General features: G+C 39.6%; 5 protein-coding genes across 6 annotated transcripts; 3 read left to right on the top strand and 2 right to left on the bottom strand.

Moving 5' to 3' along the window:
- The first annotated feature begins 10,375 nt into the window (after positions 1–10,375).
- Positions 10,376–13,972, top strand: LOC133722388 (UNC93-like protein 3). Its single transcript, XM_062149282.1, has 10 exons — positions 10,376–10,852; positions 10,936–11,099; positions 11,219–11,282; positions 11,436–11,549; positions 11,658–11,702; positions 12,151–12,398; positions 12,516–12,606; positions 13,047–13,159; positions 13,283–13,406; positions 13,523–13,972. Exons 1-10 carry the CDS (start codon positions 10,688–10,690, stop codon positions 13,703–13,705), a joined length of 1,311 nt encoding a protein of 436 aa, XP_062005266.1. The 5' UTR covers positions 10,376–10,687; the 3' UTR covers positions 13,706–13,972.
- A 568-nt stretch (positions 13,973–14,540) lies between these two features.
- LOC133723741 (uncharacterized) lies at positions 14,541–15,566 on the top strand. Its single transcript, XM_062150612.1, has one exon. The coding sequence runs from the start codon at positions 14,682–14,684 to the stop codon at positions 15,030–15,032; it is 351 nt and encodes a 116-aa protein (XP_062006596.1). The 5' UTR covers positions 14,541–14,681; the 3' UTR covers positions 15,033–15,566.
- Positions 15,567–19,170: 3,604 nt separating this feature from the next.
- On the bottom strand, positions 19,171–23,236 carry LOC133723350 (short-chain dehydrogenase TIC 32 B, chloroplastic-like). The gene is made up of 8 exons (XM_062150161.1): positions 22,938–23,236; positions 21,568–21,799; positions 21,407–21,486; positions 20,936–21,089; positions 20,736–20,814; positions 19,938–20,022; positions 19,773–19,819; positions 19,171–19,597 (listed from the first exon to the last, which is right to left on the bottom strand). The coding sequence occupies exons 1-8, from the start codon at positions 23,053–23,055 to the stop codon at positions 19,421–19,423; spliced, it is 972 nt and encodes a 323-aa protein (XP_062006145.1). The 5' UTR covers positions 23,056–23,236; the 3' UTR covers positions 19,171–19,420.
- Positions 23,237–51,221: 27,985 nt separating this feature from the next.
- Positions 51,222–54,871, top strand: LOC133723609 (ADP-ribosylation factor GTPase-activating protein AGD7-like). 2 transcript variants are annotated; one of them, XM_062150498.1, is made up of 4 exons: positions 51,222–52,178; positions 52,287–52,376; positions 53,570–54,071; positions 54,454–54,871. In XM_062150498.1, the coding sequence occupies exons 1-3, from the start codon at positions 51,381–51,383 to the stop codon at positions 54,068–54,070; spliced, it is 1,389 nt and encodes a 462-aa protein (XP_062006482.1). In that variant the 5' UTR covers positions 51,222–51,380; the 3' UTR covers position 54,071; positions 54,454–54,871. The 2 variants fall into 2 exon arrangements, with proteins under 2 accessions (XP_062006482.1, XP_062006481.1); XM_062150497.1 differs by having other exon boundaries at positions 51,223–52,178; positions 54,458–54,871.
- Positions 54,872–55,289: 418 nt separating this feature from the next.
- LOC133723608 (cation/H(+) antiporter 20-like) lies at positions 55,290–60,207 on the bottom strand. Its single transcript, XM_062150495.1, has 3 exons — positions 59,925–60,207; positions 58,347–59,354; positions 55,290–56,577 (listed from the first exon to the last, which is right to left on the bottom strand). The coding sequence occupies exons 1-3, from the start codon at positions 60,111–60,113 to the stop codon at positions 55,432–55,434; spliced, it is 2,343 nt and encodes a 780-aa protein (XP_062006479.1). The 5' UTR covers positions 60,114–60,207; the 3' UTR covers positions 55,290–55,431.
- Between the last annotated feature and the right edge of the window lie 10,759 nt (positions 60,208–70,966).

The following is a 70,966-nucleotide window of genomic DNA, read 5'->3' as shown; positions in this document are numbered from 1 at the left end:
ATCCGCAGCGAACCAAATGGATTCGATCCAGCCGTCATGCCAATGCGCTGAGGCGCTTATTTCTCCCCCAACTCCCACCTTCCACCCCGGTAGGGATAACAGATTGGTGCTAAGGCTAGGATAGGCCTGACATTTAAACCCGTAACCCGCAAACCCGCACGATACCCGCACGCTAAAAACCCGCACAAACCCACCCGTTTATTAATCCGGGCTAAGAAAAGCTCGCACGAAAAAAACCCGCAAATTAACGGGCCTTGCGTGCTAAACTCGTTGGAACCCGTTGACTCAAAACCCTTCCCAAAAACCCATTTCGACTCTTTCTGTCTTTCGGCAACCACAAACAGACAAACTACGTGAGCACAACAGCCTCCACAAACAACCCTTTTCTTTTCCGTCACCCAAAACCCGATTCTCTCTCTCTCTCTTCTCTCTCTATTTTGCTTCCTCTCTCCAAAGCTATTCACTTTCTTACAGTTTTGAGATTTTGCTGCACTCCCAATTTCTCAAGGTATTGGAACTTTGATTGATTTTGAGATGTGGGTTTAGTCTTAGAGATATAGAAATTTTCTGGGTTTTGATATTACAGAGGAATGTTTGGTTTTGGCGAATGATTCTTTAAACTTGGTGATGGATCTGTAAACAGTTGGTTGTACTCACAAATCTGTAAACAATTGTTTTTAGCGTATTAATATTACTGTTTTTGTTTGGTATTTATTTGTTCGGAACAATTGTTTGGGATTTCTTAAAATCGTCCTTGGAAGACTGCTTTATATACAACACCTTATGACTATGGCTTCAGATCTAATACTACTTTGACTATGACAAATAGTTATTGCAGAGCCAATAGTTACCTTTTGAATGTTGGAAGCTTTACGCCTTTGGCAGACATAAAAAACTAACTCTTGAAATTGTTCTTGTTAACAAACACTCTGCAAATTATTAATTTTAATTTATCAAAAAAAATATATATATATATATGTTAACGGGTTCCAACGGATAACCCGCAAACCCGCCGGGTTTAGTCCGCAAAACCCGTTAAGCTAACGGGTTCTTACCGGGTCGGCCCGTTAAGAACCCACACGGTTCCCGCACTATGTCCGCACGTTGCCAGGTCTAGGCTAGGAAGACCCGTTCGACGGTGACGTCGTGACAACGCGCCATGGGATGGAGCTAGAAAAAATGGTGGCGGCTGTCTTTCTCTAAGGCCCCGTTTGGTATTGAGGTTTGGGGCATATAATCACTTTTAATTACCATTATGGATTGATAATCTGTTTGGTAAGATTTTATAAAGCGCTTATTTAAAAATTTTGAGTTAAATAACCACGATTTTAGGAAGCAGCTGAGAAGCTGGCAGCTGCTTTATCAAAACTAAGTTTTATTACCGTACACGGACATGCACAAAGTTTAATGAAACTTTGCAAATACCTATAAAACCCTCACTTTTTTTTTTTTTTTGAATAAAGGGCTGTGCAGCAGCCCTCAAGCCTTGATTAATGAAACTGTCGAATACAAGGGGGGACATTGAGCCAAAACCCTTTATTACAATAAGTAACGAGAGAATATCCTGAAATACTATCCTGAGTCTCTACGAAATACTTGTACTCAACACAGCACCAATTACAATCACTCTTTTCTTAAAATGACAACGTCCTAACAATGAAGCACCAAGGCAGGAAGACATCTAAACCCTAGAGAGCCGAAAGCACAACCTGTGAGAGAGTGATCCCTCCGGCGGCTCGCCCTCGTGGCGGCGTTGTCAGACGGGGTTGATTGGACCTAGTGTTCGGCAGTATTGGTCAATGGAATAATCTCAGTCGGAGTGGAGGCTCTGTGGCGGCTTCATCATCCAAAACGCGAGGAGGTATCGCCGGGGAAGTCCAGAGCCGGTTCGGCGGCTTTTGGGTAAGGCTAGGATCGATCTCACAAGGAGAGGGAGGCGGACTGCCGGAGGTGACGTCGCTTGGTGGTGCGAGGAAGGTTTTTGAGCGGCCCAGATCGGATCGGAGTTTTTCGATCTGGTTTGTGTCGTTTGGAGCCGCCTTGTGGAGGAGGGTAGTTGGGGATGGCAGTGATGCATGCTGGCGTTTTGGGGAGGGCGGAGAGAGGATGAGAGGGTCTGGTTTTGCTCAAGCCGGCGGTTTGGATGCCGGTGGTTGGACGGACTGGTTCCAACTTGCAGGACGGTGGCGAGGTGACCGCAGCAGCTTGTACTTTTGGACTGGGCTGAGCAGGGGTTGGGCCTGGGCTAGGGCTCTGGGCCCAACTTCCTTTTGTTTTATGTTTTATTATTTTCTATTGTTACTATTTAAATGTGGCTATATGCCTGAAATAAGTCCCCACTGTTTTTTGGTAGGGAGAAATGGGCGTTGTCCCGGAATGCACACTCTGTGTGCCTTGTCTGGCCTAGCGAGGCGGCGAACTGTTTGTTTGATCAAATGGACACAACCTCCTAGTGGCAGGATGAAATTGAGTGTCGCCGGATTTATTTCCGTGCGGCAACATAGTGGAAAAGCTGTGCTATTTGTAATGATGCTTCTTCGTTATAGAGTTATCTTTCCGGTATGTCACCGCTATGTCAAAGCAAATAGAGTAGCCATTCGTGCACTCTTTGCTAATTGGTGCTTGTTAGAATACATAGATTTTATGGAGAATCCTGATATTAATTCAGGATGTTCTCTTTATACTTATTGTAATCTGGGGTTCAGGCTCTACGTCCCCCCCATGTATTATGCAATTTCATTAATCAAGGCTTGAGGGCAGCCGCACCAGCCCCATTTCAAAAAAAAAAAAAAAAATGACAACGTCCTATCCATTTTTTTGTTTTTCTTTCCTCTCTCTCCCCCCCCCCCCCCTTCCTTTCTCTTCGACTCGCCCTCTTTTTCATTGAATCTCTCTGTTGGTTACTTCTTCAATTCTTTTAGGTTGGTTATTTTTGTTCTTTTGTTTCTTCAGCTAATCACCACTGATGTTTAATTGTATTGAACCCAATAACATCCCCTACTCTTCATTGCTCAGTAACATTCCCTACCCTTCATTGCTCAATAGCTTCATTGTTCATCTGCTTCCTTCAATTCTTCTTCTTCTGCAATTCGGATCCGTCTTGGTTTATGATTTGCAACCAAAGGGCTATTAGATGTTTCTTGATGAATTAATAATCTTGATTAGTTTTTGACTGGTTGGTTTGATTGTTAATGCTCTCTTGTGCCAAAATTAGATATTGGTCTTCAACATCTTTGGAACCCAGAAACTACAAAAACATGAGCAAAAAGAAGAAAACTAAAAAGCTCTCGGTTCAATACCCTTTTTTTTTTTTGCACAAGAATTACATGTTAATAACCTCAAACTCTAATAGTAAAACACAATGTCTGGGAGTTCTCAAGCTTGCATTATTCAATAACACAACTGTGGCTTTTATACAGCCAATACAAAACAGGAAAGATCACAAAAGCATCCACGTTTACATGAACTATACGTGGTTCACAATAGAGGAAGACAAATTCAAATACTAATCTACACACCCTACACACAAGGGTTTATTTTAACAGAAAGCAATCAGCACTATAATAAAGAGATAAGTCATAAAGACTTAGTCATCAAGCACCTAAAATACCTAACAACATAGTCAGCAAGCAACTCAAATACCTAACAAATCCTCCCTTAAACTGACCTGCAGGAAATGCAGTCAGTTTACCTTTTGAACCTCGCACACTCCAAGGTGCTTTCTCATCTTCAAGAACGCTTCTAACTTCAAGGGTTTTGTCATAATGTCAGCTAACTGATCTTTAGACCCACAGTGCACCAAGTCAACTACTCCATCTCTGGTTAAATCTCGAAGGAAATGGAAACGAATGTCGATATGCTTACTCCTACCATGCATGACAGGATTCTTCGAGAGTTTAATGGCTGAATTGTTGTCACAGAAAATGGTGCACTTACTTTGGTTGAGGCCGAGCTTTCTGAGAATTCTTTGCATCCATACACTTTGGCATGCGCAGGAAGCAGCTGCTATAAATTCCGCCTCAGTTGTAGAGAGTGTTACTACTGGTTGTTTCTTGGAACTCCATGCCACAGCGCCGGAACTCAGCTTAAACACGTACCCTGAAGTGCTCTTACGATCCCCAAGGTCTCCTGCATAATCACTGTCAGAGAAAGCAACCAAGCTTTCCTCTCCTCCTCTCTTGTAAAATATTCCTAATTCAGCTGTTCCCTTCAAGTACCGAAAGATCCTCTTTATTGCTTGTTGATGTAACTCAGTAGGAGCCTCCATAAATCGACTAATCAAACTCACCACATACATGAGATCTGGTCTGGTGGCAGTCAAGTACATAAGACTACCCACCATTTGCTTGTAGGCGGTGGGATCAACCCTTGTACCTCCTTCATCCTTCACAAGTCTGCATCCTGGTACAATAGGGTTTTTCACAGGATTACACCGCTCCATTCCGAACCTTTCTAACACATCATTGGCATATTTCTTTTGGCTTATGAAAATTCCGGCCGAGCTTTGCACTACCTCCACTCCGAGAAAATACTTCATCTTTCCAAGATCGGACATGTCGAATTCTTGCTTCATTGAACTTTTGAACTCCTCGAACATCTTTACATCATTACCTGTAAAAATAAGGTCGTCCACATACAAGCTGACTATAAGAATTCTTCCATCTTCACCACTCTTTATGAAAAGTGTGTGCTCACTCAAACATCTCTCGAACCCTTCCTTAATGAAGTAGGATTCTATTTTGCTGAACCAGGCTCGTGGGGCTTGCTTAAGCCCGTACAATGCTTTCTTCAACCTGTAAACTTTGTCATCTGCACCCTTCACTTCATAACCTCGAGGTTGTTCAATGAAAACTTCTTCATTGAGCTCACCGTGCAGAAATGCACTTTTCACGTCGAGCTGGTACACACTCCATTCTCTGCTAGCTGCAAGTGCAAGTATCAATCTAATAGTGTCCCAACGAGCAACAGGAGCAAATACCTCGTTGTAGTCAATTCCAGCTTGTTGAGTGTACCCCTTTGCCACGAGCCGAGCTTTGCATTTGTCTACTTCCCCTTTCTCGTTCAGTTTAGTCTTGAAGATCCATTTTACACCTATCTTCTTACTTCCTTTCGGCAACTCAGTCAATTCCCACGTACCATTTCGCTCGATAGCTTTGATTTCCAGGTCCATAGCCTCTCTCCATGTAGGACTCTTGACAGCTTCTTCAAAAATTACTGGATCAGTGGATGAAGTGAACATGACAAGTTGCTGCATTTCTTCCTCAGACAATCCCTCACCACTTTCATAGTCTTCCATCCACACTGGTACCTTTCTTATCCTCCCTTGAGCAGGAATAGGTGCATTGATTGGGGCATTATTTTCTGCTGAGTTAGTTGGTGTAGATGAACCCGAGCTACTACCTTCACCTTCTGCAATTTGCTCAACCTGCTCTTCTTCTTCATTGTTATCAACCTGCTCTTCTTCTTCATCTCCCCACTCAAGAGTGTCACAACAAATCTCTTCAACAGTTTTACCCCAGCTCCACTTTTCCTCTTCTTCAAACACTACATCTCGGCTAATAACAATCTTCTTAGACTCCGGATCAAACAGCCGATAAGCCTTGGATTCTTCACTTATGCCCAAGAACACACACTTGAAGCTCTTGTTGTCGAGTTTCTGCCTTTTGTTATCCGGTATGTGAACATGTCCAATACAACCAAACACTTTGAAATGCCCCACAGAAGGCTTGAGCCCACTCCACGCTTCTTCAGGTGTTTTATCTTTAACTGCTAGCGTGGGGCATCGATTAAGAACATGCACCGCCCAATTTACAGCTTCCGGCCAGAATTCTTTGGGAATTTCCTTGTCAGTCAGCATACATCGCACCATGTTCATAATGGTTCGATTTTTCCTCTCTGCAACCCCGTTCTGTTGTGGGGTGAAGGCTGCAGTGAGTTGTCTACTGATCCCATTTGAGCTGCAATATCTGTTAAACTCAGATGAGGTGAACTCCCCACCTCGGTCAGTACGAAGACAACAAACGAAATTCCCTGTTTCTTTTTCTACCAGGCTCTTGAAATTCTTAAAAGTGGTAAATGCTTCTGACTTAGCATGTAAGAAATACGTCCATACTTTTCGACTATAGTCATCTATGAAAGTGATTATGTACCTCTTGTGGCTATTTGACTCAGGAGTAATCGGACCACAAATGTCCGAGTGCACAAGTTGTAGACGTTGAGAAGCTCTCCACAAGCTTTTCTTAGGAACCGGGTCTCGATGCTGCTTGCCTATAACACAATCTGTGCACACTTTGGAGGAGTCTTTGAGAGGCGGAAAACCCTTTACCAACTTCCTGTATGACAAGGTTCTCAAACCTTTCAGATTTAGATGTCCGAATCTCCGGTGCCATAGGTGAGTTGTGTCCTCAGATGTCATTTGGAAACAAGCTGGTCTTGGAGCATGAGTTGGTACAGAAGCAAGCAACACAAACATTCTGTTGGCAGACATGTTAGTCTGCATAATCAACCCTTTTACAGGATGATAAATCTTGCAGACACCATATTGAATCAAAATAGCCAAATCTTTCTCTTGAAGCTGGCCAATACTAAGTAAGTTATTCTTGAGCTCAGGAATGTAAAATACCTCAGTGATCACTTGAGTTATTCCATGAACATGTATTCTGATGTTTCCTTTCCCCATGACAGCCATCTTTGTGTCATTGCCAAGCTTCACTACTTGCCTGAAGTTTTCGTCGAGCTAGATAAACCACTGCTTGTCACCACTCATATGGTTGCTGCAGCCGGAGTCGAGGAACCACACCTCCTCTCTTTTGGAATTATTCATTTCAACATAGGACATAAGCAGCATCTCTTGATCTTCATCGAGTTCAGCATAATGGACATTCTTTTCCCAGCTAGGACACTCATATTGGAAGTGTCCTAACTTGTGGCACTTGTAACACTCTACAATTTCCTTGTTGAACTGCTGTCGGCCCCTGCCTCTTCCTCTTCCTCGAAACACACCTCTTCCTCTGCCTCTCAAGCCAAACTTCTCTTCATGATTGACTTTAAGAGCTTGTTCTTCTTTCCCATGCCCATTCATCCTCTGTTCGTGCACCAAGAGACTACTCTGCAGCTCATCTATTGTCAAGGTCTCCAGATTGTTACATTCCTCGACAGAACATACCACATAATTAAACTTTGAGGTCATAGACCTCAAAATCTTCTCGACAATCACCACCTGCTCCATCTTTTCCCCATGCACCTTCATTTTGTTGGCAATTGCTAGGGTTCTTGAGAAGTATTCATTCACATGCTCACCTTCCTTCATCTGCAATACTTCGAAGTCTCTCCTCAAGGCTTGTAATTGGGCACGCTTAACTCGGGTTGATCCCTGAAATTTCTGTTTCATGGAATCCCAAATATTCTTGGCAGTGTCTCGATTGAGAATTGTCTCCATTATCGTACGATCAATGGACTGGAAGAGATAGTTCTTCACTTTGAGATCCTTGAGTTTTTGGTCATCAATTGCCTTCCTTTGTGCCTCTGTTAATGCTGCCTCATTCTCCACCGCAGTGATTCCATCTTCGATCAATGGCCAATATTCCTTTGACCTCAAGAAATTTTCCATCAACATGGCCCAGTGATCATAGTGGCCATCAAATTTCGGTATGGCAGGCTGCACAAAGCCTCCCTCTGAACTAGAAGCCATTCTCTCTTTTCACACTTGTCTGGCTCTCTCTCACTCTCTAAGAAATCTGCTATTTCTTTCACTCAAATCAGGCCCCGTGGTGGAGCTCTGATACCACTGTTAATAACCTCAAACTCTAATAGTAAAACACAATGTCTGGGAGTTCTCGAGCTTGCATTATTCAATAACACAACTGTGGCTTTTATACAGCCAATACAAAACAGGAAAGATCACAAAAGCATCCACGTTTACATGAACTATACGTGGTTCACAATAGAGGAAGACAAATTCAAATGCTAATCTACACACCCTACACACAAGGGTTTATTTTAACAGAAAGCAATCAGCACTATAATAAAGAGATAAGTCATAAAGACTTAGTCATCAAGCACCTAAAATACCTAACAACATAGTCAGCAAGCAACTCAAATACCTAACATTACACTCGTTCTTCTTTTGCACAAGAGTTAAACCCAGAAACTACAAAAACAGAAAGCAAAAGAAGTAAAAGAAATTTTCCATAATACAGTAATTCCCAGAATCATAAGAATTACCTTTGCCAAGTTGAAGTTTTATTATCTAATGGTTAATTTTTTGGGTAGCACTTTCGTTAATGGCTTCCCTTTCTCATGTTTTGACGATTTAGAGATTGAACTATGAATAGTTGTGATTGAACCCAGTTTTGTATCGATATTGAATTTGACTTTAGCATCATGTGTAATTTGGTCAATGTACATTGCAAAAGTATTTTTACACAATGAATTACCAAACACATTTAAAATGCTTTTTATAGTGATTTTAATTTAAACACACAATTTACCAAACACGTACCTGTGTTATTTTACAAACACTTACCTGTATAAGATTCAACATGTTGAACTCAAGGCAAAGTTTCCTAGTCTCAAGATAAATCCTTTCGGCGCATGTGAAATGCTCTAACTATGCATTGCAGCACAGTGCCTAGCCACTTTGACAGCTTTAGGGTTCGAACCTAGATTGGGGAGCACACCCAACTAAACAAGAACCACTAAGCCACTTGCAGGGGTTAAGGCGAAGTTATCAAACCACTTGATCAAAAGATTATTTTTTTAAGGGTTTTTATCCATTTACACCATTTTTAGAGATTTTTTTCCCACTTACCCCATTAAGTTTTTTTAATTCTCTCTTACCCAATACACTCTAAGGGAGTCTTCCCTAATACCCCATTAAGATTTTTTTTTTGTTTTTAATTTTTTTTTAATACCATTTTACCCCTCACCCCTTTGTTACTTAGAGAGAGAGATAGAGAAAATGCAAGAGAGAGAAACCATAGGAGACTTCGCCGGAGCCCGGTCACCGGCCGCCGGAATCCGGCCAACTTTCGCCGGAATCCGGCCAACTTTCGCCGGAATCCGGTCACCGTCGCCGGATTCCGGTCACCGGCTGCCTCCCACCGGAATTTGCTGAAAATCTCACGGGAAAGTTTTTTTGCCCCCAATAGACATCTATTGCCCCCCAATAGACGACTATCAACCATGTATTGCCCCCCAATAGACGACTATCAGCCATGTATTGCCCCCCAATAGACGACCATCAGCCATGTATTGCCCCCCAATAGAAGACTATCAGTCATGTATTGCCCCCCAATAGACCTCTATTGCCCCATATTGCCCCCCAATAGACGACTATCAGCCATGTATTGCCCCCCAATAGAAGACTATCAGCCATGTATTGCCCCCCAATAGACTACTATTGAGGGGCAATAGAGCATTTTTTTTCTTTTTTCTTTCCTTATGGGACTTTTGTTTTGCACACAATTCCAAAAAAAAAAAAAAAAAAACAGAAGTTGCACACTAGCACCATTTCGATTTGCATCGATAAAGCTCCATCCAAATAGACAAAAAAAAAAAAAAAACACCGCCGAGCCTTGATCTTCGGCCTCAACAGAAATTTCTTCGCTCTTCCTCACCATGTCGCTGCCCGGCACCGCCGCGTCCAGCGACTCCAATACAACAGAGAAGAACTCGAGCCCGGACACGAAGTTCCTCCTGCATGACGTCGCTCCCGACTCGGCCAGCCCCTCGCCGTCGACAAACACCACCACGCTAGGCGACACGCGTCGGATGTCCTTGAGAAAAGCGCGGAAGTTCTTGGCGGAGCTGAGGCGGAGGCGACAGCAGAATCGCCGTTTTCTCTCCGTCCATGAACTTGATTGCCTTAAAGGAGATCGGGCAGAGAGAGAAACCGGTGGAGATCGGAGATCGGAGATCGGGCCGGACCCTTGCAGTGGTCGGTGTGGGACTTGAAGACGGACCCGGCACCCTTACGCTGAGCTCTGATGACGCGAACCATCTCTATCTCTGTTCTCTGTTCTCTGCAGAGGTGGGGGGGGGGGAGAGAGAGAGAAACCGGATCGGAGATTGGGGGGAGAGAGACAGAGAGAAACTGGAGATTGGGGGGAGAGAGAGAAACCGGATCGAGGGAGGAGAGAGATGAGAGAGTGGCATGATGTAGTTTTTTAATTAGTTTAAGGGCAAAGTTGTCATTTCCTTTTAAACTGGGTTAGTGAGAATAAAAATCTCTGGCTGAGGTAAGTGGGATAGTTATAGCCAATTTTGGTGCTTTGGGTCAAGGACCCTTTTTTTAATAATGACCAATTAAATATTGGCGGCAACAATAAACGTATTTACACGCAAAAAACGACCCTTCAGTCGTTATCGTCGTCTTCTCTCTTCCCCCAACCACCTCTCTGTCATTTCCTCTGATTCTTCTTCGATTCATTCAAAGACTTTTCTTCACCGCTTGATTCTCCATCCTACCCCCACACAAATTCAGAATCTTTTCAAATTTTCAACCCTACCCACATTTCTTTTCCAACTAAATTATTCCAATAATTCACTCCATTTCCTTTGTCCTCTTCCTCCCTCCCAATTTGTTCTTCTTCGCCGGCAGACCGGCCCTCTCGTTTTGGCCTCACTCCCACTAATGTCTAGTCTTTTATAGCGATACCTCAATCCACTGGATTCAGAACTCGAAACCATGGCCCCTTCTCGCGACGAAGAGACGCCTCTCGTCGTCGCCGACGACTCGCCGGTCGAGGAGGGAAGGAGCCATACCAGAGATGTTCATATTATCAGCTCCGCGTTTCTGTTGATCTTTCTTGCTTACGGTGCCGCCCAGAATCTGGAGAGCACTGTCAACACTGTGAGTTTTCGAATTTAGGTGGTGAATTGGAAAACAATTTTTGATTGATTTGTAGAGAAATTGATGTGGGTTTTTGGTGGCAGGAGGAGGATTTGGGAACGACGTCGCTTGGGATTTTGTACTTGTCGTTCACGTTTTTCTCTCTGGTGGCGTCTCCGGTGGTTAGGAAACTGGGACCAAAGAATGCTTTGATTCTTGGGACTACTGGATATTGGTTGTTCATTGCTGCTAATTTGAAGCCAACCTGGTACTCTTACTAACTCTGCTCTTTTAGTTTCTATGTGACCCAATTTTGTATATGAGTTCATGCACAATTTTTTGTATCAAAATGCATGTGGTTTAAGTGTTTGAAGTCATTCTGTGTAGGTATACTATGGTTCCAGCTGCATTGTACCTGGGTTTTGCTGCTTCCATAATATGGGTTGGCCAGGTAATATGATCGTTCATGATTTCCGGGTTTTATTTTGGATTTGATGGTAAAAAGCTATACTAGTCCATGTTTTGGGTTTTGTTTTGAGTTCTCCTGGTTGTATTTGATGGAAAAAGCTAGAAATTGTTTCTGACATGATTGTGGATCCATCAGGGGACATATTTGACTTCTACTGCACGTAGTCATGCCAAAGATAATAGCTTACATGAAGGAACGGTTATTGGCCACTTCAATGGAGAATTTTGGGGAATGTTTGCCAGTCACCAGGTAGAATATGTTGGATCTTTCTTAGGAAGTCCAATTTCTTTTACTCAACATTTTCGATCAAACTTGTCATGTCAAGTTGCCTAATAATCTTACTTTATAATTTTGCAGTTTGTGGGAAATCTTATAACCCTCGCCTTGCTAAGAGATGGAACGGTATGTGTCATCCTTGAAGTTAAACTGTGTTTGCCTTGTTTATTCTGGTGGTTTGGTTTTTATCTTATTAGCCCACAGATCTGATAACCCTGTTATAAAAGAATTGGTCTTTGGGCATCTAAATGTATCTCCTAACTAATTGCATTTGGTGGTAACAGAACCTGGTTTGGTTTCATACCCTTCTTTGGACTTCTGAGTCATGACTCATTATGAAATTGATTTGATCTCATATTATTATTTCTGGATTTTTCCAAAAAGAAACTGGCTTCATAGTATATCTTCTTATTTTTGAATTCTAAATGGTGATTGGCACATGCATTAAGTTTCTTTGTACTATTTTGATTCTTTACCATGGTTCTGCACATACATTAATTATATAATTTCAGGTTTAGCTTTATTTTGTCAGAAAATGAGTGTGCTGAGTTTGTTTTTCTTCCCATCATGACAGGGGGGGAGTACTAATGGCACAACCTTATTATTCAGTGTGTTTCTTGTTAGTATGACCTTAGGTACCATACTGATGTGCTTCTTGAATAAAAGGGGTATTAAAGGAGAGGAGGCCCAGGGATCTTCTCCCAACTTTTATGCTTCTGTGGTATCTTTGTCAAAGACAGTCATCAGACCGTTGTATGATGTACGGATGCTATTGATCATCCCCCTTATGGCGTATTCAGGATTGCAACAAGCATTTGTATGGTATAATTACTTAACCAAGTATTGCTGCCTACTCCAGCCCCCCCCCCCCCCCCCCCCCCCCCCAACTCTTCTTTGTTATTCCTGTATTAAGCATGGCACAATTCTTTTCATGTTTAGGGCTGACTATACCGAGTATATTGTTAGTCCAACACTTGGTGTGTCTGGTGTTGGAGGTGCAATGGCAGTTTATGGGGCATGTGATGCAATAGTAAGTATGCTGAAACCTGCAGTACAATTATTAGTTCAGTGTAGATATAATTGAAGTCAATACAATTCTTTATTCATATGAATTGTCTTTTACTTATTTTCTTATTTTTCTTTTGATATTAGAAAAGATGTCTTTCTCATTATCGGTACTTTGGTTCTTGCTGTCATAGCCTACATTTCTTCTATTAGGATTCATGGGTTTATTGCCTTCTGTCCTATTTTTCAAGAAAGTGAGGACTATCTATGATCAATAAATTTCCAAGGGGATACCATGAAACTTTTCTGGGTATTATAGACACGGCTTGATATTAGGCGGCAATGGAAACTGATAATTAGAATCCAAAGACTCCATGAGCATACATTCTTCATAGGAAGGCTTCGTATGTATATATATTTACGGTCTCTTAGATTCTTATCTCACTTTTTGTTGGAATATATCAGTGTTCACTGGCTGCTGGTCGATTTACGTCTGGTCTCAAGTCCATCACTATTATAGTTTCTGCTGGAGCTTTCATTCAGACCATTATATACCTCTGGCTTCTTCTAATATACAGGTTAGCAGTATTTACACGTTAGTGTACAACATCTTTATATAGTTGAAACTGTTATCATAATTTACTAATTTCTAATTTGAAGCTGTTATCTCTAAATTCTTGTTAAATCTTGTTATGATGCAGCCCAGTGAGCGGAGTACTTGGAACTTTATACCCTCTTATAATGGCAGCTGCATTGGGCATTGGTGATGGAGTCTTAAATACACAGCTCAGTGCTTTGCTTGCGATATACTTCAAGCATGATACTGTATTTGTCTAACCTTTTCCTACAATTTTCTTCAAGTCCTTGTTATTTATGAATTTGGAGCCTTGAATCTATAATCACAAATCCACAACACATTTGCTGCTTTTGGGTTTCTACAGGAAGGAGCATTTGCACAGCTCAAGGTCTGGCAGAGTGGTACGATTTCAGCCGTCTTCTTTATTAGTCCATACATCTCATTACAGGCAATGCTGGTGGTTATGCTTGTTACAGTCTCTGTCGCATATGGTGCCTTTATGTATCTATCTATTCGAGAGAAAGCACTCTCCCATTCAAGTTCATAATGTCTAAAGAGCGAAAAGTTCTTCAAGGAAAACTACTTGTGTATACAAGCAGGTATATGTTATGTTGTTATTGACGGTGTCTCTATATTTGCAAATCCATTGTTTGCGACATGTTCCATCTGCTGCAATACATATTCCAAAAGTCGAAAGATTACTTGTCCCATATGTCCTGTGTTATTATCAGTATAAAAATGCAAATGTCAAAAGTTCAAATGTTCATGTGGATATTTGACAATTGAGAATTTACTGCATTGCTTTTTTCTCTCCTTTTTTCGGTTCTTCTAAGTACACTCCTGCAAACGAGATTTTCTTAGGCTTGGGTTGCTTATATAGCTTAAACAATATTTATCGAGCTTGAGCTCAGTTCAACTTGGCTGCTGATCTGTCCACAGCCCAAGCATTGCCTGACTGGGCTCATCTGTGAAACAAGTTTGAGCTTAAGCTTAGCTCCACTCAGCTTAAATTTGGAAAAAAGACCGAGCGCCCTTAGGTGTAATGACAAATTATAAGAAAAAAAAACGAATACAAGTAAAATAACAATGAAGAGATGACCAAAACAATGCTATTAGATATTTGATATTTGCCAATACAAACTCAATTATAACCATAATGTATATATTATGAATACATCTTCGAACAAAATCAAGACGTTTCATGAAAGGTCTGAATTTTTCATATTTTGAAGTCGAATTCTATCAAGCTGATTTACTTATATGGTTTTTAAGGTGATATCGCATTTATAAAGTCATTTTTTTTTTTTAAAATACATCACCTATAAAATTCGTTGAGACGCAACATTTTTCATTAGTCAACATGCATGAGTCACCAGTTCCCATCTTCTCCCACCTAAGCTCCAAAAACGTGAAGTCGTTGAAATTAGGTCCTCTCCCTTCATCCCACTCTTGACTTTCCCCCTCCCTCGCATACCTATAAAACCCCAAGACTCCTTACAGCAAAACCCAAACAACATCCCGTCATGCTCCCCTCTCTCTTCACCTCCACCCTAACGCGCCTCACGCCCCGCCTGCCGGTGCTAATCTTCGCCGCCACGTGGACCGCCTGCCTCACTCTCACGGTGGCTCTGGCCTCCTTCTCTCCCGAGGTTGCGTTTGTCTCGGCCATTTCTTCTTCGTCTTCGTGCGGCTCCGAAGCGTCCATAAGGGTTCTGGCAGACGTGCCGGGAGATATTCTCTGCTTGCCGGCTCAGCTGTTCAGCAAGTCCAGGATCGACTTCTTCGTGCCTCCGGTTTTCGCGGCGGTCGTGGTGGCCGGGTCGGCGTGCCTGGTCCGGGCCATGGGCCTGTGGGAGGCAGACGAAGCCCAGTGAAGTTTGGGCTCGCCTTGCCGCCAAATTGTTTAGAACAAGAACTGATTGGCAATTGTAGATGCATGACTATAGTTTGATTCTTTTTCAGTGACTTTATATGTAATCAGATCAAACACTGCAGTTTTCATCTGTTTGTAGAAGGAGAAATTTGGTAGCGGGTTGTGATCGAGAGCAATCTTTTGACCTAATCAAATCTTGTTCTTAATTAATCTCTTAACCTCATTCTCAAAAAAAAAAAAAAAAATCTCTTAACCTTACCTTCAAATTCTCAGAGCCGGCCCTGCTAATCGGAATTCCACCATCTATGAGGGCTGCTAATCGGCAAAGAACTACATTTGTGATTTGTCATTCGGAAATCCATTGTACACGGAGCTGCCTAGCTCTGTGTGTCCCAAGGGCATGACTTCAATGGGAAGACAACAAATTTCTTTGGACTTTGGAGATTGTTTGTTCACCAAGTTGGGTGGGCTTTCATGACCCATTATGTAATAGGTGCTGTCATGTAACTATTGGTGCTTTAAGTGGGTTTTTTTGTTGCTCTTGTTGGTGCAGGGCTCTCTTTATATGCTGGACTTGATGTATGCTAGCTTGAATCCATTTTGTAGATCTCGTAAAAGTAATTTAGTACGTGTAAGAACCTACATGTTTTAATTTGTCAAATTTTTTTTAGTACGTGTTTGCATATATAGCTTACAGTATGGGAAAGAAACAAAGTTTTTGAATATATCTTCAGTTCTTCACAACGGTCAAGTAATCCTTCTCGATCCTACCTCCCTACTCCTATGCCCTATGCTCGGTATGTGTTGCCCTTAATGAGGTCCTTGTAGGAGATAGCAAGTGCTGACATGGTCAGGGTGGCAACAACTGTGTCAACAAATGTTCTGGTGCGTTCATGCTATGTGCCTATGTGTGACACCATCCAGTACGTGGTGCATTTGTGCCCGGATGGAGCAGTGGTTTAAGGCTGATGTTTTCGAATTTCTATCCGGTGATCAGGGACGTAGCCACTCACAGGGCTACTTGGGCTGTAGCCCAAGGGAGAATTTGGCCCAAAATGCGTCAAGTATGGGTATAACCCAAATAAAATAAAATAAAATACTAATGCTTCGAAGAGTTGTTGGGTTGCTGCTGTCGGTCCGGAGACTACTCTCCCCGTTCAGAACTGCAGATCGGTTCCGCCTTCCACTCTTCCAGGCTCCAGCCACGGAGCCACCTCCAATCGCTGCGAGCCACAGAGCCACCTCCATTCGCTGCGAGCCACGAAGCCGGGAGCCACCTCCAATCTCAGAGTTTCAGTCCACCGAGCCACCTCCTACTCTCACTCTCCTCGTCTCCCCGTTCAAAACTTCAGATCAATTTTGATTCCACCTTCCAGAGTTCCAGGCTCCAGCCACCTCCCCTTTCAGAGTTTTAGTCGACTCGAGCAGCTGAGCTACCTCCTCCTCCACCGTCCACCGAGCCACCTCCACTGCGGTCTGCATCTTTGGATTCTCTGCGACAGTGCGACTCCTTGAACTCTTGAAGGCTTCAAATCTTCAATCCCTGATGCTCAGATTCTCAGGTAAACACCGTATACCCAATACCCATGCTGATGATGTTTGAATCATGAATTCGTGACGGTGAGGTGACTGAGGTCGTAATTGGGAATGGGTAATGGATTGATGTCGATAATTGAGAATGGGTTGATGAGATTCATTGATATTATGCAGGTTTGGCTATAGAGACATCAAAAAAAAATATTTGGGCGAAGCCCAAAAAATTGCCACAATAAATTTAGCCCACCCCATTGTCGAATCCTAGCTACGTCCCTGCCGGTGATGACCAAAGCCTATCTGTCGTACACTGCGCTCACTTTGGAGCCATACTGCGTTCCTCGTTGGTTAGATTAATTATACTTTGGCTCCTAAGAAAGAGAACTCCCATTCGATGCCAGAAGCGGATGGCCATGGCCTTGTGCAATTATATTGGATAGACCGGAAAAGATTCTCTTTTTACAAGAGATGCTTGCACTTCAACTATTTCCCCAGCTGCTTTAACCCTTGGTGTCGATCTGATGACTTGCTGAGAAACTGAACTTGTGCCCTAGCTGCCTTTTTTACCTATTGCTTAACCTCGCTGATACTGCTTTATTGAGAGACTGCAGGCTTTGCATATTAGTTTAAATAAATGTTTTATCGAGCTCTTGAGCTTAGCTTGGCCTCTCCGTCTTAATGTCAAATTAAAGACACCTACAAGTAATCAAGAAATAACAAAAGCAATACATGCCCAATACAAACTCAAAATCATTATTTTCATGAAATTCGTATGGATACATCTTCAATCAAGGTTGAAGAACAAATTGAATTGAAGAAACCAAATGCTAAAGTCACATAAAAAGTATGAACGTGAGCGGCTCCCATGTCGTTAACTGTCACAATTCGAAAATGATTTGTGATCCTAAAGTAGTCTAATTTTTTTTTTTTTTAGAAGGAAAATAAATTACAACTTAAAAGCTCCTACTACAACCAGAACTAAACTTATCAAAATTAAAGGCGGGCAAAACTGAGAACGACAACTTCTTTGACCAAGTGATAGGAGTAGATTAATTGTGACCCACACTTTTGTAACAGCATCAGCAATAAAATTAGCTTCCCGAGAAACATGAGAGAAGGAAATAGTTTCGAAATTACTAGCTAGACTCAGGATGTCTTTTACAAGAGTATGAAGACCCCAAGGAGGAGCACATTTCTATCAAGTTGATTAATATAGTGGTCTAAATCAAATTCTATCAAGCTGATTAATATAGTTCCAAATATCACATTTATAAAAATTATTGTTCAGAAAATACACCTATAAAAATTATTGAAAAGCTTGGGCAGTCGCCATAATTAAGCTCCTCACAGTTCACACCAATCCACCCGATCATGTTACTTTTGCTACCCTGGTCTTCACTTCCATCCTCACGCGCCTCACACCCCGCCTGCCAGTGCTAATTCACCGCCATGTGCACCGCCTGTCTCACTCTGAGCGTGGCTCTCGCCTCTTTTTTCCTGAAGTTGAATTTGTCTAGGCAATTTCTTCGTCGTCTTAGTGCGACTCGATACTAGGTTTCATTCATCAAATGATGTTGGTAGTATTTTTTATATCTTTTTTTTATCAGGAAAAAAAAAATTATAAATGAAATCTTCTAAAACAATCAAATCTAAACTGAACGGGACTGAAGGCATTTCCATTTCATTTCTTCTGAAGAGGAGGAATTAGCTAATAGTGTTGCCACATAAGTTTTGAAACCTCTTTAACCTTTTAACGTACAACAAGATTTCTTGAATTATTAGTCTTATGACATACTACATTAAATTTGAGAATACTTTTTCTTTGGATTAAATACTGTTTACTCCCTATACTTATAGGGTTTCATCGTTTCAGTCCCTGACCTTTGAATTTCACCTAAAAAGTCCCTGAACTCTCAATTTCCTCCCAATTGGTCCCTGCCGTCAAAATTTTCTGTTAAAGTTGCCAAAAATGTCTATTATACCCTCACTTACTTTTTTTTTTTTTAAATTTATTTTCTCTCTCTTTTATTTCTTTTTTTCATTTCACCTCTTGAAGGTCTGTGGATTGGAACCATCTTGATGAGGAGATGAACAGAAGGAGGCGAGAGAGCCGGAAGAAGAAAAGGTAAAAAGAAAAAAAAATAAAAAAATAAAAAAGAGGGAGGAAGAGAAATATATATATATATATTTAAGTAAATGAGGGTATAATAGACTTTTTAGGGGAAGATAGCAGAGTTTTTGACGGATGTTTGACGGCAGGGGCCAATTGAGAGGAAATTGGGAGTTCAGAGACTTTTTAGGTGAAATCCGAAGGTCAGGGACTGAAACGATGAAACCCTATAAGTATAGGGAGTAAGCAGTATTTAACTCTTTTTCTTTTCTTTTCTTTTTTTCCCTTGAAGCTACAAAGCATTTAAATTATCAAACAAGAGGCGAGAAAAAAGTAAACAAGGCTCTCATCTTCGAGCTAGCCATACACAATTCTCACACCCTGATGCATATTTAGCATCACTATGAGCAGTAGAGTTACAACATCCAGAAGAATTCACTGATCAAAAGCCATTACCAGCTATTTAATTAGCTGGTAAATGAGGACCAAGTGCCAATAAAGATAAACTAATTAATCAATCATTATGTTGATTGAAAAGCAAGGAATTAAGTTCAGCGTCATTATATTAAGCAGTACATAATATATAAATGACACAATACAACAACTATCAACAAACAGTAACCAAACAAACAACTCTCTATAGCATGGACCATTGCACTTACACACTCACATTAATCCCACAACTTCTGCTCTGCAGGCTCATATATGGTAGTATTATTGATCACAGATTCACAGAATGTTTCTCATCAACTTTTAGAAGAAGCTCCATCAATCAACTTGTTGCTGAAGTCCCACAGTCTTTTCGCCAACTTTTCATTTCTAGCATACGAGCTCGGCTTCATCTCGTTGCAGTCCACATAATATTTTCCGGTTACACCTTTCAGTTTTGGATGCAGTGCTACAAAGCATGTTGTGGCTGCTCCCTGGTTAAGATCATTTGACAGTTGATGCAAAATTATAGTTAATGCCTTCAACACTCTTGAAAAAGCGATAGATTATGTGGTGCTTAGGTAATTCGGTAGGGAATGATATGCATGTCATGAGAAAGAAATTATGTGTAAAAATGTAAGTAAAATAGTATTCGATGGAGATAATCACCTGAGGAACATTCTTCCAAATGCAAAAGGTGAGAAACCTCAAAGTTTCTGCATATAACAGAGTGAATCCAAATTAATCAGACAGTGTAAAAATTCTTCAACGATAAAAAATAGTTAGTGTAAAAATTCTTTTGTATTTTGGATTATGCATCTGAATGGAATATACTCATTAAAAAAGCAGAGTGCCTCATGAGAGGTGTCATTATTATTCCTGGGTGGACTGAGTTGACTGTGATGTTCACACCCTCTACCTGCAAGGCAAGGCAAGGCAATTATTTACAGATGAAGGTACTTTGATCATAAGCAACAAAAAGCACTGTCCATTTGAACATAAATAAATTAATTGCATCTTTCTTTCTTTTTTGGTAATAAATTATTTGCATCTTTCAAACATGTCTATTTATAGTACCGTTTAACATATAGAATGAAATCGCATCAAGAATATGCTGTCCTAATTGACAATCTGATAAGACACCGTCTCGATTAGAATGTCTTACAAAGAGTCATCATCAGTTCATTAATCCTTGACGTATGAGATATTATCACAGATTCTATTTGTGATTATACATGTCTGTTGATACTTAACCCACTTGAGGACAGCGCTTAAATTCAAATTGAATTCTCTCTACTGTGACCCCTTTCCGTACGTAATCATTTATATGTTCTTCAAATAATTCGTTATGGGGCACATGTCTATGGGACTGTAGTCACCTACTTAAGGACGCTGATTAATGAACTAGGAAAGTAACGAAACAGTATTTTTCTAACACAACTACCATTGACCAGTTTTTGTGGCTGACAATTGAGAACAATAAAACTATATTAACTCACAGGTCACAGCATAACATTCCCCATAACATTACTTTCAAATCGTGTTTTTTAGCAATTATTGAAGTTTTCTACAGAGTGCAAGAGGTACGGCAGAAACTATGAAGATGAAAGGAATGAAGGCAAAACAATTTACCTGCAACCTACGAGAGAGCTCATTAGCATGGAGTATGTTGGCTAGTTTGGATTGGCCATATGCTCTTTTGTCTGAGTAACTGAGGACACAGACATTGACTTGAAGAGTTACTATGAGCTAGATAAGCTGCCTAATTATAATGATGATAGCCATGATCGAAAGAGATGGATTAGTTATGTGTTAAATCACTAATTACGTACCCACTTCGTTCATTGATCCTATCAAATCGAATCCCATTGCCATAGGTGTGCACATGAGCAATTGATGACAGGTTCACAATTCTGCCTTCGATGCCAGTGGTTTTAGCCGTGTGCTTCATTTTCTCAAGGAGGAGGTTGGTCAAGAGAAAATGACCTGTAAATTAGGTGGCTGTCTTAATTGAAATGATACATCAACAATGAAAACTGATTCATTTTTCCATGTAGAAGATAAAAGTAGCACACTGCTGACAATAATTTTCACATATCTGAGCAAGACTGTAGTTGATTGAAATTATAAATCACTAGATAAAAGACAAAAGTACCAAATCACTAGACAAAAGACAAGAGTACCACATTGCTGACTTCTGTTTCTGAAGTGAGGCCGGTAGCGTCAGTGGGGTTTATGTACGTAGACAGACACGTAAACTGTAAATGTGATACAAATAATTTTGTCGAGAAAATTATAGTTACCAAGATGATTGGTTGCAAACTGCATCTCTATTCCATCTTCTGAAAGCCGGTGAGGGCAGAACATAACACCAGCATTGTTTCTGCAACGCAAATAAACCAATTTAACGAAAATGAAAGACATGAATTGCTGCACAAGGGGAAGAGAGAGAGATCATGATCACATTAGGAGGTTGAGAGGAAGATCGAGAGCAATGAAGCTGTCAACAAATGCTCTAACAGACTTGACTGAGCAGAGGTCAAGTATTAGAACATCCACTCGAGCTTTCTCATTCTCTTCGAGAATGATCTGTTTCGCTTTGTTTGCAGCCTCAATGTTTCTAGCAGCAATGATGACATGGGCTCTTCGGAGCGCCAAGATCTTTGCTGTCTCCAATCCAATCCCACTCGCCCCGCCTGCATTTCACATCCAAGATCAGCAATATATCTTTCAACATATTCGAACAAATTAATTTTCAATTCAAATAGCCCAATTTCATGTTCATCGAGTGGTATCCATTGTCTCTGTTCTAAGAAGTGATGGCCTCCCTGGACCACCATATCTCTTTAATTCTTAAGCTTCTACCAGGCGTTTATCTTTTAGTTTACTAGTTTCCCTTTTTCATTTGTATTTCCAGTTTATCTCCTTTCCAGTTTGTACTTTGTCTTGCCCCTGGGCTATGAAATTTCTCATTCGATCAAAAAAAAAAAAAAAAAAGAGTGGTATCTGTGTTTTCTTTTTACTAAAGTCCATGAAACATAAGACTTTGGATTTAAGGTTTGTGAAGACAAAAACTGAGCAACATTCACTATTGTTCTTTTTGGTTATCCTTTCCTGGAGAAGGAGAGACTTTGACACCGGTCAAAATGGATAAAAAAAGATAATGAGATCAAAATATTTTAACCTTAAACCCAATGACCAAAATATGAAAATTATGGAAATATCGATAATTCAAAAAAAAAAAATTACGAAGGAACTATCAAATATTGATGGAAATTTTAACAAAATTTTAGATAAAAGTTGTATGATAAGCTAAAAATATACTAAAAATAACATATCGGAAAGATGTTGAAATTAATATCGATGCTTATGAAAAACAAAAATTTCGAAGAAATATCGAGGATATATTTAATATTTTAGTCCTTGCCTAAACCCCACAAGCCCAATGCAAGCCAGGTGGTGGGTTATGGCCTCTTTTTGGCCTGAGTTGAGATTGCAAATTCTCATTCATGTCTAAACCAATAATAATCAAAGATATATATGTTGTAGGAATTACTCTATACCAACACTGTGTTAATAGATTGGTGGGTTCTGACAGACAATTTAACAAACAAGTAGAAGGCACAAAGACCGGAAAATATGAAATTGTCCAGAATATTAAAATTTTGATAGAGAATTATCATATTAAATACTGTTTGTAGCGTGTGTCTTGTACAATGAAATAATCTTACGAAATTTCAGAGCACTGCACATAAAATTTAACAAACAGGTAGAGGGCGCAAAAGAAAACACAAAGACCATTGTTCATAGAGAGGAAAATGAAAATGAAGCTACCAGTGACAATGGCAGTGAGGTTTTTTGCATCAATCCCTTCAGTGACTTGCTCAGCAGTTGAAGCTGATCCAAACCCACTTGCACCAGGCCTTCCTGTCACCAATGAGAAGAAACCCATTTCCTAAAATCACTGTAATAACCAATTAAGTTTTCCAGGCTGTGTCACCCCCAAGACAAAGTCAATGACCTATCCCAGATTACTCAGAGGAAACAGACTTAACAGAGCATTGAGAAGAGAGAAAGAGGGTGAGAGACAGAGATGAAGGATAGCACAGGAATGAGAATAAATATGAGTCCGGTGGGTTGAATGTAGGTAACAATTATGGGTTTCAATTCTGAACTATTACCCATATGGAGAGAATTAAATGCTCGCCGGTGAAAAGCTGTTAATAGCTTCAACAACCCATCAACTGTAAATCTTCTTTACTTACTGTTGGTGAATTGTTTGGGAACCTTTATAGTGCGAAGAAAGTCAATGTTATAAAGAAAAATGAGTCGAATTCAAAATGATAACGTGTAACAATTAAGGTTTTTATCATAGGTGGGGTCTGAATTTTTTCAGACCGGACAAAATGTTACTTGGACTTTCAAAGTGGGGAGTGTATTCCATGCACTGACAGTGCATAGGTACTTGCAATATGAATGGATGTAATTTTTTTTATATTAAAATATATAAAGAGGTGTGATTAAATGAGTGGCTGTTATTTTTTTTGAGATTAAAATAACTGACAGTGCACTTGCACTGTCGGTGCATACAATAAGTACTTGAACTTCCAAAACCACATCAATAAGGTGCTTCCGTCTATATTTCGTTATCCCTCCATTAAGTGTAGAGACAAATCAGAATTTTCACTCAAATTGACCACTAAAATGACTATATGGCCCCGTTTGGATGGCAGGAAATTATGGTATGGAATGAGAATTAATTTCATTTTTCATGTAGAGGTACCATTTGGTTGTAATTAGAGATTGGAAAGGAAATAAAAAATGAGATTTGACTGGAATATGAGGGAGTCAAATCTCATAAATTACGGTAAGGGGTGGTATTCTAATTCCATTTCCCACCATCAAAGACAAAATTACATAAATTATCTCTCTAAAAAGTTTATATGCTCTCACCAACATTCCTTATAAGTTAATGTCATATTTGTACTTAATTAGTAAAAGGGTGTTATTGAAAATTATAATTTTATATTTCATTTTTATGACTTAGCAAACACTACCATAGGAATGGAAAATAAATTTTATAATTTAATTTTCAGTAATGTTCCAAACACCCACATGAAAATACCAAAACCTATTCCATTCCATATCGGGTTGGAAAGGAAAATAAATCATTTTCCTATTTTGACATTCCTGATATATATATATATATATATATATATATATATATATATATATATATATATATATATCCATTATGACTTGTATCATCAAGGGTATTGTCAAGTGATCAAGGAATGGTAGCTGATGTGCATGGTTACTATCCCAAGTGGACGAGATATTAGATAAACCCAGGAAAACGACTAATATATGTGCTCTCTATAAATAGGTTATGGGTGTAATAACAAAATATGATGCACACAATATCAATCGCAAAATCACATATGCACAAGAACTAAACCAAATATGCAGCACACCAGAAGCTTTCCTAGTCGAATCAGGAGTAACCACCTGGATTCACACTTTCAATCCCAGCAGCCACAGCTTGTCCAAGAGCATTCATCGAGGTAGACATCTTCAAAGATCAGAAACGAGCAGCTGCACAATGGAAGAAAGTCTTCTATATATGCTTCAACACTTTATGCTTCAGAATGGGGCTGAGAATATATGCAATACGCAGTGTTGAACATAGGGACTTTCTCTTCCTTTTATATTGGCCAAAACCTTATCTCGGACTCATCCCATAAGGAGTCTTGGATCAACTTCATGTTTATCAAAAGAGACTGAAGCTTTATCACAAAACTTTATGTTAATCAAGTTATTAACAATGAGAGTCCTACTTCTATCAAGAGATATACATCTCGATAGATTACTGGAATTAAAATTACAATTACATATTTCTTGTTATTTATTTAGTTAAATTAATTGTTTCATTTACTTAATGCAATTGGATAATGTTAAGTCCACTTTATTCTAACAATGGGATATTCCAAGCTCCAACTGGTCCAGCTTGCAGTAGCTAGCTAGAACTCTCTCATATGCAGCATGTTCATTTTTTCATTTCGATCTGTTTCGTTTGTTTTTTCTGTGGTTGCCATCTACCCATCGCTATTAATGTGAATTTGTTGCATGGACCATTATTTCGATCTTCAATTGGAGAAAGGAAGTATACCAAAAGGAGTTAGCAAGCAATATTAGGTGGCGGCTCCAGGCTGTTAATTCTCTGCTGAATTTTCAAGAAGATTCAGGAAATGCAGCTTTAAATTATTACAAAGAAACTCATCACGTTCAACTAATTTAGACAAACTTTTTGACTCAAATTAGATTTGTCATAAATCTTGTCATTTTTTGGAAATTTCATATCCATTTGTTTTTTGGGGGCAAGCTATCTCCAGTGATTTAATATTGATGATGATATTTTTATAAGGACTAAATATTGTTTAGTCCTTGAGGTTTTGACCATAAAACACTTCAGTCTCTGACCTTTTAATTTCACACGTTTAGTCAATGTACTTCAAAATTTCGGACCAATAGGTCTTTGCCGTCTAAAACCTCCGTTAAGTCGTGGCGAAATGTCTATTATGCCCTCAGTTCTTTTTTAAAAATTAATTAATTATTTTATTTTTTTGGAAAAGGAATTTTTTTTCCCTTTCTTACTTTCTATTTGTTTCTTCATGTATTCGATTCCTCCTTCCTCGGGTCCCTCTCTCTCTGAATAAAGAAAAAAAAGAATAAAAAAAAGAAAAAAGAATAAATAAAAAAAAGAGAAAGGGATAAATTTATTTTTAAAAAAAGAACTGAGGGCATAATAGACATTTCGCCGCGACTTAACGGAGGTTTTAGACAGCAAGGACCTATTGGTCTGAAATTTTGAAGTACAGGGACTAAACGTGTGAAATTAAAAGGTCAGGGACTGAAGTGTTTTATGGTCAAAAGCTCAAGGACTAAACAGTATTTAGTCCTTTTTATAATATCAATTAATCCTTTTCAATACCCAAGTTTCAATCCTTTAAAAATCGTGGCTGATATGTTTAGGGTTGTCACAGACGTCGTCGTTCGACTTGTGTTCTTGGCATTAGTTGCTCACTTGCTCATTGATCTCCTGGATACGAATGATCGAGTCCACGTACAGTCCAGCTCTCACATCCAATTGTCGACAACGGCAGCCATGTCCAGCTGCTCTGTTACCGGCCAGCGATCGAAGGGAAGAGACTACTTACCAGCTGCTGGGTTGCGATATAAATCTATCATCTTCTCCAGTAGCTATTATGGTTGATAAAGATGTCATCTTTTAATAATAGTATAGATACTATTACTCCGGTACATCTCTTTAATGGAGACTAACAAACTTAGGGCTAGTTTGGGATTGCTGTGACTTTTAAAAAAAACTGCTGCTGCTGTGTTGTGAGAATAATCAGCTGTGAATTAAAACAGTTTCGTGTTTGGTAAATAATATTTTTAAAAGTGCTGTTAATATATAAAACAACTGCAGAATATGTTTTTATCTACAGCAGCTTCTAAAAGCAACCTCCAGGCTGCTTCTAAAATCTGCTGCCAGTGACCTATAACTTTCAATTAAAGCTACTTTTTATTTATTTACCAAACATAATAAAATCTAAAATTTTGAACAAAAGCTGATTTTTTAAAAAGCGAAGCAATCCCAAACGGGGCCTTAATCCGTCACATCAATAAGTTTAATCTATTCATTAAACTTCTGTCTGTTTGTTTGACTTTGGTGATCGTGAATATAAGCTATCTTAATCGAAACAAGCCCTTGCGAACTAACGATCGAGGCATCGAGCCCTACTTATTATTGTGGTCATTAATTTTCTGGGGACTCCATAAGCAGTGGGGACTCATCCTGACCTTTCTGAATTTCTAGACCGATCGACCCGAATACATCCTTGTATGCTATCTACCAAACTGAGTGAAGAGAGATATACATCATAACTATACTGGATTTTTACAGAACCGATTTTTGCGTATGAATATGTACGATGACTACTGGTTCTGATCACTATATTACATATGAGTCGAAAATAATACAAGTTTAATTTGAGGCAATTCTATCTAGAGCAAACTATTGATCCACTTGTTTATCGCTTCTATGTACCTAAAATGGTTTGCAATAACTGACCCATACTATTTCTAGATTGCTACATGCATGCAGGCCTAGAGTGTTGACTCTATTGAGCCTTCTTTTTTTTTCTTTTTTTTGATACAAACACTATTGAGTCTTCACTGTCTGTGTCCATAACAAATTAAAGCACAAGCATGATCAGTATTTATTGAATCCACAATATTATTAATATTGTTTCTGTCAATTTCTCCATTTATGGATGATCAGTGCTATAAATGTAATGCTCTAAATGAGCACTGCTGTAGTGCAGTTCGACTGGGGCTAGCTCTCTGATTTATACAAGTTACTAGAGATTTCAGATCTAGCTATATATTCCATGTTCCGAGTTCTCTATTTCGAAATTTGATTGCTGATTTGTAGATCTGATGGAGGTGAGATTTTTCAGTGAGACCGTACGTCAAACCACCCCTGCAATCTGAGGTGGTTTGATCCCCAGATATTTGCTTCTGAACCTTGGCTTATATAATAGTTTATTTGTTGTTATGGTCCGAAGGAGCACCCGTAGGATGCTCAACTCAAGGCTCCATCGATCAGTCCATCCCATTCGTTCTCCAGAGTCTTGACCTCCATGTATATTAGTCAAGCGAGACATTAGGCTTCATGTTAATTTGTCTTTTAACATTCAACTTTTCAAGTAAAAAAAAAAAGGGCAAACTACTGTTTAGTCCCTGAAGTATGACTTCGTCCTCGTTTCAGTCCCTGCCTTTATGATTTAATCTCAAAAGCCCCTGAACAGCTGAACTCACAATTTTCAGTCCAACCGGTCCATCTCCTCCATTTCCTCCGGTTGCTCGATGACGTGTCAGTCATTCCTTGCCAGCTCAGCGCCACGTAAGCTACTAATTGTGTAAAGTGACAATAATGCCCCTGCTTCAGTTTCTTCCAAAATTTCCTCCAAAATGGCCCATTTGGGGGTGTAGAGAGGGGAGAAAGCTCTGTGGAGATGATCATGGAGGCTTTTGAGGTGAGAAATGGGGGTCGAAGTGTGGGAGACTGGGAGTGAAAGGGTTGGAGTGGGTGTTGGTACGAAGTGGGTGTAGAAATTTTCTCTGGGCACCCACAACTTCTGCCTCCTTCACCGGCCGTCACTACAAGACCCCTCATCCTGCGATGACACGGCGACACACCTGGCTCGTCGTCGACAGCACACGGCTCGAACAACTTGGCCGCCCTGACGGCATAGTCCAGTGCCTTGTTCAGGCCTTCGCCAGAGGCGATGGTGTCCCGGGCCAGCTTTATCAGAAGCATGCCACCCTTCCGGGTTATCGAGGGAGGCGTCGGCGAGAATCAGGTTCAGACTCTCCAGCTGAGGCGATATGGACTTGAACCGGTTGGCGATGGCCGGGATCTGGAGGAGGTTTGGAGATGGAGGTCTAAGCCGCCGTTGCCGACGTCCGTCTCCAATGATGCCTCGTCTGAATATCACTCATGTACTTGGACAGAACCTCCACCCCCAACTTTCTTGAACTCACCGTCGAGCTCTAAGCCCCGAAACTCAACGACCCGATATTGATCTTCGTGCCAGAACTGACATCGCTGCACTTTGATCTTGACCCAAGAGCATCAGAGAAACTATCGAAACTTCGTCGAGTTGAGTTCTGATACAGACAACTTCTGGCAATAGTCGATACGGTCTTTGATTCTCTCGATTTCGAGATGGACTGCTAGAGAGTCGAAGTTCTTCATGGAAGGAGTTGTTGAAGATGGCAATAGTTTTCCTCGGATAGAGGTTGAATCGTCGAGATAAGTTTTAGGTTTTCAGGTATCGGATATTGGCGAACTGGGTTTTCTCCGAGCCAGTGAGAGAGGGTGGTTTGGAGATGAAAGTGTGGAGATTTTCGGGGTGGTGGGGATGGGAAGTGGGCGCTTACTTCTCGGGATTTCGGTCTTCTAGGTTTGTGAGACTGATCCATGGGAAAGAAGAGAGAGCAAGGGTTGTTTGTGTGTTTGGTTGATTAGTTTTATTGAATTCGTAGTTATATGTTGCCTTTGGTCTTGTGATTGTGATTTGATTCGAGTTTGTAGTCAATTTGATTTAAGTTCCTTTACCAATTACCATGGCTTCTATTATGTTTGGGGCTGAAATGAGATGGACCTATACACCTTCATGCTGAGTTGCAGACAAAGGGAGAAAGAAGATAAGAAAGAAGACAGAGGAGATTTTGGAAGAAACTGAGGCATGGGGCATTATCGTCACTTTACACAATCTGTAGCTTACGTGGCGCTGAGCTAGCAACCGGAGGAAATGGATCGGTTGGACTGAAAATTGTGAGTTCAGGGACTTTTGAGATTAAATCAGAAAGGCAGGGACTGAAACGAGGAAGAAGTCATACTTCAGGGACTAAACAGTAGTTTGCCAAAAAAAAAAAAGGATTAATTTCAGTTTAGTACCCTATGGTTTGGGGGTAACATCATGTCAGTCCCTGCTCTTTCAATTTGATCAGCAACACCCCTGTGCTTTCAATTTTAATCAGTCGTGCCCAAATTTTACTGTTCCGTCCAATTTGAACGTTAACTTTGACTGTGGGGCCCACTTTGGAGGCTAAAAATGTCATTTCATATACATTTTCTTCTTTTCTCCTCCTCATCTCTCTCAGCTCGATGGTTTCGCTTTCTCTCTCTCTCTCCTCCCTCTCTCTCTGGGCCGCATGACCCTCTCTATCTCTCTCTCACCCACACACTGCCACCGCCGGAAATCATGGCGTCCGGCCAGTGGCGGAGCCAGAAAATGATCTCAACTGGGGCACTTAAAAGTTAAAAAAAAAAAATTAAACTTAAACTTAAAATATATCAAGATTGTAATAAAAATAAGGGCTAAAGTCTGTTTAGTCCCTGTACTATGCCTCTCTCATCGTTTCAGTCCCTGACATTCCAATTTAATCTGAAAAGTCCCTGATGTCTCAATTTCAGTCTAATAGGTCCTTTCCGCGAAAAATTAGAAATTGACATTGGGTGAAATGTCCAATATACCCCTCAGTTATTTTTTTTTATTTTTTTTTTCCTTTTTAATTTATTTTTTTCCTTTTTTTCTTTTTCCTTTTTAATTTTTTTTTTTTTTTCCTTTTCAATTTCATTTTTCCTTTTTTTATTTTTATTTTTTTCCTTTTTCCATTTTAATTTATTTTTTTTCTTTTTTCATTTTTCCTTTTTAATTTCTTTTTTTTTCCTTTTTAATTTCTTTTTTTCCTTTTTAATTTCTTTTTTTCCATTTTTCTTTTTTCTTTTTCATTTCTTTTTTGCTTTTTTAATTTCTTTTTTGCTATTTCTTCTTTTTTTCTTGTTCCTTTTTAATTTTTTTTCCTTTTTAAGTTCTTTTTTCTTTTTCGTTTTGCCTACTTTCTACTTCCTCAACCCACCAGTCCCATTCCGATCAAACTCCACAACCCATCTGTTTCCCAATCAGCTCGGAAATTCATCGCTAAACCACTCCCCTCTTGTTTTCACAGTCTACTTCTCTCTCTCCCACTCAAATCCCACTTTCTCTCTCCACATCAAGCCTCAATTTGGAAACTTTTCACTGAAAATTACCATTTTTTAACTTTTCACTGAAAACTACCATTTTTTCAAACTCTGAGGTTTTTGGGTCTTGCTCAAAATGGTGATTTGGATTTTGGGTTTGGTTGAAATGGTGGTTTTTGATGGCCAAGTTGACAAAAACCAGAAGTGAAGAAGAAGAATAGTGATGGAAAAGAAAAATGGCCGCTGGCGTGGAGAACAAGAATTGGGGTTTCGGGTCGATCTGGATTGGTTCGCCGACGTGGCGCTACTGATGCAGCAGAATACGATGGTCATTAAAAAGGAAAAAGAAAAAAGAAAAAAAAAGGAAAAAAGAAAAAAGAAATTAAAAAGAAAAAAGAAATTCAAAAGGAAAAAGAAAAAAAAATGAAAATGGAAAAAGGAAAAAAAGAAAAATAAAAGGAAAAAGAAAAAAAAATTAAAAAGGAAAAAGAAAAAAGAAACAAGAAAAAAAAGAAATTAAAAAGGAAAAAGAAAAAAGAAAAAAAAAGAAATTAAAATGGAAAAAGGAAAAAAATAAAAATAAAAAAAGGAAAAAAAAAAGAAAAAAAAAGAAATTAAAAAGGAAAAAAAGAAAAAAGAAATAACTGAGGGGTATATTGGACATTTCACTTAAGGCCAATTCCTAATTTCCCGCGGAAATTGAGACCTCAGGGACTTTTCAGATTAAATTGGAATGTCAGGGACTGAAACGATGAGAGAGGCATAGTACAGGGACTAAACAGACTTTAGCCCTAAAAATAATAATTAGAATAAGGTAGGGGAACGATCAATATCTAGTTTTGTACTAAAAAAGATCAATATTTTTTTTTAATTACATATTTTATTAATAAAACTTATAGTTCTTAGATTTTAGACAATTTTTCATAGGGAAAAATTCACCAACAGTGTCTGGACACTTAGGGGACTTTCAGAATGATACCTGAACTTACAAAGTTATCAATGTGATACCTGGACTCATTTTTTCGTATCAATGTGATACCTACGGCCAATTTCTTTAACGGCTCCGTGACGGAAATTGGCCGTAGGTATCACATTGATACGAAAAAATGAGTCCAGGTATCACATTGATAACTTTGTAAGTTCAGATATCATTCTGAAAGTCCCTAAGTGTCCAGACACTGTTGGTGAATTTTTCCCAATTTTACACGTGCGATGCACGTGAGTCACTTAATGAAGACAAAATGACCGATTTACCCTCAAATTCTTTCTTTCTTTTCTTTTCTTTTTTCTTCTTCTTTTCTGGTTTCTTCTTCCCCTGATTTGAATCATCAAGATTCAAATCATCTTGCTCGTCCGATTCCCACCGCCGATCGCTGATCAAACACCGCCGCTGCGTCTCAATCCACCTTCATGCACCACAGATGTTTCTGGTTCCTCCAACTTCAAATCCTATAGCAAATTGAAATTGTGCATTGAGGCTTCACCGCTCACTCCGAGTTCATCCCCCCTGCCGCCGCCAATGACTTGACCACCACCACTCTCGTTCTCTCCTCCGACCCCCTTTTATACACCATTGATCAGAAACTCAGACTCCGCCAGCCTTCCACTCTCAAATCACAGCTCCAATCCCACCCCTCCATCCTCTCCTTCGTTCCCGACATGCAACACCACCTCCACACCATCCTCACCTGCAACTTCATCGGTTTAGCCGAAAACTTCGGCCTCTAGCCCAACTTCGATCAGAGGCAATTTTAGGCAGACAAAGATTAACAACTTCGGCCTCCACACCATCCTCACCTGCAGAAAATTCGAGCTGTTCTTATTCACCAGCTTCGCCACTCCGCTGCTACCCACCATTGTGCCTCGCCGATTAGTAGACAAAGAACTCGGAGCCTCCACCATCGAGAAATTGAGGCTCACGTTCTGCGTGTCCTGCGCGGCGGATATCGGCCTCGTCGGAGAAAATGTTGTATGAACATAAATTTAGTTTGGGTTCCACGGTGGCAACTAGTCAAGCTCGTTGATTGCGGCCTTGGCTTTCTTGATTAGCCAATCGACGACCTTGCTAGGCTGGTCGTATCCAAGCCGGTCCTGCATATCGTAGAATTGAATGGCGGTGTGGGCGACGAGCCGGATGCTGCGGTCCCTGGGGCCTTTGGTGGTGCAAACCTTTCTGTGGCTGTCCTTCCGGTCGGTGACCCTTAGAATGTGGCATTGAGCCTCCACGATTTTGCTAGCGGTGGAGGAAGAAGCAGTCCTTATCCCCAAACCCAATCGAGAAGCAGCGGAGGACGACGTTGTTGTGCGGTGGTGGAGGTTGTTGTGGTCAAGTCATTGGCGACGGCGCGGGGATGAACTCGGAGTGAGTGGTGAAGCCTCAATGCACAATTTCAATTTGCTATAGGATTTGAAGTTGGGGGAACTAGAAACATCTGTGGTGCATGAAGGTGGATTGAGACGTAGCGGCGGTGTTTGATCGGCGATCGGCGGTAGGAATCGGACGAGCAAGATGATTTGAATCTTGATGATTCAAATCAGGGGAAGAAGAAACCAGAAAAGAAGAAGAAGAAAGAAAGAAGAATAAAGAAAAAAAGAAAAGAAAAGAAAGAAAGAATTTGAGGGTAAATCGGTCATTTTGTCTTCATTAAGTGACTCACGTGCATCGCACGTGTAAAATTGGGAAAAATTCACCAACGGTGTCTGGACACTTAGGGACTTTCAGAATGATACCTGAACTTACAAAGTTATCAATGTGATACCTGGACTCATTTTTTCGTATCAATGTGATACCTACGGCCAATTTCCGTCACGGAGCCGTTACGGAAATTGGTCATAGGTACGATGTTGATACGAAAAAATGAGTCCAGGTATCACATTGATAACTTTGTAAGTTCAGGTATCATTCTGAAAGTCCCCTAAGTGTCCAGACACCGTTGGTGAATTTTTCCCTTTTTCATAATGGAAATATAATTTATATTTGAACTTTGAAACTATATGAAATAATACTATTAAAGTTTTTTTCCTGAGAAGAAATACTAGGATTAATGTTAGAAAAAAGAAAGAAATAAAAAAAATTAGCACATTGCTGCTACCAGCAATCGAAATGGGGACCAGATTAACATATGTATGTGCCTCAACCACTACGGCAAAGGCAGCACTCAATTCAATTGTTGAACCAGATTGTATATATACTTCAAAGCTCACTGGGGCACGGGACCCACCATGCCCCAACATGGCTCCGCCTCTACATCCGGCCACCAATTCTTAACATCGCCACTACTACTCGAACCACAGCACAAACCCAACCCAAACCCAAAGAGAATCGATCATTGGCACGAGCCCAGCCACCGTACACTACTCACCATCTCTCCCTATCCTCAAGTCTCGCCGCCTCTCCGCCCAAACCTCAACCCTCAGATTCACTCCCACACGTGTCTCCTCAAGCTTTCCTACAACAGCAAGTTTCTGATGCAGAGCGACCTGGACAAGCTCGCCACTAAGTTCTATTTCCACGCCGGAAGCTTCTCAGAGATCTACAAATCAAGCTTCCTATCTGTTTCTTTAAAATTTTCTGGGTATAAAAATCAAAGCTTTTGAAGAATTCTGTCACGTTTTTGTCTGGGTCTACTGAAATATTGGATTATGAATTCTGGGTTTTGATTGGTTTTGGTCTGGGGTGTTATATTTTTTCGAAGGGGGAGAATTGGGTTTTGAAAGTTTGCTCTTTGGAATTTCTCCCTTATTTATATCGAAGAATCACTTCGATTTTCAATCCAATTGTGATAGTTTGGCTTCTGGGTTTCAATTTATATATGTTTCGTATTTAATTGGTACCTAATTTGCAACTGTGATATATACGTTTTTGTGACTTTAGGAGGAAGGAGCCATTTTCGTCAAAATGAAGTGTGTGAACAATGAATTCGGTGTTGGTATTGTGACGGGGACGACCAGTCGTTGTGTTCTTTGTTGAGAAAGCAAAGGCAGTAGCTCAAAGAGCAATCTTGAATTTGTTTGTCTGAGGTAAGCTGGAGATTGTGGTTATTGTTTGAACTTTGGTTGTTTCGTCCAGATATAGTTTTGAATGGTGAACTTGATGTGCCATGTTCTTCTGTAAGTTTAGTTGAATGGGTGTAAGTTTAGTTGAATGGGTTACTGTTAGATTTGCTCTTTGTGTTTATGTTTTGATCTGCAAAATCGATAGAGGTTATGGTGGAGGATTTATGGTGCAAATTGAGAGTGGGTTGTCGGGTTTGGAGAGGAAGGAAGTGGAGGAAGACGACGAGCCTTAGAGGGAGATGAGCTTGCTGGGTTATTCAGAGTTAACCTTCAGAGCTTAGAGAGAGAGAGAGGGTCGTGCAGCCTAGAGAGAGAGGGAGGAGAGAAAGGGAAACCATTGAGCTGAGAGAGAGGAGGAGAAAAGAAGAAAATGTATATGAAATGACATTTTTAGCCCCCAAAGTGGGCCCCACAGTCAAAGTTAACGTTCAAATTGGACGGAACAGTAAAATTTGGGCACGGCTGATTGAAATTGAAAGCACAGGGGTGTTGTTGATCAAATTGAAAGAGCAGGGACTGACATGATGTTACCCCCAAACCACAGGGTACTAAACTGAAATTAATAAATAAATAAAAAGTAAATTTTAATGACTATATTTATCTATAATATTATTAAGAGAAGACGTTTTATTAGCCAAAATCTAAAATTTTGACAGAATTGACTTTAGAAGATTAATAAACTTTGAGAATTAATTAAATCACAAGGATAATTAAGACATTTACAAATTAATCTCTTAGCGATTTCTGACCTAGCCGTCTCTGCTAGGGTTTCTCGGTGTATTCCTACATCGACAAAATCTCAAAAATCTCATCTTTCTCGATCATTTTTCACTCTCCATCCTATGGCAGATGTGATGGAAGGACTTGCTACGGCGTTGACGTGCTCGGATTCAACCCTGGTTTTGTTGGGGGCGGCAGGGGCTGCTGCTTTTCAGGATGGTAATTGGTATATGGTAGGGCGGTTGTTGGCACCAAAAGCAACGTTGCCGGGATTCAAAGGCACCATATCCACCATCCGGCATATCAGGGCAGGGCTCACTATTCAGGATGCAGGAGATCGCTTTGTCTTCCAATTCGAGAGTGAGGCTATACGCAATCGAATTTTTCATAGGGGACCCTGGTTCTATCGATACACCATGTTGGTGGTGGGAGAGTATGACGGCCTCAGTCCGGTGGAGGAGGTGCCTCTGAACATGATGGAAACCTGGGTTGCAGTTAAGGGACTACCTTTTGCTCTGAGAAACAAGACGGCGTTGTCCATGGTGGGATCGCACTCGGAAGGGTGCTCCGGTTGGATCCGAACACTTTAAAAAGAAAAGAAGAAGAACAGAGAATCAAGATATCCTTCGATGTCCGTCGCTGGATTCGTGTCTGGAAGGTCTTTGAATTCTCTCTAGTTGTGAAACCCGAGCTCACTTTTATCTATGAGAAGGTCAAGGGCTTTTGTCGTGACTGCAGGTTATTTGTTCATGATGCCCTAGGTTGTGATAAGCTGCTGATTAAGGAGAAGGAGGAAATTCAGGCTAAGCCACTGATGGCGGCGCTGGCTGGCTTGTCCTTGACGTCAGGGGTAGATGTTAGCCCTAATCCCTTGGATGTTTCTGGTATAGGGTTGGGGATGAAGACTGTGGTTGATCGGAATTGTAACGCTCTGGTTACACTTGAGCAGGCTTCGGGTTTCTCTGATAATACTGCTGGTAGTCATGTCCTGGAGTCAACTCAAGGGGTGTTGAGCTCCAAGATGTTTGGAACTCCCATATTGCTGGACAAGGTTTTGAAAACTGCTGTTCCACTTCCCATCATCCCGACTGAGGTTTACTCGAAGTCGTTGGATATGTTTCCTGCCTCGGTAGGGACTGGAAATGAGGCTGCTAGGGTGGAGTTCTCTTCCCTTCAAGTGGTGTCAGTTGGAAGGAAAAGAAAAACTGCGATTAGTTTGGATCGCTTTGGTAAGAAGTATTTGACTTTTCCTGACTCTACGCTTGAAGTGGAGGAGAATGTTTCGTTGGTCCTACAGCACAAAAATGGCAAGTTGATGGTTTCGCCAAAGAAGAAGAAGATTGGGCGTCCCAAGGGCAGTAAAAACAGAATTAAGAATGCAGATGAGCAAGAAGTGAAAAAGCTTCGAAGGTATAAGCGTCGTGGAAAATCCTTGATGAATGGTTCAGACCTGCAATCATCTGATGCTACAACTGGTAGTAAGCTTGATGCTATGCAGATGGAAGAGGGTGAGGCTATTCAGAGGGTGAGGCTTTCTGATCTAGAGGGCCAAGTGGAAGGTGATGCATCACCTTCTATAGCTAGTTTAGTTTAATTTCTTTTTGAGTCGCAAAAACCAGTGCCTTAGTTGAATCTATTTTATGTATGCTTCGAGGTTTTCTTGGTTTTTGTTAGAATAATGGTGCGTGGACTTCCTAAAAGGTGGGTGTACTGGGGACTTTTCGGGATTTTATTCTTCTAGAATAGAGTTTAGGGAGGTTCTGAGGAACGATTCTTTCTGTCGACCCCAAAGGAGTGTTTCATTTTTGTATTGCTTGCTGAATTTAATGAAATGGCTGACCTATTTTGATAAAAAAAAAAAAAAACATTTACAAAATGTATTTTTATTAAAAAAACATTTTAAAAGTACCCACAACCTACTTGTCTCTTTTTTTTTTCTCTGCAATAACCAACTCTTTTCTTTTTTATTTTCTGAAAATAATAATAATAATAACTTGCATGTGTGGAGAAACGCTAGTTTACAAAGAAAAAAAAAGGGGCAAATCAAATTTGTTTAGTAACTAACTGTAAGTCTCATCTATACTATTATTAAGATAAGAGTTTTGTGTTAGCCAAAATCAAAATTTTTGACAGATTTAACCCTGAAATATTAAAAACCTTTGAGAATAAATTAAATCACTAGGGTAAATATGATAATTATAAAATAGATTTTTATTAAGAAAATTAAAAAGAAATGATCCCACAGCCCCCCACTTTTCTCTGCCACTACAACTGTTTTATTTATGGGTTAAATACTATTTATTCCTCGTACTTTTGCTCTAAAAACACTTCAATCCCTCGCTTTTTAATTTCACACGTTTACTCCCTGTACTCTCAAATTTTGAACCAATAGGTCCATCCGTCTAATTTTGACGTTAAATCAAGGGTAAAAATGTCTTTTTCCTTTCTTCTCTCTCTCTATAAACAAATTCCCAATTTTTTTTTTTTTTTTTTTTTTTTGGGTCTGATCCCACTCCAAGTGCTCCAACCTCCTCTCCCTCCACAGCATCACCCAAGCCGGCGTCTCGCCCAACATCGTCACCCACAACCTCATCTTCCAGACCTATCTGGACTACCGGAAACCGGATACTGTTATGGAGCATTACAAGCAACTCATCAATGACGCGCCGTTTAATCCTTCTCCGACGACGTACCAGATTTTTTTCAAAGGGTTGGTGGACAATTGCAAGGTGGAGAGGGCGGTAGAGCTGAAAGAGGAGATGGTTGATGTGAAGGGTTTCGAGCCGGACCCGGTTGTCTTCGTCGTCGTCCCGCTCTCCTTGTTGTGAGATTCAGAGGGTTTCGCCGAACCGCATCTGCACCTTCATTCTCCACCGGAATGGGAAATCGCTCTCTTCTCTACTCGATTCTTGCTTGACAGCAGAGCTTCAAGGCCAACAACATGTATGCCAATCTTTCCCATTCCAAGCCCAACCCCAAGTGAGTCCAATCTGCATGTGTGTTCGATTTGAGTGGTCAAATTTTGATTTTGGTTAGAAGTTAGGTGTTTTGATCAATTTTTGTTCATTGATTTTGGAAGTGTGATTTGAAGTTTTTCTGATGGCCTATGTCAAAGAGAGTACAGGAAGTAGAGATTGAGAAGAGTATGGACTAAGGTTTTGCAGGTCTCCATTGGAGAAGAGGGAGATTTTCATTTCGGATATGGTTTTGGGCGGCAGAGCAGTGACGTTGGTGATGGTGGTGGGGATTGAGGCATGGAGTTGTTTGGCCTTGGATTGGGATTTTATGGTACTTGGTTTTTGCAGGGTTTGGATGGAGCTCATGGATTGTTGATGATTGGGGCATGGAGCTCCATCTCCTCTTGGGTTTCTGTCAATGGGAGAGAGAAGCATTTGACAATGAGTTTTTGTTTATTTGAAGGAGGAGGGGAAGGTTGCTGAGGAGATTGACGGAGGTGTTGTGTTGATCGCTGAGGTTTATGCAGGGGAGAGGGAAGAAGAGATAAACCAAAAAAAGAAAAAAAGAAAAAAACAAAGAGAAAAGAATAAAATTTAAATACAAAAAAATGTGAGGGTATAATGGACATTTTCCTGCAGAATGACTGCCACATCAGCAAGTTAACAGAGAGTTTGGACGGAGACTAACGGAATGGACCTATTGGTCCAAAATTTGAGAGTACAAGGAGTAAACGTGTGAAATTAAAAAGCGAGGGACTGAAGGGTTTTTCGAGCAAAAGTACGAGGAGTAAACAGTATTTAACCTTTTATTTATTTACTTAGTTAAAAAAAAAAAAAACTATTATACATGCAGCATGTATGAAAAATGCTAATTTTTATAAGTTGGAGGTTTTGAGTTCAACTCATAAACTAGTTATTGTATATTCTTAGTTGTTATTTATTAAAAAAAAACAACTAATCATATTAAATAAACAAATGAGTATTGAAGTGAAGTCTTCAAGTGTAATCATATGTAGCATTACTCGGCAGAAATTCAAGTTGGCTACGATTAGAAACATCATAAATGAAAATGTTTAGAATGTTTAAGGAAAACTGAATTGGGGGATAATTGAGTCGTACTTTTATTGATAATAGGGATCTCTTTATATACGAGGATTACAAGACATAGAATCAGAGTCGTACAATTAATCGGATATCTATGAATATCTTTAATTCAAAACTCTATTACAACTAGGTTAAGTAACCTAGAGTTTGGGCCAGACACATATTCTGGATTTACTTGAACACTCCCACTTGTGTCACCCAAACGTGGTGCTCCTCTCGTTGCCTCATTAAAAACCTTGCCGAGTAACAAAAACCCAGTGGGACAAAAATAACCTCGATTGAAGGGGAAAAAGAGCACAACACACCCTTCACGTTTCGAGACCATACATGCATGTAGACATCTCCCCCTGATGTCTGCATCTCCCCTGATGACAATGGTCATGGGACTTCGGATAACTTCCGCAAACGATGCTACCAACATGTTTCTCGAAAGTGGAATTTAGGCAATGACTTAGTGAGCAAGTTTGCCATACTGTCCTCAGATCGAACCTAGTTCACTTTGATCTTGAGGAGAGTCTGTTTGTTGCTGATTATGCTTGGTGTTGGCACTTTTGATGTAGTATTGCTTCATTTGTTCAAAACAAGCAGCATTATCCTAAATGCTTATAGGCTCATCTGTGGTAGACTTCAAACCATAATTGTTCGAACATGCATAATTATGGATCCAATCCATATACATTCACAAACCACATCGTGAAGAGCAATAATCTCTGCATTGTTCGAAGATATAGTAACTATGGTCTGTTCTGTAGACCTCCAAGATATCGCGGTCTTACCCATGGTCAACACTTAAATAGTTTGGGAATGCCCTTTGTATGGGTAAGAGAGATACCCAACATCAGCAAAACCTTCAAAAACACATGTTGTTTTGGGATGAGGATAAAGGACGCAGACCAGTGTTAGCGGTGTTCCTGGTGTGTGATGGGTTTGAATACATCGTCTCTCTGTAGGGATAGAACAAGCCCATATCAATCGTACATTTCAAGTACCGAAAGATATCTTTTACACAAATCCAATGGCGTCACGTTGGCGCAGAGCTATAACTAGCTAACAAGTTCACAACATATGAGATGTCCGGTCTTGTGCATTGAGCTAAGTACAATAATGCGCCTATTGTACTTAAGTAGGACACTTTTGCCTCTAGCACATCTTCGTCATCATCCTTCGGACGAAGAGGATCATTTTCAGGATAAAAACTACGGACGATCATGGGGGTGCTTGAAGGCTTGACCTTATCAAAATGCCTAAGCATCTATCAACACGATGCTCAAGTTCCAAACCGAGACATAATCGTGTTCTCCCAAAATCCTTCATCTCAAACTCGGATTTCAAGTGTTCAGTGGTTTCTCTTAACTCTTTAAGGGCTTCCAATAAAGATCATGGGTATATGAACCATGATAGAATCCGAAACTTGTTATGGAAACGCGTGGGTATATCCCTTCCCAATTAAGTAGTCACTTTAGTAAGCGTTTCAACCTTATTGTAAACGCACTCTGTGGTCTAGAGTCACTTGACTTGGGTAAATGAAGTTCACTATGAACCTTCATGTATATTCTGTATCTAGATCCCCATAGAGATTCATAGTGACCATATTTGTAAGCTGCATGTTCAGTTATTCGGAAACTACCAAACTGATAGGTTAGTAGAGTGCAATGACATCCATTACGAGAGAATATGTCTCATCGTAGTCGATTCCAGGGCGTTTTGTGAGAAGCCTTGCGCCATAAGGCGAGATTACTATCTCTTTTTCTCATCACGCTTTCTAACGAAGACCCATTAGTCAACAGGTTTTATGTCAGGAAGTGTTGACATCACTGGCTCAAAAACCTTCCTCTTCGTTAGAGAATCCAACTTGGATCACATCTTTTCATTTAGGCCAAATTTCTCTACATTGGCATTCATTCATCAACGGAGCGTGGTTCGATATCAACGGACTCAACAAACTCATGCGCAACAAAATGCGCGACTACATCATCAATTATGATGGAGTTTCCATCTCACATCTTATGTACACTAGTGTAATTTTTATAGATCTCTATATTCTCAGGAATAGGTTCTGACGTTGAGGCGTCCTCCAACGGTAACCTTAATCCATAAGATTCTCATGAGACGGATTTTGAGTCTTGATGATCAAAGGATTGGAATGTGCCAAAGTATCCTTTGAACTCACGGGTCTCCCACGCATCCTAGTTGGGGTCATGGCCTATATCGCCAGAGTGTCACTCTCTTTGGCGTTGGCGTCATGCCTACCTCCATGTAGGGTGGTGCTACGTCCCTTCGTAGGGACGTCCTTCCTTACAGGCATATTTGCAGCAGATGTGTGATCTCGTCACTTTAACAGGGATCGAGATGAGACATAGTGGGGACAGGCCACGACAATTTCTGTCGTTCCTGCTAAACATCCATGTTCTTATCTCCCCCTAACAACGGGAAGACTGTCTCATGTAAGTGGCAACCCGCAAATCTAGCGGTAAGGAGATCGCCTTGCAAGGGCATTAAGTGGCGGACGATTGTTGGAGTCTCAAATCCAACTGAGTTACCCATTCGTCTGTAAGGACCTACCATAGTGCGCTATGGCGGCGCAATTGGCACATAAATAGCTCACTGAAATATGCATAAGTACGAAATACTTGTACCCAGTCACTAGCTGTAACGTAGAGATAGATTGAGTGGCGGTGGGTCATAGACTAATTAGCATAGCTGCATGCGATATTTCATCACCCCAAGCGGATATAAGGAGATTGGTGCGCATTACCAATGTCCTGACTACCATCGTAGTCGTTTTCGCGAGACCATTTGAGTGTGTACATGAGAATATGATATCCAACATCAGTCCCATTGCAATAACCATCGAGAGTATTTGATGTAAACTCTCTAGCATTGTCAAGTCCAATTGACTGAATAGGATGATCCGGGGAGTGAGCCCGTTGTCATATGATATTTGCTAGGAGTGTAGTATAAGCAGCATTTACGGGTGGACAATGACACAACACGTGACCAACGTGTTTATGTGTCAACCAACATTATGAAATATTTAAGCGTTCGCAAGTTGGTTGAATAAGTTCACAGAATCCCCATGGATTCTATTAACTTATTAAGAACATAATGAGTATGTTCATTTCCTTTGTATAGGATGGTCTTAGTCCTAATTTCCCTCAGGAACGGGCTTTGTAAATTGAGCGATAGGCCTTAGAAGCAACCAATGAGGATTGTGGTTGGGTCTGAGCGTCTAAAACGCTATTTGAAGCAAAGTTGGTGATTGTAGCATCACCTGGGGCGCCATCACCATGATGGACTCCATCCATGGCGTCATGGATAGGGACTATGCCAGCCCTAAGTTGGTGGTGGACGGCGGCGACGCCAGAGGCAGTAGATGCGGTCACACTTAGTCTAGGAATCAACTTTTGATTCATGCTTCGTTTCACTCGAAACAATGGATGTCCGTGTGAAGTCTTTAGTAGACGGATCATCATGACTAGGATGACCTATCCTGTCGTGACAAAGCCATTATGTGTCTAAATCCAAGAGATCTTCTCTCATAACTTTTATTGGATTTAATAGCTTGAATAGTGACATAGAGTCCACTAGAGAGACACTTAAACTTCTCTAAGATGCGCATTTGTTTGCAATCATTAGAGGTATTGCAAAGGAACTCATTTCCGTTCTCTACATGCGTTTTCGCATGAAATCCGTTGGCTATTCATAGATGCGATTTGCCCTAAGAGCGTAAAGAGTTTATGTGACAGTAATCAAGGTGCCATTTGGCAAGGGGAACTTGAGCTATTCCATGTCCTTGAATTAATACTGATGGCTCAGCCATCGTAGTCACAAAATAATATGCTCAAAATCAAAATGGAGTCATAATGAAAAGTACTCGAAATTTTATTCATAAGCCAACGGAGTACATTATTGTCTCTTAACCATTAAGAAAATCTAATCCAAGTACTAGATAATGCAAAACAATGGTAGTCGTTTAACTTCTTTCGGTAATTCCAAAATAAATATGACCAGGTGAGTAGAGAGATGTCGGTGGAGCAAAGCTCGCTTAAGTACCACTTATCTCAAAACCTTCCTAGACATCACACTCATTTTGGATGAGCCTATGTGAAGAAAAACTTAACCAATGACATTTACTACAAAATATATGGCAATTGCCTATTACATCTCTTGGAAAAATAAAGACTTAAACAAAATTGGTGATTTATTGATCCCAACCAGATTTGAAGTCTTCAACCCTTCACTCTAGATCATCTTCTTGATCTTCTTGTTCCACATAGTGAGCTTCTCTTGCTTCATAATATGCTTTGTAGGCAGTGACAATTTCTTCAAAAGCTCTACAAATTTGTGCCCAATGACCAGATACTCCACATCGAGAACATACATCTCTTTGCTCAGACTCCATTGATTGAGGTGCTTTGAAAGCGTCATTTAGATGGCTCTTAGTGTTGGTGGCACCACCAACATGGCCAGAGGCGTTGCCTCTCTCTCTCTTTCCATGTTGACCTCTTCGGTTCTGTGTTTGCCTATTTTGGCGGTTACCTTCTCAAGTAGAGCGATTATATGGACCAGAACGTCTAGAAGTATCCCTAAAATTAGGGTTTCGCTCTTGGCGCCCTCTCTTAGGGGCGCAACTATAATTGGATTCCAGAATATGCTCTGTTTCCACGGATCTCGAATTATAATTCTTCACAAGGATGTTGTCATGCTTTTCAGCGACATTCATAGCTCTAATGAGCTCATGAAACCTTGTGATCCGTCCTGCAGTAACATCGATTTGATAGTTCTTAGCAACCATTAATGCAAAGATGGGGAAGGTAGAGAGAGTCTTCTCAATCAACATCGCATCTGTGATCTTTTTACCACAAAATTCCATTATGGATTTAATGCGAAATGCTTCCGAGTTGTAGTAAAAAACTGACTTGAAATCACAGAAGTGGAGGCTATGCCATCTCACTTCTATGTCAGGAAGCAGGGAGTCACGGACGTTGCCAAATCTTTTTTCGAGTGAGAACCACAGCCTTCTAGGGTCCTCTTCATTCATACACTCGTACTGGAGCGAATCATCCATATGACGAGTCATTAGGATGATGGCTTTCGCCTTATTTGCCTCTAAGGCTACTCTATTTGCTTCCAAAGCTTGAGCTTGCTCAACAGTTAGCACGTCCTGGCTAGGCTCGAGAATCGTATCCAGGATTTCATAGGCCTTGAGATGCTGGCGGACATCATGAACCCACCTGTGATATCCAGAGCCAGTTGTTCCCAATAGAGCAAAGTCCAATTTGTTCAGGTTACTCATTTTGAAAGAGAACAAGAAAAAGGGTTAGTTTCGGAACGTAAAAGGCTACCACGAAAACATATAAAATTTCTGAGCGTAATCGCTCTCAAGAAATTAGGAATTTCTGAGCGTAATCGCTTCCAAGAAATTCAATTCCAAGAGGTATTGGATTAGATCGAAACAATAAGTGGTCGATCATAAATTCTCTACAAACTCTAAGATTAGAGATCTCAACAAGCTCCAAGCTTGGAGTGAGCACGAACCTCCATAGTTCGGCTTAATTAGGTCTCCTCTATGGTGAAGAAAGGGGGGTAGAAGAAGGGAGTTTGCAAGTCCCCGAGAAAAAGAAGAGAAAAAGAATAAAAACTTCAAAAACGGGAACTTTTAGTAAAAATTATCTCAAAATAGGTTGTCGGGAAATTTGGCCGGAAAAAGTTGCCGGAAAAGTGGTCGGAACTGACGTGGCACCGATCTACTAACGTGGCTGGAGAGACGTGGCAGTGGGCCAGGTGCTGCTTCCTTCTGGGCTTGGTGGGATTCTGGGCTTCTTTGGGTTGGGCTGCTTCTTCTTTCTTTCTGGGCCAAGCTTCTTCTCCCCTTTTTTTTCTTTTCTTCTCTCTGCCGGTTCAAGGTGCAGCAGCAGTCAGGTGGCCGGTTCACGTGCTTTTAGGCCGGTTCCGGGGAAAAAAATTTCGGTTCCCGGATTCCGGGGTTGAAACGCCGTCGGTGGTGAAAGATGACAGTAAGAGATGGACTGGTAAGGTGTCCGAGCATGGAAGCTCTTGTTTCTTCTTGTGGTCGGTTCGGTGATTTTCCGGCCGGTTCTGGGTGTGGCGCCGCCTCTTCTAGACTCCTGGGATTTGGAGCTTCAAGGTGTGCGGCGGAGGTTTCTGGGATTTGAAGGCTACGAATTTAGGGTTTCAGGGATAGGGCTTCGTGCTGATAACGTGTTTAAGAAAAATTTGAATTGGGAGAGAATTGAGTCGTACTTTTATTGATAATAGGGGCCTCTTTATATAGAGGATTACAAGACATAGAATCAGAGTTGTACAAGGAAAGATAATCGTACAATTAATCGGATATCTATGAATATCTCGGTTAATATCTCTAATTCAAAACTCTATTACAACTATGTCAAGTAACCTAGAGTTTGGGACAGACACATATTCTGGATTTACTTGAACACAAAGAATAAGAAAGTACAACATGAATGAGTTTAAATAAAAAGTCATACATTTACTTCGCCTTTAACTAACACATTGCTTACATTTTACAACTCTATAATTAGGGTAGTTGTGAAGCTTTAAATTTTGAAAATGGAAATGACAGCATTTGTGTTTCTAACTATTTCATAGATTTGTGCTTTATAAAAAAACATTGGACTAAATACTCGTTACTCCTCATACTTTAGCATGAAAAACAGTTTAGTCCAAAATTTTAAAATTAAACAGTTTAGTCCGTATTATTTATAATTCTCACACAACATGTCCTAAAATGACTATTATACCCCTCACTTTTTTTTTCTCTATCTTTTTATTTTTTATTTTGTCTGCATCTCTCTCTACACACACACACACACACATATATATATATATATATATCTATACTATATATATATATATATATATATATCTATACTATTATTAAGAGAAGAGGCTTTGTTAGCCAAAACTGAAAATTTTGACAGATTTAACCTTGAAAGATTAAAAAACTTTAAGAATAAATTAAATCACAAGGATAAATATGACAATTATAAAATAGATTTTTATTAAGAAAATTAAAAAGAAATGATTCCACAACCTCCACTTTTCTCTCCCACTATTTTCTCTCTACAATAACTACCGGTGAATCTATTTCTTCTGCAATAATTACTCACCTTTTTAAAAAAAAATGAAAACTTTTCGTACACATGCAGAGCATGTGATTGCAGACTAGTATATATAGAGAGAGAGAGAGAGAGAGAGAGAGAGAGAGAGAGACAAAAAAAAAGGTGAGGGGTATAATAGTCATTTTAGGACCTATTGTGTGAGAATTAGAAAGAATAAGGCCCCGTTTGGGATTGCTTCGCTTTTAAAAAAATAAGCTTTTGTTCAAAATTTTAGATTTTATTATGTTTGGTAAATAAATAAAAAGCAGCTTTAATTGAAAGTTATAGGTCACTGGCAGCAGATTTTAGAAGCAGCCTAGAGGTTGCTTTTAGAATCTGCTGTGGATTAAAACACACTTTGCAGTTGTTTTATGTACTGGCAGCACTTTTAAAAATATTATTTACCAAACACGAAACTGTTTTAATTCACAGCTAATTATTCTCACAACACAGCAGCAGCAGTTTTTTTTAAAAAGTCACAGCAATCCCAAACTAGCCCTAAGGACTAAACTGTTTAATTTTAAAATTTTGGACTAAACTGTTTTTCATGCAAAAGTATGAGGAGTAACGAGTATTTAATCCAAAAACATATTTATTTTGATCTTTTGGTTTTTTGAGAGATCTTCAAAACACTGTATTCTCATGCACATGGATTTATTTTAATTGTGAAGTATTAACAGATGGGTCATTACAAAAAGCTGAAAAACGATTTATTAATGAAAACATCGATAAAGGACGCTCTTTTTTACTTTAATTGTTTTTTTTTTTTTTACTAATGAATTCAATTGTCGGTTTGAATATATAAGGACACTCCTTTTATTCATATGGTACTAAATGGTTAGAGACTCCGAGTCACTTTGTGCCTTACCCATCAAGATAACCTGAAGTTGTTACAATTAGTAATATGCAACATCTTATTGTGATATTCATAAATTTAAAAATTTTAAAAAAAATCTTATTGTGATATTTTATTGAAAAAATATATATCTTATTGTGACAATGAGAAAAATAAACATCTTATTGTATATGACGATTGTATCTATTAAGTTGGCTTAAATTTGATGCCGGTCAAGTGGTTAGACCAAACGAAAATCAGTGCTTCAAGCCAAAATTTAATGTTTCACTTTGTGCTTGGCCACCTATATTTAACCTAAAACGCTGCAAATGATCCCTAAACTCCAATTAATAGAGTAGGAGTGTTTGGTTTTGGTTATGGAAGTTCGAATTGTCCTGTTATCGCATGTACTCCGTCCATTTAGATGTGTCGTTCATTAAGAACGACAAATCTCTATTAGTTATTCTCCTACTTTAAGGGTTTAAGTTTAAGTTTTTTGATATTATTCGGTATGTACAAAGAAAAATCCTTGAGATCTCAACTACTTTTAAAACCTTGAGATCTCATGGTACGATACTCTAGTTAGTTAGTCCTAGGGTTTGTTATTGCTTAGTGTGTCTTTATTGCCTTTGTTATGCCATTGCAGGCTTTCTTACGTACTCCCAAAATAAATTGTTTTTTTATTGTTTATTTTTTTAATCAAATCCAAAATGATATGTAATTGATACTCAAGCTACAATGACCACTATATGCCTCTCCGCCGCTATTAACTAGATAGATAAGAGGTTGTGGGGATATCACGGTGGTACACATGGTTAGACTATTCATTATACAACCAGTGCTCAATTTTAAAAAAAATGCGAGCCTATAAGTCATGACACAAGAGTAGCAAAATAAGCACAAAAAAAAAAATATATAAAAAAATAACACAACACAACACTGCATAACTCCCTAAAAAACTAGGGAATTATTAGAAAGAAATTACCTATCTACATAGTAGCCCAAATGGCCAAGGGAAAGCCAGCCCTTGGCCCAACTGCAGCCTGGCCCAAAGCAAATCTCAATATCCCAATGAAGAGACATGCACGCACACCACCAGCCTCGCGACAAAGCCACCTCCGTCGGCCGCTGTGGCAACAATCGCCACCCCGTGTTCAAGATAAACCACCACCACTGTGCGCCACCACCAAGAGGACAAACGCTGACCAGAAAACAGACAGACCCAAACCAAACCAGGTAGGATATCCACAACCAAGCCGCCCTGACCTATTGATGATTCCTCGTCGTCGCTGCCACTTGGATCAAAATCAGTCCGCGCGGCCGTCCTTGAAAAACGATGCACGCGAGCGACCCAGCCATCGAGATTTATCGATAAGTTCAAAACTTGCCCATCATCAAAGTCATCAAACCAAGCTACCCTATAAACCAGGCTATAGAAACCACTCGTCCGACAGTAGCACCACGACAGTAGGCAACCAAGGTCAGCATTGCTGCAGGCCACCGTCAGACGAGCAACGTTTGAAAATGGTGAAAGCTGGCTAGGGTTCATAGGGGAGAGATAGGCAGCTAGAGATAAAAGACTTTTTTTTTTTTTTTTTGAACATTGAATTCTTGTTTTTTTTTTTTTTTTTTTTTTTGTAGAATGTAAACTAACTGACATTAAGTTCAAGATTGAGTATAGAGAAATATAAATACATGACAGAGCAAAAACTATGATATAAATGGTTAGGCCTGTTTCAACAGACGCAACAAATAAATTTATAAATCAATAAGAAGAAGTGAAAAAATGAAATTATTTCACTTCTTCTTAAAACTATACTAATATAACTTTGTTCGGATAATTGACACACAGTTGAATAAGAGTGGCACCGACGTACAAAGTAAAAACAAAGTTTGAAATTCGTCACTCTTATCTCATCTCACCTGGTCGAGATCCAAACCACGAGCCACAAGCCCCAAGCCCCAAGCCCCAAGCCCCGAGCCCCTAACACCTCCAAAAAATTTCTAAAATTGTGGAACTTGAATTTAGTTCAAAGCGGGGCAATAAGCCCAATAACATAAATTTTGGGAAATTGATATTAGTTCTTAAAATAGTTTCTACAACAAAGTGCCAAAAAAAATAAAAAAATTTGTCCAACATACTTCCACTCTGGCTTGGGGCGAGTCTCTTTGGGCTGCTTCTAGTTAGGTCGGGGATCTAATGATCTTTGCAAATGGGCTAAATGGGGAAATGGTGTGGATGGACTTTCAAATTTTCTTGGGCTTGGGCTCTTTTGGTGTGGGTTTTATTGGACTTTAGCGGCCTTCATTTTTGTCATGATTTTAAGATACGATAATGAGCTTTATATAATTTCCAAGGCCAATTGTTGATTGCTAGTATTAGATACTATTGAAACGTAGGGAGAGGTTAATTTTTTCATCAACGGTTGTGAGACTAATTTTTCGATTATATTTTGATAAATCAACCGTTAGCTGTTTACTTAAGTATGAATATATCATTTCTGAAAATTTTCTTCAAAGTTGCTAATTGTTAAGATACTGAATTAGATTAAATCAATCAAAGAACCAAATTTGTCAAACTTGAACTTTTTATGTTCATAAATGACAAATCATGATTATGCATGACTTAACAATTTTCAATTTGATTGAAAATTTGCATAAATGATTTATTCATGAATATCTAAACATCTAACGGTTGATTTGTCGAAATATGATAGAAATGTAAGTCTCACAATCGTTGATTATAAAATTCTAATTTTACTGGTCCTTATTAGAGCCCCATTGAGATATGACAATGAAATTGCACTCAAGAATTCTTTTTTTTAGTTTTTTGGCTGAACTCAAAAATTTTCTAATGTACCTTATGGAGCAATGGTTGCTTTGGACTCACTACCTCATTCATAAATTTCCCAAATTCTTCTCGAGGCCCAAATTGTCCTCATCATGCTCCTTATTCACATTTATAATTTTGTCTTCATTGAATTTCTTGAAAAACTCGCCCTACCAATTTTAAGAATATTTTCCTTCCTTCGTACCCAACACATTTGTAAGTCATACTTGTAACTCATGCTTACATACAAACATTAAGTTCTTAAGATTTGTTCTAAAAAATCAAAGGGTGTGTGTCCAAGGTGCATCTTAAGTCGAGTTTGCCATTCAAATCCTCACCTCCTCTTGAGTATGAAGATCCCCTTCCTACATTCCATTCAAAAGTGTCACATTCATATCAAATAGCGCTACACACTCCACTTAATTAGCGTTTGATGACACAATTTTAAGTTTAAATTTAATTCTAACTTCCGTTTTAAATTAAAAACGATAACTTAATTCTTGATTTTATTTCGTCGAAAACACACGCACATTTTTTATGGATCCATTCATTAAAACCTTAACATTACCTCAAAAGGAAAAATCAATTTCGCCAAAAATACGTTAAAATCAAAATTTTATTGCCTCTAGAAACATGAAACATATATTGGTCCACAGACCACAACTCATTCTAGCAGGAAAAGAAAGAGAAAGAAACATCACGTGCCGCCCACGTGCGATTTGCAATAGAGAGAAGAGGCAAAGGACCAGTGTAGTCCATCTGTTCTCATTCTGTTTCTGTCCAATCCAATATAAAAAAAAACCAAAAAACAAAAAAATGCCTCGGCCGAATTGACGGTGTCGGTGATCTCCTCCCCCAATTTCTCTCTCCCCCCCCCCCCCCCCAAAAAAAAACCCAAACCACATCACAGAGAGAGAGAGAGAGAGAGAGAGTAGAAGATTCATTATCTCTCGAATTATTGAAATTTCAATTTTTTTAATTTTTTTTTTGAAATTTTGGTTGTGGATCGGTGATCCGATTCAGATCGGAGCTAAAAAATGGCGGCATCGAGGAGGCTCCGGGACCTGCAATCGCAGCCGGGAAACAAGATCTGCGTGGACTGCTCGCAGAAGAATCCTCAATGGGCTTCGGTCTCCTACGGCGTCTTCATGTGCCTAGAGTGCTCCGGCAAGCACCGCGGCCTCGGCGTCCACATCTCCTTCGTCAGATCCGTGACCATGGACTCCTGGTCCGAGATCCAAATCAAGAAGATGGAGGCCGGCGGCAACGAGAGGCTCAACGCCTTCCTCGCCAGCTACGGCGTCTCTAAGGAGACCGATATCGTCACCAAGTACAACACCAACGCTGCCAGCGTCTACCGGGATCGCATTCAAGCCCTGGCCGAGGGTCGGCCTTGGCGGGACCCGCCGGTTGTGAAGGAGAGCGTCGGGGGGTTTGGGAAGACGAAGCCGCCTCTGGCTCACGGCGGAGGAGGTAGCAGGGGAGGCGGTGGCGGAGGCAACAATGGGGGTTGGGATAATTGGGACGACGACGGGTTCAGATCGAACGATATAAGGCGGAATCAGTCCACCGGCGATGTTAGAGGCGTGGGCGGCGGCGGAGGGATGCCGGCGAGGTCGAGATCGACAGAGGACATCATGCGATCGCAATTCGAGGCTTCCGCGGCGAACAAGGAGAGCTTCTTCGCCAGGAAGATGGCGGAGAATGAGTCCAGGCCGGACGGACTCCCACCGTCGCAAGGCGGCAAGTATGTCGGGTTCGGGTCAAGCCCGGCACCTTCTCAGAATAGTTATAATAACAATTCGCAAGGAGATGTGTTATCTGTTGTTTCTCAGGTTGCATTATTTGTATTTTATCGTGTATCTGTATTTACTTTAATGTGTGAGTTTCGATGGAAATGGCTGATATTGATACATGCATGCATACATTTCTGTTTTCTGTAGGGTTTTGGTAGGCTATCTTTGGTTGCTGCATCTGCAGCTCAATCAGCTGCAACTGTAGTACAGGCAGGCACAAAAGAGATCACCTCTAAGGTACTTCGCTATAACTCTTTATTATGCTCGATATTAGACGATCATTCTGCCAGTGGTTTTATTTGTCTAATTCAAAATGATTCAACCACCATGCACTGATAATTCATGGATGATTAATGCAAAGAATGAGACGAATGTGGAAGCAAGTTGTCCGTTAATCTTATTCATCAGCGCCTGTAGTTTTCTTCCTCTCATATGTGGGCAGAATGTGGCATTCTGTTTTAGTAAATTTTATGAAACTCCAACGTTACACATCAACCTACAAAAGGATAATAATGGAAGTTAAAGCATAAGATATTAAAATGTATTGTTGAAACTTATTCTCTCTTTCATTTCTTTTGTTTATTTTGAACATCCCAATAAAACAATGAACACTGTAATCCATTCATTCCCAGTCCATTTCCTCTTCATTGTTATTCTCATTTCTTTTCCATTTTTTACTAGACTGCGAAACCTGTGAGAAATGGTTAACAGTTGAAGCTAATGTTGGTGGTTATTTACATGGTAACCGAGTGACTAACAGTCTGATCTTGAACTCCAATTAAATACAATTTTATGGTTGGGCTTGTATTGGTGTCAATTGGATGATGGTTACCAGTGTAATGGTGCAGTGTAAAATAGCAGTGAAGACAGCAGTGTAGGACTAGTTGAGGAGTTTGATACACCATGAAGTAATCTGAGGTGTGAACTTATTATGTTTGGATGGTTAGAAAATTAGAGGTTAATGTTTTGGTGAGACGTTCCACAAATTACATGATATTTATAAACTGAAGCTAGGGAGCTTTAACTCATATTTCATGAAACAGTGAATGACAAATTATTATGGATAGATCTCCTTTAGCATAATCAACAAAAGTTGTAAATAAGCCATATTCACCATTCCTTTTAGATCACAATTAGAAAAGGGTAAGGAACAGAAAATAATTGGTGTGCTGGAATGGAAATGCTACATTCTTACACAAAATGGCGACTTGTAAATTCCTTCTTTTCTCTCTCAAAGATTTAGATAAGTTGGGCACAAATCCAAGGCAATTGTATCATGGTCATTTTCTTTCTTATTCTTTGGTCAAAATCTTGGTCATTTTCTGATTTTCTATATTTGCTTTTTAGTTCTTATCATTTGTATTATAGACCAAGAGGTTAGCCAATTTCTAAACTTTGATAAACAATTTGTGTGAATGTATTTGTACCAGGTGAAAGAGGGTGGCTATGACTACAAGGTGAATGAAACCGTTAATGTTGTTACTGCAAAGACGTCAGAGATAGGACAAAGAACTTGGGGGATTATGAAAGGGGTCATGGCAATGGCATCCCAGAAGGTTGAAGAGTATGCTAAAGAAGGAAACTGGAACACTGACAACTGGCAACGAAATGATAGCGAGCAAAATGGATATTATCAAGACTTTAATAAACAAGAGAATTCAGGATGGAATACTTCTTCTGGACGGGGGCAGTCCTCGTCAAGTGGACATAATAACTCTTATAACTCGAATTCTTGGGATGATTGGGACACCAAAGACAATAGGAAGGAAAGCTCTACGAAGGGAATGGGTTCCAATAGCAGTGATGGTTGGGCTGGCTGGGATGATGGCAAGGATGATGGATTTGATAGTGGCTACCAGAGTGCACCTACGAAAGGTGTTGGTCACAATGGGAAATCTGATTCAACATGGACTGGTGGAGGTTTTGACTAAGGTTGGTTAGTGTATCTTGAATACTCAATGATTTATATAAGTTTTTTTAGATGTCCTGCCTCGATTTACTTTTTTTTGTTTTTTTGTTTTGTTTTTTTTTGTGATAAAGTATGTTCTCCAACAGCCAAACTAAAAGCATTCCTTTATAGCAAGGTTTTTCAACATGAAAAATGCAATTCTTTGGGATATGTTTTGGTTTTAAAAACTTCAAAATTTGATTTAATATGTAGTGACTTTAAAGGGGGCCGTTGGTGCTTTCTTGGCAAGTGACCTGGGATGGGGAGCCAGAAATGTTATTGGTGGCTTGAAAATTTATTTGGGTTTGTATGAGAATGAGTCCTGGGTCTCATTTTTGTTTTTGTTGTTCTTTTTTGCATGTCGAGGCAGAATTTGACATGATCTCAGCAAATTCCGGGTTTACCTGCAATCAGAGACAATGAGCACTCAAAGATGGCTGCCAATGGTGATGCTAAAGATGATGGATGTGAAATTTGTTAGCAGCTGCTGCTGATTGATTAGTTGGTGATCAAAACTGGAATTTGGATCCATTATAGAAAAGACATTTTTCTTGAGGTTAGTATATTTGATCAAATGTTATTTTCCTTTTTCTTCAAAGATTTTATGTAACTTTATTGGGGATATTTGTTGTTTCCAAGTTGTTTATACTATGTACAATTGTGCACAAGAAGGGTTAATTGCCCGATTCAAATGAGGATTCAAAGATATTTGTGAAGTTTGAGAAATGGAATTTGTTTTGATTTGTAATGGTACTAGTTTATTGAATAAATTTGTTTTATTATATCTTTGTTCTTTCTTTGTCAAGTTGAATTATATAGCTTTACGGCCTTGTGAAATTTTCACATTTTTGGCAAAATTCTAGTTTACATTCTCGGGTAATTAGCTGCTAGAAAGCACATTCTTACTCTCCCGAATACCTTAAGTTGTAATATTGAAACACAGTTTGCTGTGTCTTCACCGCGTAACTTGCTAAAATGCATCATGTTGTGAGCTCATAAATCTGTAGTATGAAGTAATTTCTTGTCTTGCTCTATGTTCTTTTCATTCATTTTTCCTTCACCATTGGTAGAGATGTATATCTGATTTAGGTGTTGCTTCATTCTGTAAGGAGGGTATGCTTCGTTCTGTAAGGAGGGTATGAAGGGAAAGAGTTTATGTATCTAATACAGTTTGAATCATCTGATCTTCTGAAATCTGAAACTAGCCAACAGAAGTGGATTAGACTCATTTATTTGTAATTTTCCCATCATGATGAGTGACTGGGTGCCTGGACTTATACATAAAGCTAGTGCCAAACTAATTTACGTATGGAGCGACTGCTACAACATAATCAACCCCAGATTTCATTTGCTAATCTGTGGTGTTTGTATCACAAGCACGGAGCACGAAATCCCATGTGAGGATGAAGCTAATGCGTCTCCAATTGGTCCCAGTTCGGTATGCTCCAGCTGATTGTGAGCCAATTCTGCAACAATTGTTGAAGGGTGGTGCTGGTTCCCCACGATCACCAGGTTGTATTCCCTGCCCTTAACTATGCCCGCCGCCGTGTCTATAATGTTGCCGACTACCACCTTCTCTATGAATTCCACCGACCCATTCTGCCTTCGAAACTCTGCCACTGCAGTCTCATCAAGATCCCTGTCGGGGTTGGTGATGGGGCTTAGAGGATTAGTGCTGTGCTCCAAACACCTCACAACGGTAACTTCAACGCTCTGATTTGCAATTCCCGCAACATACTGCAGTGCCCTGCGGTCATCGGTTCCACCGAAGAATAGAATGCACACCCTCTTCAGATTGGTAGTCTTTGCACCCTTCTCAGCTCCAACACCGAGTCCACGATCCACAAACAATGCTACTGAGCAATTAGCACATTTTAGAACTCTCTCATTGACTGCTCTCCAGCGATGCTCTAAATTATCCATCGTCTCTTCACCCTGTTTATTCCCCTGTTTGTTGAAAGGCAAGATAATGATGGACACCCTCTTGGCTTCCGCAACATGGAGAATATCCTCGTGCATCGTAGACAAAGCCGAGATGGCTGTTGTGTGACGGATGGTGACTTGACCAACTTGACTATAAGCTTCAAATGCTGAGGCGATATGGCGTGCCACCCCTAGACAAAAGCGGTTGATGAAGGGCAAGCCGTTTTTCCGTACTTTGTGTACCATCATAATGGAGGATGAACGATCAGTAAGTTCAACAAGATGCATCACGTAAACTTTGAGAAGAGAATTCTCGGAGGAGGTTCCGGTCGACTCAATGAGGTTGATAATGGAGGGTACACTTCCCCGTCCATGAAAACAAGCAAGGATTCGAAGTTCCTTCTTTTTATTCGAGTTCTTGCTGGGAGAATTCTGTCTCTCTAAACTACTCTCAGATTGGGAAGCAACGACATAGGGTTTGTAAATGGCCATCACTATTGGTGTCGTCATGAAGGTGGTGAAAAGTGCCATCAGCACAAAAATAGCAAACATCTCGTCGTTTAGAATCTGTAAATTAAGCAAGTTCAACGAGAGCTTCATGTTAGAATGGAAAATACGTACCAGCAAAGTTTACTCATAAAGCAAAGTCAGGATGGAAATAATTAATAACGTTAGTGATCCATTAAAAGAAAAACTGTGTTATTATGGAATTTACTGTTTGACTATTTCACCATATCGTTATATAATTTTATACTCTTAGAGTCATAGTGCATTAGCAGATTATTATGTGCATTACCGAATGCAATTAGTAGATTATTATGTGCATTGCCGAATGCAGTGCAGCAAGCATTACTGATTAGCAATGCACCAATTTTTGAATCATGCTTATCTAAGATATAGTTTTTTAAAGACAGTAAGACATAAGTAAATATAACACCTAAAAATAAAATGTACAGTTTTAAATTATAATAATTTTAATTTTTAAATTTAATACATGTCACTTAGGTTTACTTGTCTCTCATAGTTACATAAAAAGGCTAATAACATATGAGCCACTTTTTGTAACTTTATTATTCTCTACACCACCTAATTTGTTTTCCCTCATAAAGCCACAAATATAAAAAATATCAATATTTTCAAAAATGCTTTCGCACTTTTAATTTTCATTATTTCTGAAAATATCACTGCGTTAAAATAGTTATTGTTATTAATTGAAAAGTTACCACTAACGAACAAAAAAAAACTACTTCCGACAAATAAAAAAGCACACTGTAGAATAACCAAAAAACTACTATTGACACTATCGACGAATCGAAAAACTACTGTCAATTTTCAGAAAAGTCACTACCATCTTTCGAAAAGCTAATGTCAACTAACTGCTAGTAATTTTTCGGAAGAATGACATAGATTTTCGGTTCATTAACAGTAACTTTTTCATTCGTTAGTAGTAGTTTTTTCAATTAATAACAATAGTTGTTTGGATGCAATGGCAAAGTAAAAATGCAGTGGCATTTTTGTAAAATATTGATATTTAAAAAAAATATTTTGGTGGCTTTATAAGGGATAAAAACATATGGTGGTTTAATTGTCTAATTGATAATATGAGTCTTAAAAAGACAGTTATGGGTAATTTACTTACTTAAAACTGTCACTTAAGCGAGCGAAACTGTAACTTACATATCCTCTTTGTGTCGGTGAGCTATGACCTATGACTAGTTAGTAAGTTATAATTTCAATATTGTAAAGGTTATGGATTCGATTCTCACTAACATATGTAAGGGTATGGTGGGTTTGATATAGTAATCTGGGGTTCACATCCAAAACCAATTGGCAATGGATGGAGTGACCCAAACCCTTATAAACCCATAGGCAAGGTCCCATTTTTCCCATATGGGATGTATAATCTCAACACGCCTCCGCACGTGTGGAGAATTTTCATGCCATACACGTGGACAACATTGGGTGACGTGGAGCCCGTGTGGCCGGTAGGCATGCACACGTGGGATAACTTGGCTTTGATACCATGATAAAGTAATCTGGGGTTTACATCCAAAACCAATTGGCAATGGATAAAGTGACCCAAACCCTTATAAATCCATAGGCAAGGTTAAGGATTTAAAAAAAAAATTGAACTTTGAAATAATAGAATTAGGAAACGTTATTTTTTAGATGAAGAGTAGTATAGTCATTTCTTGAAACTCTCAGTGTCATTTCTTCTTTTGTGATTTAAAAGAAAGAAAAAAACACTTCCATTTTTGTGCAAAGAATTTTATTTGGGTCCCAAATAGGTTTCCAAAAAATATAGCATTAAGTGGTATAATTGATCTGAAAATTACCTTTTTCTCCTTGCCAATATTCAGGACAATAAGCTCCACCAATCCTTTAGTATTCATCAGGACACCTAGAGCTAATGACTCCCTCACTGGTATCATACACATCATTGCAACCAAAAACGTTCCCAAAATTTTTCCAGTGCAAGAAACTGATATAACCAAAGCCAAAAGACCCCATGCCTTGATCCCACATATTTTAGTAACGTCAGTCTTCAAACCACTCGAGGCAAAGTAGAGAGGGAGAAGCAAACCAGACACAAAATCCTCGATCCTTTTAGTCAGTTTGGCTGCGAATTCACCCCCTTTCGGAATGGTTAATCCAAAAATAAATGCCCCAAAGATGGCATGGACACCGATTAGGTCAGTCATGAACCCGGACAACATGACCCCGGCTAGGGTTAAGCATATATAAGCTTCGTCCTCCATTTGAGATGAGCAGCGGTTAGCAACCCAAGTCATCAAAGGACGGACCAGAATGAACATAAAAGCAACAAAAGCCACGCCGGAAATGAGAACCCAAATGGAGACTAGAGGGCCTTTATGGTTCCCACCGGCTAAGGCCACGGCCAAGGCCAGCAGAATCCATGCAGCCACGTCGTTGAAGGCTGCTGCAGCCATTGCCGTCTCACCTATGCGTGTGGTGAGCAGTTTGAGCTCTGCTAAGATGCGTGCGAGGACAGGGAAGGCGGTGATGGAGAGGGCTACCCCTATGAACATGAGGAGCTGAGGGTAACCTACTTTGTTCTCACCGTTGATGGCCTTGCGCATGAGGAATGTGACTCCTACAGCGATGAGGAAAGGCAGGGAAATGCCTGCGAGTGCTATGGTGATGGCGCTTTTGCCACTGCGGCGAATGGAGCGCAAGTCGAGCTCGAGGCCTACGAGGAATAGGTAGAAGAGGAGGCCGATGCTTGCTACTGATTCGAGTATGGGAGTGCTCCATGAAGGGAATATGATGGGGGAGAAATCTTTGATCCGGCCAAGTGCAGAAGGTCCTAGCAAAATCCCACCCTGAATTACACAAGAAATTAAACGCATTACTTTCAGTTATACATGCATGTCTTATGCGTACATGGTGTTTGACAACTACGTACTAAACCTAAAATAATTTGAGGCCTATAATTATGCAGTGTTTATATACGTAGAAAGTGTTTTTGCTTTGTAGCATTTTTGCTGGGAGTGTTTTCTTAGAAGCACATATAAATGTTCGTCGACCGCAATATGAGTATTTATCAGGTGGTTCTCCATGAATTAATTACTAGAAAGTGCTACTAGAATCAGAGTTATAGTTTTTCTGCCAAGAACTCAATGATGATATACCAAGCAAATTTTCCTTTATATGCAATTTCATCCTGATTATGAAGGTTAATATGATAAGGGTGGGGGAGATATATATAGATGTTTCAAACCCAAGACTTCCCAGAATTAAACCCGTGATACCATGCATACTAGTAGTCTAACTTTCATAAGTTGAAGCCAGCTAGACATGGTTATGTTTAAGCAACAAAATGAAGTTTGAAGTATGATGAGGAAGAAGATAGTGAAGATCAAGAGTCGGAAGCACGGATTGATGGTACGTACTAAGATCTCCGCAATGACCTTGGGTTGGCGGAGTGGTTTAAGAATGAAGGCGAAGAAGCGACTGATGAAGAGGACCAGAGTGGTTTGAACTATCAACAATGGGAAGGCATGGTTCAGAGGATTATCACCCTGCCAAGCTCCATCTGAAGAAGTTCTCATGCTGGTTAGGTTCAGAACCATAGGTTCCATGGTTGATACTTGATAGCAATTGAATGCTCAACTCTGATAACTATGTGTATGTCTTTGTTCTTCAAATGGTGAAGGCCAGTGTAGTTACTAACTGATTTATATATAGAAGGATAAGAAGGTAGAAAGCAGTCTAAGTCAATCACCCACCACATTACTTGCGCATAAATATAAAAAAGTCGGAAAATTCTATAGTACATATCAGTATCTCATACACACATTTACAAATGTGATAACAAATTTGTTGTCAGAGTGGTAATGTTGAGTCATATTTTGTGTAATCTTAGTTCTAATAATAGTAATTACGCCTCCTACGACATTGTTACAAGCTTTTGAACAAATTCGTTGTCAATGTTATAATTTTTGTTTAACTATATGTAAATAGAGTAAATGAATATGGTAACTTTTGTTCTCAATGTTGTAATTTTGATTCAAATACTTGTAATTTTTTGTTCAAATAGATGTAAAATGAGTGTTAAAGATACTGGTATGTACCATAGCTTGTCTCAAAAAAGTCTCCAACGGGAAAGAAGATTGTTGCGTTCCACACCATTTTTGTTTGTTTAATGTAAGTGATCGCCCATCAATGGCCAGTATTGGTTCCAATATGTACTTTAATAATTGTATTGGTTTAACGTTAAGTATTGGTTTGAGCATCACTAATGAATTGACTCTCCCGATCAATGTATCTTTTTGCAAGACGACGAATTCTGGAGTTATGGATTCTATTTCTCAACAGGAGACCTTCTCAATTGGGATGTCCATTTGCAAATAGTGCTACTTTAATTAGATGCTCAAAATAATCTCTACATCAATGGAGTGACATTTTAAAATTATCCATATTCCAGAATAACAGAATTGCAATCCTTTTCTTGATTTTTCTAGAATCGCAACAGCTTTCTTCTCTATTTGGTCGGTGATAGAAATTTCACTTAAATGAATCATAATCAGAACATGCTATTCCTGTGCACAGGTTCTCACCTAGTCCTTATTCCCAAGGTGTAGAATCCTCAGTGTGTTGGCCAGTTCAGGCTCATGGCTTTATGCCAATAGGTGCTTGCGAATCCACTGAAAGCTAGTTATGCTTCCATATCTCATCTCTCTCTGATATGCAAGAGGCATTTGTACCATGATCTGCAAATCCAGTATGCGATCTCTTTTGCACGACTCAACTTGAATAAAGCATATGACCGCATTGAGTGCGATTTTCTCCAGATGCTTATGTGTTAGCAATAGTATCCTAAAGAACCTCTTTATCCCCCCACCTCTTCTCCTTGTCGAGGAGACATTGTCGTCATTGAACTTTTGAGCTAGTGCTTTATGCAATGACATGTATTGTGGATTAACATTAGCCGTATATGGGCCAATTTTGGCACTCGTTCTCTTTGCGGATGATTGAATCTCTATTTTCAATGAAGCTATTATGAGAAATGTCAAAATGTCACTCGTTCTCTGGTGAGCCAATCCTTTTTAGCATGCATGTGTCAAAATGTCAGTATTTTTTCTTTAATCATGTGAAATTTTTTAGCATTTAAGCCTCGTTTGTTTCATGTAATAGAAGTTTGGAAAAGAAATTAAGCAAGTAAACCACTGCAAGTGGCCTAGTGGTTCTTGCCTTGTTGGGTGTGCTCCCCAACCTAGATTCGAACCCCGAAGCTGTCAAAGTGGCTAGGCACTGTGCTGCAATGCACAGTTGGAGCATTTCACATGCGCCGAAGGGGTTTATCTTGGGCCTAGGAAGCCTTTGGGTTCCCCTTGACAAAGTCAAAAAAAAAAAAAAAAAAATTAAGCAAGTGCATATATGATTAATTAGAAAAAAAAAAAATTGCAGCCACAGCGATTATGCGCCGATCGTAGAATTTTTTTTTTCTCTCTAGCTTGTTCTTGTTTTTCTTCGCTGATTTTGTTTTATTTCTTCCTTGTGGTCTTTCTTTCCTTCATACAGCCTTCTGGGATGTACCAATTGCGCCACAGATAGTTTATTTACCAGTCATTAGTACCATTACATACAAGTATACAACAATCAATTAAATCAAGTGGGTTTTGCTGAAATTTGGTATGGAAGAAGTTTGATTTTCTGAAATTAAAACAAAAGATCCAAATTTAATAGGTGTTTTAGTTTGATCCCTAAAATTAGTTTCTCACTAGGGAATTGTTCTTGCAGCAGTACAATCTCTATTTGGAAGAATCAAAATGGTTATAATTGATGGGGATGGGGGAGGGAAGATGGTGCCTTTCTTGCTGACAAGCAATTTTTATTGAATTTTTCCTTGAAAATTTCTATGGATGATGTTTGAATTGGTTTTCTGAATTCGGTGTAGAAATATTTCTCTTCTTCTATAACTTTGTGAAATAGGAAGATTGAGAAGAGAAGAGAAGAGATATAGCATAACACGGTCTCATCTGAGGTATAGAGAAGGGAGAGTGGCGATCAAATGAGGTATAGATCGAGAACGTAGAACTGCAGAAGAAGAGTAGAGGAAACTTGGGGAATGCGAGTTCAAGCAGTATGAGCTGTTAGATGTAGATGTGTACACGTGGTGTCTTGTCTTAATGTCTTTAACAGCTTAGTAAGATAAAAAGGTCAGGATAGGATAGGATTAGGATCCATGCCCTTTGTTTTAAGCCTACTTAATATTCTTTACAGCGCATAGAATAAAAGTAGGCTTCATTATAAGTAGTACCAGTGGCGGATCTAGGATCCAAAACCTTTCTAGGCTAATTAGACAATCAGTTAAATTAGACTAATTTCTCTATATATTTTTTTGGGTACAATAACGATAGCTCACAGCTTTCTGTACAATGACGATAGCCCATAAGAAACCAAGCAGTATCAGCAAAGGTATTAAGAGTAAGTAATTCATTCCACAATTCAAGCTGTTTTTCCTTTTGAGGATACATGTATAAAAATGTAATATACCAACGATCAGCATTTTTAGGATTAGAGAAGCAACAATAAATATAACGAGGATGTTCAAGAACAACTAAAATATTATAATTTATTTCATTCCAAAGTAATATCAAGCCACCACATTGCCCATTCGCTGGAATACAACAAGCATTACCAAAAGGAAGCTTAGAAACTAGCTTATCTGAAGCATCCTTATCAAGTCTAGTATCCATTAAACAAAAAACATCAAGAGCAACTAAAGAAGACAGAAAGGTTGCTTGAGGGAGAAAACCTGGCCGTGAACAACCACGGCAATTCCAACTTAGGATTGTCATTCTAAACTATTGAAAGAAGAAGGTTCTGCATTGGATTCTTTAACAAAGTCTCTACCTCGTTTACAAGGACTTACGAAGAAAGATCCAAAATAAGGAGTCACATAATCTTGACTAGAGGTATGTAAATTTATGCAAGAGTTGAATCCGGAAAAACAAGTACAGCATAAGCCTAAGCTTGTAATATGCAGATTAACAAAATCAAGAACAAACAGAAAGCCAATAAAATTAATTGAGCAAAAGTAAAAGACAAACCTGGCATTCACGAACTCAAAGCTACAATTAAACATTAATTGATAATTATCCAAGCTGAAGGAGAGAGCACAGTGACCAATTGTATAGGTAAGAACTTGAACCCAACTCACCGTCATAAGTAAAACCCAATTGAAGGCAAGGGGGCATCTGCAATCCTCAAAGCCAAAGAGGCGCGGAGCCATCGGTGAGTAGAAATAACCTCAGCCCAAATGGATATCGAAGAGATTCTCTGGACCAGTGCTGCGTCTGATTCCAAAAACCCCAATTTTCCGTTGTTGCCATGCCATATAGTCTTGGTCTCCTCCGCGAAAAAATTGATCGATGACACCTGAGCTATTCTCAGCCCCCCTCCTCTGTGAGTGTTTCCCTTCCCTGAGCTGTTCTCAGCCCCCCTCCTTTGTGAGTGTTTCCTGAGCTAGTCTCAGTCCCGGCAAGACCATCTCCCTCATTGATTTAGCTTCAAAACCACCCCCAACTATTTCAATCCTCTTTGACCAAGCCCACAACGTTTTCAATCCTCTTTGACCAAACCCACAACGTTTCAATCCTCTTTGACCAGACCCACTATTCTAGATCTTAGCAGTTTCAAGTCCCAGCTGTCTATTCCAGTCTTTAAACAACCATGAGGCTGCTCTCGTGGAATTGCCAGGGTTTGGGTGCTTCCCTGAGAGGAAAGCATCTCAAACGGTTGTGCAAAACCCAAAATCCTGACATCTTGTTTTTGATGGAAACTCGTCAATCGGAGGATATAATTAGGTGTTGGAAACGCAGGCTGAAGTTCCCAAACCACTATGTTGTTAACCCCGTCAGTACTGGAGGCGGATTGGCTCTCTTGTGGGGTGATTCGGTTCAACTCAATATTATAGATAAGTCTCCTAATTTTGTGGATACACATGTTTCTTTTGTTTCTGAAGCTCTTGTGTGTAAAATCACTTGGTTGTATGGTATCCCTCATGAAAATGCAAAGGCGACCTTTTGGCGCTCCATGTATAACAGATTTGGTCCCAATACTCAACCATGGATTGTTATTGGGGATTGCAATGAGGTTATCAGTCCTTCTGAGAAATGGGGAGGTGCACCACCAGACCTCTGGCGTATGAATTTATTCATGGACTTCATCAACAACGCTCAACTAAAGGATTTGCATTTTCAAGGGCCAAACTACACTTGGTTTGCTATCCGTCATGGCCGGGTGTATATAAAAGAACGATTGGATGGAGCTTTGGGCAATTTAAGCTGGTCTGCAACACAATCACGCTCCCAAGTCCCAAGTGTTCCATCTTCTAAAAGTTGGCGCTGATCATAGGCCAATACTATTGGACACCCAACCTCATGAAACTAAAGGTCCTCCCATTTTCAGGTTTGAGCATTACTGGACTACGCATGAGCACTTCACTGCTTTAATTGCTGCTGTTTGGAAGACAGATACAGGCTCTGCTGCTATGCCTGCTTGGTCTCAAAATTTGAAAAATTGCAAACGCTCTATTTTGTCTTGGTGCAAATCTGTGTTTCCTAATAATCATGCTCGGACAACTGATATGCTTGTTGCTCTTGAAAGTTTGTATGCATCTTCTGATCCAAATGTCAGTGAACAAATACGTACGTCAAATCTCAACTGATATTGAGAATCTGTGGACTCAAAATGAGATGTATTGGCAGCAAAGATCGAGAGTAAATTGGTTAAAGCTCGGGGATCAGAACACAAGGTTCTTTCATTAATCAGCTCTACAAAGGAGACAGTTCAACAAAATTCTCCGAATTAATGATGATCATGGAGTTTGGCTAGATTCGGACAAGGACATTCGAAGTCACTTCCTTTCTTATTTCCAACATCTCTACTACACCAATGGCCCTCCAGATTAGGCAGAAGTGCTCGAATTTGTGGATCCAGTAGTGACTGAGGCGATGAATGTTACTCTAACAAATGAGGTTAGCTTACAAGAGGTAAAGAATGCAGTTTTTGAACTTGGGGCCTTAAAATCGCCAGGTCCAGATGGATTCTCTGGCACTTTTTATCAATCTCAGTGGAATATTGTCTAATCAACTATACATGAATCAGCTCAGCATTATCAGTCATCAGCTTCTTTGCTTCTGATGATGAACCAGACTCACCTTGCTCTGTTCCGAAAATTAAGGCCCCATCCAAAGCTTCTCATTACAGGCCAATTGCTCTCTGTAACTTTTCTTACAAGATTCTCACAAAGATCATTGCCAACCGCTTACAATCTTTCATGCCAACTCTTATCTCAGAAAACCAGTCAGCCTTTGTTTCGGGACGCCAGATACAGGATAATATTGTTGTTGCTCATGAGTTGTTTCACCACCTCAAACTTCTCAAGTCTGGAAATGAGGGAGATTTTGGATTAAAACTAGACATGAACAAGGCGTATGACAGAATAGAATGGAACTTCTTGCAGGCAGTAATGGAAAAAATGGGATTTGCCCAACCTTGGATCAATTTGGTGATGAATTGTGTTCGTACAACAAGTCTGGCTGTTTTGATCAATGGACACCCAGGAGAATTTTTCACTCCTACTCGTGGCCTTCGTCAAGGCGACCCACTTTCTCCTTTTCTCTTCCTATTTGTCAATGATGTTTTGTCTAGAATGATAACCAAAGCTTGTCAAGCTTCCTTGCTGCACCCTGTTACGGTTGGTCCTCAGAATTTGGGCGTAAGTCATCTGTTTTTTGCAGACGATTCACTATTTTTTCTTAGAGCTACACTCCGAAACTGTGAGAATCTCTCTGACCTGTTACATGCTTTCTGTGTTGCTTCTGGCCAACGAATTAATATGGACAAGTCTTCCTTGTACTTCAGTCCTAACACTCCTCATGAGATAGTCTACTTGATCAGTTCCATTTTACAAATCCGGGAGGTTTTTGATCCAGGAACATATCTTGGATTACCTACATTATGGGGTAGATCAAAAATTTCAGCTTTGGGGTATATCAAAGAAACTGTAAGGAAGAAAGTTCAAGGGTGGAAACAAGCTACTTTAAGCAAGGCTGGTAAGGAAGTGCTCATAAAATCTGTTGCCACAGCAATTCCTGCTTATCCTATGGCATGTTTTAAATTTCCAAAGACCCTTTGTAATCAGATTCATTCTATTTTATCCAACTTTTGGTGGGGAAACAGTGAGTCAAAGGGAATCCATTGGAAATCTTGGGATTTTTTAAGCTTACCAAAGAGTGAGGGTGGTCTAGGCTTTCGGAATTTGGAGGAGTTTAATAATGCTCTTTTGGCTAAGCAAGCATGGAGAATGATCCAAAGTCCCAACTCTTTTTGGTCAAAGGTCTTACAGGCTATTTATTTTCCGAACTCCAGCTTCCCTGATGCTAGGAAAGGTGGCTCTCCATCATGGATTTGGTCTAGTCTTCTAGTGGGGCGAGATCTTCTACAACAGGGCACAATGTGGTCTATTGGAAATGGAGAGAGTGTAAACGTTCAATCTGATCACTGGGTGCCTTCCCTGCCTCCGCTAACTTTACCTCCTCTACGGGTGAATTCCCGGGCTAAGGTTAGCACTCTCATTGACTGGAACCAAAGAAATTGGAACATCACATCTATTGAGGCAGACATATCTATTGATCAAGCACTTCTTATTAAGGCTATTCCAATCACGGATCCTGTCATTCCGGATTCTCTAGTTTGGCCTTACACTTCTAATGGGATTTATACGGTGCGGTCTGGCTACCATTTTCAGCACTCTCAAGTTACTAGATCTTTGACAGATCACCCTTACCAGTCACATCACATTTCTCTTTCCATCTGGCCTCGCATTTGGAAAATGAATACCCTGCCTCGAATAAAAAAATTTCTTTGGAGAGCATGTCTGAATATTTTGCCGTCTAAGGAAACGTTGTTCCGGCGTCATATTTCCAGGTCAGGCCAGTGTCCTTTCTGTTCTTTTCCCGAGTCCACTGAACATGCTCTTCTAACATGTCACTGGAGTCAATTTGCTTGGTTTGCCCAACCTTCTGGGTATAAAGTCCCTGTGCAAGAAATTACAAGTTTTGATGTGTGGTTGGAAAAAATTTTCACTTTGGAGGTCCCTGATGCATCTTTAACTCACATTTCTTTCCTCTTATGGCGTATTTGGAAGCACCGATGTTGGTGTTTTTATAACTCCAACACACCTGATCCGCTTTCCATTGCCCTCTCTGCTCATAAAGCTGCCAAAAAGTTTCTTGGTGCCCAGAAATTAAGTCGAGATCCCCCTATCAAAACTTTGCAGACGGCATCTCCACCTTTATCAAAGACTTTCTCGAGTCCACCTCCACAAAATGTGATACATATTAATACAGATGCAGCTTGGTGTGCAGCAACTCTCCAAGCTGGAGTTGCAGCAACTCTCCAAGCTGGAGTTGCAGCAATTGCTCGAGATAGTCTTGGTAATGTTGTTGCTGGTTCAACCAAGTATATGCTGGCTCCGTCTGCTATGACTGCTGAAGCTCTTGCTCTTCGAGATGGTTTAGACCTTGCATTTTCAGTTCCTAATTTTGAAGTTATTATCTCTTCGGATTCTCAAGCCTTAATCTCTTCTATTCAATCCAATTCTCCTCCAGCAGATTGGAAAGCTTCTACGGTCATCTCACAAGTCCGGTATTTCTCATCTTTAACCTGGCATGTTAGCTGGAACTGGTCCAGCAGAAAGGCAAATAGAGCAGCTGATCATGTTGCTGCTATGGCCTTTAGACGTTTGTGCCCCCTAAACTGGGTCACTCACCCTCCTTCTTCCCTTTTAGCAATTTTACTTCAAGATCTTTTGCCCCATCCTCACTGTTCAGAGGGCCTTTAATTTGGGCTGTTGTTTTTCTTTGTTCTTATTAAAATTTCTCTTGCCAACAAAAAAAAAAAAAATTGATCGATGATCGAGATATTTATGATTTGGTTCTTCAAATTGATAATCTCTGAGATAGAATTGATTGAAACCCGGCCAAGGATTTTTCCATTTGATCACCAAAGCTACCCAGAATCCCTAAGTTTGTGGGTTCAAGTCGAGTAGCTCGAGTCTCCAGATAGTTTTTTTTTTTTTTTCCTTTCCTTTGGGTATGGGCTGAAAGGAAATATACATATACTTAGGGGTTTTTGGGCCAAATTCTTGTCTAGGCTGCAGCCCAGAAAGCCTACCATTTGGTTGACACGCTAAAAGTAGCACGTGTCAATCCCCGGCAACGGCGCCAAAAATTGATACACTAAAAGCAAGCACGCAATTTAACCATGCAAAATGTAGTTGTTAGTATAGAATAAGTAGGGATCGTTCTAACCGGGGATTGAGAGTACACCTGTAATTGCAAAAATAAATAAAGAATTAAAATAATAAAGTAAAAAATATTATTTACAAAAATAAAATAAAGAATAGAAATATATACAAGTTAATGTAAAAAGGGGGGATTAAGATTTTTAAAATCAAAAATTAAAATAAATAAAATATAGAAAATGTAAAAACACATATACAAGGGTGGAATGCAAGGAAAAAAGATCAAAACCACAATCATATGAATGAAATCCAATTACAATTCCTATAGTTGATTATCTATGTCATGAGAAATAAGTTGACCATGTGAAACGTTAGTAAGCAAACGATTTCCCATATTTTACTTTCCTTGAATAATTAATCTAAGTGAAAGCACATAAATCAATCCTATTGAACATGCAATCATAGTTTAGAAAGCTAGCTAATCAAGAACACATTCAATGCATGAAGAACAAAGAAAGGATGTCAACCAAAGTGCACAACCTAGTTATGAATAAGTTCACTTATTTGCAATCCTCCTTAATTGATTTCGACTTTTGTCCAAAGTCTTTACTACTTAAATCTAGCTTCAATTACATGCATATATCCTAAGTTGGCTTCCAAAGAACACATACATATAAAATTTTTCTATAATCCAAAATCAATTAAGCAATCTCACATAAGCAACATAAAAATCAACGCAAAGATAGAGACGGGCTTTAAACTTTGCCCTTAACATTATTTGTTAACTAAAATTCATAGTTCTACAAATCCAAACAAAGAAAACCAAAAGAAGTTACAAGGAGAAAGATAGAATTACACCGTGAGTTGGAGATGGACATGGAGAGCTTGAAACGTTGGAATCTTGAATCTTGGAAGCAAGCCTTCAAGGTGGACGATGGAGGATATGATCTTCACGGCTCCTTCTTCTTCTCCTCTTTACTTGAAAATGCAGAACTAGAAGGCTAGAGAATGAAAAGAAATGAAACTAAGAACTAGAGAAAAATGGAGAGGAAATGGAGAGACAAAGAAGATGAAATGGATGGAAGGAATGTGTTTTTCTTCTTTCTTGTAGCCTCTATTTATAGGCTACCAAGCAAAACTATTTGGCCTTAAATAAATGATGATGGGTTAGGTTTGAGCATTTAAACATTAATGGAATTTGTTAGGTTTGAATATTTAAACACTAATGGAATTTGTTAGGTTTGAATACTTAAACACTTAATGGAATTTGTTAGGTTTTAGTCACTTTTTGCTCATTTTTCCTTCAATTAAGTCTCCACCAAGACTTCAGATTTTGCCCTTTACTTCTTCATATGAAATAATCCACCATGAGTGTAGATCATGCTGTCAAATTTTCATAACTTTTTTCCATTCCTATGGGCCGGAATCACTGCTGGACTCCCAGTTTTCCAATTTTGCTTCTGTATAAAATTGGACTGACTGTTTGAAGGCCTTCCACTTCTATTTGGCGCTTGAACTCTTCATAAGAAATGTTTCTTAGGATGTCTAGAATGGATCTGGAAGGTTTCAGCTCATTTGAAGTTCATTTGGTCAGGTGGTTGCTCCTTCTTCCTTGCTTGGCTTGGTTTCTCCTAGCCGGAGTAGGAAAATGTGTAAAGTTGACCTTTTTAGTGCATTTCCATTTTTCTCCATCATTTTATGGACCTAACACTTATGTCATCATCATCTACTCCAATGTACCTAAAAATAAAAATTGAATTAAAAAACGATTCGTTAAGGAATTAACTAAGCAAAATATGAGGAATTAACTATTAAAATACCACATTAAAATGCTCCTATCAAATTCCCCCACACTTAGCTTTTGCTAGTCCCTTAGCAAAATCAAAACACAAAACAAAACAAAGACTCAACAAAAAGTAAGTAAATGACTCTACTGCTCCTAACTGTTGTCTCAGAGACTCCAAACTTATGGCTTTCACGTTTAAACACTTAATCAAAATCACATAGATAATTCGAAGGTTAATAAACATGTGACACTCATATGACTAAGTAAGATATGGAGAACTTAAGTTATACAGTGAATGATAGCATGTTTCGAACAAGTCCAATCCAAACTCACAAGGCATACTCTCGATTTTTCTCTCAGAAATGGCTATGCTTAAAAGCTTCACACTCAAG

This window comes from Rosa rugosa, chromosome 7 (genome assembly GCF_958449725.1).
Source record: "Rosa rugosa chromosome 7, drRosRugo1.1, whole genome shotgun sequence".
In the NCBI taxonomy this organism is placed as follows: domain Eukaryota; kingdom Viridiplantae; phylum Streptophyta; class Magnoliopsida; order Rosales; family Rosaceae; genus Rosa; species Rosa rugosa.
This window is presented reverse-complemented; position numbering and strand designations above follow the sequence as displayed.

Excerpts from the sequence above, each read along its gene's own strand:
- LOC133723350 (XM_062150161.1), bottom strand. The coding sequence starts at position 23,055 with ATGGGTTTCTTCTCATTGGTGACAGGAAGGCCTGGTGCAAGTGGGTTT. Across the intron at positions 21,800-22,937 it reads CCTCACTGCCATTGTCACTG|GCGGGGCGAGTGGGATTGGA; the intron begins GTAGCTTCATTT and ends TGTGAAATGCAG. Across the intron at positions 20,815-20,935 it reads AGGATCAATGAACGAAGTGG|TTACTCAGACAAAAGAGCAT; the intron begins GTACGTAATTAG and ends CTGTGTCCTCAG.
- LOC133723609 (XM_062150498.1), top strand. The coding sequence starts at position 51,381 with ATGGCGGCATCGAGGAGGCTCCGGGACCTGCAATCGCAGCCGGGAAAC. Across the intron at positions 52,179-52,286 it reads TGTTATCTGTTGTTTCTCAG|GGTTTTGGTAGGCTATCTTT; the intron begins GTTGCATTATTT and ends TGTTTTCTGTAG. Across the intron at positions 52,377-53,569 it reads CAAAAGAGATCACCTCTAAG|GTGAAAGAGGGTGGCTATGA; the intron begins GTACTTCGCTAT and ends TATTTGTACCAG.
- LOC133722388 (XM_062149282.1), top strand. The coding sequence starts at position 10,688 with ATGGCCCCTTCTCGCGACGAAGAGACGCCTCTCGTCGTCGCCGACGAC. Across the intron at positions 12,607-13,046 it reads ATGGGGCATGTGATGCAATA|TGTTCACTGGCTGCTGGTCG; the intron begins GTAAGTATGCTG and ends GGAATATATCAG. Across the intron at positions 13,160-13,282 it reads TGGCTTCTTCTAATATACAG|CCCAGTGAGCGGAGTACTTG; the intron begins GTTAGCAGTATT and ends GTTATGATGCAG.
- LOC133723741 (XM_062150612.1), top strand. The coding sequence starts at position 14,682 with ATGCTCCCCTCTCTCTTCACCTCCACCCTAACGCGCCTCACGCCCCGC.
- LOC133723608 (XM_062150495.1), bottom strand. The coding sequence starts at position 60,113 with ATGGAACCTATGGTTCTGAACCTAACCAGCATGAGAACTTCTTCAGAT. Across the intron at positions 59,355-59,924 it reads AGGTCATTGCGGAGATCTTA|GGTGGGATTTTGCTAGGACC; the intron begins GTACGTACCATC and ends TGTGTAATTCAG. Across the intron at positions 56,578-58,346 it reads ATATTGGCAAGGAGAAAAAG|ATTCTAAACGACGAGATGTT; the intron begins GTAATTTTCAGA and ends CTTAATTTACAG.